At 42.6% G+C, this 72,089-nt stretch overlaps 1 protein-coding gene and 1 long non-coding RNA gene across 2 annotated transcripts; one reads left to right on the plus strand and one right to left on the minus strand.

Moving 5' to 3' along the window:
• Positions 1-1,378: 1,378 nt before the first annotated feature.
• LOC140497090 (uncharacterized) lies at positions 1,379-10,534 on the plus strand. The gene is made up of 4 exons (XR_011964522.1): positions 1,379-1,595; positions 2,337-2,520; positions 2,990-3,148; positions 9,272-10,534. It is a non-coding gene; the product is annotated as an uncharacterized lncRNA (long non-coding RNA).
• FSCN1 (fascin actin-bundling protein 1) lies at positions 5,383-44,920 on the minus strand. The gene is made up of 5 exons (XM_072597651.1): positions 43,868-44,920; positions 16,878-17,034; positions 14,104-14,225; positions 12,755-12,922; positions 5,383-8,505 (listed from the first exon to the last, which is right to left on the minus strand). Exons 1-5 carry the CDS (start codon positions 44,697-44,699, stop codon positions 8,303-8,305), a joined length of 1,482 nt encoding a protein of 493 aa, XP_072453752.1. The 5' UTR covers positions 44,700-44,920; the 3' UTR covers positions 5,383-8,302.
• Positions 44,921-72,089: the final 27,169 nt, after the last annotated feature.

Genomic DNA, 72,089 nt, shown 5'->3' on the forward strand with positions numbered 1-72,089 from the left:
TCCTTTGTAACCACCTCCTTCCCCACTTCCCCTCAATAAATTTCACTGGCTCCCTATTATCTCAGGGATCAAATAGAAAATCTTCTGTTTGCCATTTAAAACCCTTCACAATCTGGCCCCTTCTTACCTCCCCAGTCTTCTTACAATGTCCCCTCCGTGTATGTGTATCATACACATGTACTGTACAATCCCAGTTTCATTGGTTCACTCAATGCCCCTCAAACACGAGACTACATATCCTTACTTCCTCTTTGCAACAGCCTTCTTGGGGCCTGGAATGCTCTGCCCCTTACTTGCTAATCTCGGCTTCCCTGGTGTCCTTCAGGACGCAGCTCAAATCCCAGGAGGTTTTCCTGGTTCCCCCGGCACCCCCACCGCTCACTCTCACCCCACTGCTGGGGCCTTCCCTCTGAGATAGGTGTACCTTCCATCTTCTCTGAATAGATCTAATCTGCACACAGTTTGTATGTTGTGTCTCCATCAGAGTGTGGGCTCTTTGAAGAAAAGAGCTGGTTTTTTGCCTTTTTTTTCAAATCCCCAGAGCTTAGCACAGCGACTGACCCATAGTGAGCCCTCTGATGCTTGTTTGAGACTGAATACTATAGAGAAACGTGGGCTTTTCCTGACTCAAGTGCTGCCTGAGTGGGGGTGGGCACCCAAGGGGAGATGGATGAGGTCCCAAACAAGTTTTGCTCACTCCCCAATACCTCCTACCCTGGTACACCAAGGGGCCTGTGGGAAGCAGTCAACACTTATTAAGCGCCTACTATGTGCCAGGCGCTGTGCCAATCTGGGAAGCAGCTGTCCTCATGCCCACAGGCTTTCTCTGGGCTCTGCTCCCACACTGTAGCTTGTAGGGATTGGGGTTGGAGGTGGCAGATGCTGTTGGGGGTGGGAGGTTTCTGTGCAAAGGCCTCTGCCTCCTTCACAATTTCCCCATAACTCATTAGCCTTCTCCTCCTCCCCTTCCTCAAAGGACCCTTGTCTTTGAAGCATCAGATAAGAGATGGGTTCACAAGCTGATCCTGCTTTTCTGGCCTCCTAATTAGCCAGTCTCCTCCATGTCCATGACACAGTCTTTCAGAGGGGCTGCTTGGCATTTTCCCTGGCCCCTTTGCATTTGCATCACCATGGTAACCAATATAAGTCTGACTCTGGGAGATGCTGCATGGCTGCTCAGGAGGGGGAACTTGAGAGGAAAATGGACAGGGAAAATCTGAAGAATGCTCAGCCCTCTTCTCTCAGGTGCCTGCGTTTCCCTATAAATAAAATAATGATGATGATCACATTCATACATTCATTAAGGTTCACATAACGCTATCACATTTGATTCTCACAACTCTAACAGGTAGAGACTATTATCATCCCTCTTTTACAGAGAAAGAAGCTGGGAATGAGAGACGAAAAGTTATGAATATCCCCAGGCTCAGGTAACTAGTTGGCGTCTGAATTTGAACTCAGGTCTTCCTGACTCCAGGGCCACAGCTTTCTACTCCCGGTCCTCCATGCTCTCCTCCACTAGACCTTGTTCTGGGGTAATACAAGAGCAGGAAGGAATCTGATTTTATGGACAATGAAGATTGCTTTGGTAACAGGTATGTGCCTTGTGGACAACCTTGGTTCTCTGATTTTCTGGGGCATCTCTCACTCATCTAGGTCCAAAACTACTCAGGAAGTCTCTTATTCCCACCACATGAGGCCTCAAGCTTCATTTTTTGGCAAGAGTCTTAGGATTTATTCAGATAGTCAGGGATAACAGGTTCAGGTGGGGTGTTGGTGTGGGGAAGTCTTTGAGATGTGAGAGCCTGGGGTACTGGGCAGTCAACTAGCATTTATGAGGTGTGTGCCAAGCGCTGTGCTAAGTGATGGAGACAGCAAGAAAAACAAAGGGTAGTCCTTGCCCTCAGAATCTCACATTCTGATGGAGACACATCTCTATGTACAAAATGAATACGGTATTAAGTGGAAGATGACTTCAGAGGGAAGACACAAGCAGCAAGGACAGACTGGGAAGGGTTTGAGCAGAGTCTTCTCTGGCTTCCAGAAGCCAGAGAGGAGAAGGGACACCCACCAAAGAGGCTTTGCTGCAAAGGCCCATGCTGGTTGGCAGAATGAGCCCACTGACGTGGCCTCTGGGCCGCAGTAGTACTAGTAGTACTACTAGTAGCAGATTCTTGGAGCTAAAGCAGCATACCCTATTTTGATGATTTCCTCCTAGTCATCTTTGACCAGCTCTGGGTCTCCTTTTCTTATACTTCATCCCAGCGATGAAGAGAAAAGACTAATATGAATGGATGTATTGGATATTTCAATGGGTCTATGTCTTTTATCCTCAGCTTGTAAATTCCTTGAGGGTAAGGACTATTCTCTGTGGATGTACAGAGCTGTAACTAAGTTTTTGTACCTGGAACAAGAGGCACAAAGCATAATTTCAAATCAACTTTTAAGACAAAGTCATCTGAAGGGATGGGGCAGACATTGTTGAGGAAACCCAACTGGGGCTGCCACAGATGTAGGGAGGTAAGTGCCATTTCACAGCTTACTGTTTCAAACTAATTATTCTTGTTTATTAGGTGTGCAGTTGTTATTTCTCAGGCTACTGAAGGACTGAAAATGACATCACCCCGATGCAAAGCCCTAGTTATAGCCTTAGCAACGTGCTGTGCATACAGCAGGCTCATTTGGATTGGGTGGTTGATTGGGAACTGGGTCGCCATTTTTCTTGTGACAAACATCACTTCCTCTTCCTCTTCACTCTCACCTTGGAGCCAATTGGGAAACTGGTGAGGAAAGGGTAGAATGAGGCCTCCCAGAGTTGAAGGGAAGCAGATATCTATAGGAAAAGACTAGCATTCCAACCTGCTAATTAGCAGCAGGAAGCTGTGGCTGAACACCTGCCTCACAGCTGCTACAACCCAGAATGGGGGTAGAGGATGGGTGGGCAGAAGGAATAGAACCTAACTGCCTTGCACTGTATCCATGCTTCCAGGCCAAAGGAAGAAACCGGTCCTGAGCAACCAGGGCTATAATTTTTGAAGCTTCATTTGGACAAGATTTTAGAAGCCGGGCCCACCCAGCATTGGAATCCCCATCGTACCATGGTTGACAAATGATCAGCCAGCCTTTTCACCAATCCTTCCCACCCCAGGTAGGCCAAGTAGCTCGTGGCTCTTACAAAGTTGTCCCTTGAACTGAAGCTACTTCCCTGTAGTACCCATTCACTGGTCCCACTTTTACCCTCTAGAATGATGCAGAAGACATCATACGCTCAAAGATTTAGAGCTGAGAGACTTTAGAGACCATAGCTGGTCCAACCTCCTCATTCTACAGAAGCTGAGGCCTGCACACATTAGCATGGGCCTTTTTCACACATTTCATACACATGATAGCAGAGTTTGGCAGGATTCAAACTCGGGTCTCCCCTGACTCCAGTTTAAGTCTTATTTCATAAGTCAGCCCTTTTTGCACCTAGTAATCCTGTCTACCAGCCCACATCATGCTTCTTCCTGACTGTACAACTCCAATTTCTTCAATCTCTCTCCCTGAAAGTTTCTAGGCCTTTCGTTTTCGTGATCAGCCTTCTATGGATATATAGCAACTCATCAATAAAATAAAAATCCAGACAGGAGATGTATCCAAACTAAGTATTTCAGATATGGACTGACCAGTGTACAAATATTACATACTAGCATCACCTCTCCCTTCTCAGAAAGCAATTTCAAAATTGACTCATTATTTTAAACCAGGGACTAGGACTCTTAATTTCTCCTCTCTGCAAATTAAAAAGCAACATTTTTTTAATGAACAAAAATCTATTTTCTCTCCCTTCCATTGCCTCCCCTTTGGAAAAAAAAAATGAAACCCTTGTACAAATATGAAGCAAATTCCTTTGCTGGCCAAGTTCAAATATACATATATATATGTGTATGTATATGTGTGTGTACATGTGCACATGCGTATGCATATATACAAATTTTACACATCATAAAATTTCAAAATATAAAATTTATGAAACAAAATTATACATATACATACAAAATATATATACACACCTATCCATAAGTAAAATAAAAATTTGTACCCGTTGCTTATGTCAGGAGGGCATATTCCGTCCCTGGTTCTCTGGAATCCTGGTTGTTAATTTTGGTAATCTGATTTAAATCTTTCACAGTTGTTTGCTTTTGCCATATATTATTTAGATTGTTTCCCTAGTTCTGCTTGCTTATTTCACTCTGCAAGTAGAATAAAGTTCTCTAATTCAGTAGGAAACTCTGGTCTTTTCAAGCCACTTTCTTAGTTCCTAGGTGATAAAAAGCTGCTTTCCCATCATTAAGGCATTCCATTCTGCACCCTCATACATCTGCATGGGCAAGTCTCCCCATGTTTGAGAATGTTTTCCCTCCCAATCTTTTCTTGAAATTTCTCATGATCTTCATGGCTCAGGTTGTGTCCTCTCCTAACAAAAGTACTCTTCTGCCTCCATCCCCCATCTTAATTTCTATTATTTGTGTGTGTATACATACATACATTTATTTACGTGTGTAAATGTTTTCCCACAGTGACAGTAAATTCCTTTGGGGGAAAGGCTGGTCTTTCTGCATTCCCTGCATCTACCACATGGTAGGTGCTTAATGAATACATTTTATGCAGCTATTTTCTGGGGACAAAATGTTAGAAATGGAGGGGATGCCCATCAATTGAGGAATGGCTGAACAACTTGTGGTATGTAATTATGATGGAATGCCATTGTACTATAAGAAATGATGAGCAAGATACTCTCAGAAAAACCTGGAAAGACTTGCATGGGCTGCTGCAAAGTGAAATGTACTGTGCACAAAGTAGGATGATCGGCTGTGAAAGACTTAGCTATTCTCAACAATTCAACAATCCAAGACAGCTTTGAAGGGCTTAGGATGAAAAGTGCTATCCATCCCCAGAGAAAGAACTGAGTGTCTCAATATAGACTGAAGCAGACTTTTTTACTCTATTTTTCTTGAGGTTTTTTTGGGTCTGTTTCTTTTTCTCCCCACAACATGACTACTATGGATATGTTCTGCATGACTACACGTCCAAAACATAGCCTATATCCAATTACTTGCCTTCTCAATGGGGCTGGAATGGGGGAAGAAGGGAGAATTTGGAACTCAAGAGTTTTAAAAATAATGTTAAAAATTGTTTTTACATATAACTGGGGAAAATAAAATACTCAACTAAATAAATACTTGTTGAACTGACATACAAAGGACTTTGGTTCACAGAACAAAGCACTTCCTGGGTCTGTGCCCCTTCCCCACGCTGTTCCACAGTCCTGGATCATTTATGGTTCTCCCAGTCTTTTCTTTCCCACCTCATTTCCCAAACACACAAGCACTAGCAGAGACATTTGTAGTTGTTGTTCTTTTATTTATTTTTTTGTTTTCCAGTTGAAGCTATTTGTGATTTAAGTTATACAAATGGCACTTGGAAAAAAAAATTTAAAAACTGAAAATTTACCCCCCGAAGGGGCTGCTTTTGGAGCCACAACACCTGATAGAAGATATAGAAAGAAATGATTCTCAACCTACTTTCACAGGGAGAAGCCAGCAAGGAGGCAATTAGGGGCCAGATGGCTATTTGGGAATGGATGGGGCTAGGGGCGGGGGGTACAAAGCTGAAGGCAAGGGAAGGCCAGAAAGCACATGGCGACTTCAGGTTGCCCAAGTCCTCTCTTTCAGACATGGCTTTGGTCTCCCATAAGTTCTATCTATCTTGAAGCCCCTGGGGCTGGCTCCTGGGGGGCTGGCTCCCGGGGGGCTGACAACATACAACGGTGAAGGGAGAACCAGAGAGCTGGCTCAACTCAGTCCCTTCCACAAGAATTTCAGATTCCAGTTACAGACATTAAGCACCGACTCAAAGGGGGAGGCAACTTCTATAATAGCAGGAAGGGTATAAGGCGTCTAAGGGAGCGCTCTTCTTTCTCCCAATCATAGGGAGCTGTCCTCTCTCAGCATGTTTCTTCCTGACCTTCAAGCAGAAAGAGCCATGGAAACAATCCCTTGTATTTGAGAGCTGGGCAAGGTTTGAAGATGAAGCAAGTGCGGGGGGGGTCCCCACGGAAGCCAGTCAAGCCCACCAGAAAAGGGGGGTATCAAAACAAAGTCCCCTGATGGTAAGCAGGTTGGGGGTTACAACTGTTTTTAGTCTGGAAAGGGGACAGAGGGGAGTTCACATTCCAACTCGAGCTGGTAGAGAGAGGCAGCCAGGACGGGAGAGAGGCACAGAGAGCAAGCGGGCAGGGAATGGGCAGAGGGAGAAGCGATGCCTTCTGAGAAGAGTCCCTCCTCAGCGCCTGCATAAACCCTGAAGGTTCAGCATCACCTCTAACAGACGTTCACATTGTTATATTCTAATGCAGACCGACTACAGACAACATCTGAGAGTGCCACAGAGAGCTTATATAAATAGATATAAAAAAAATACTGTTTTGGTCATTTCTCTGCGTCCAGTAACGTAGGATATTTTCATGCCGATGTTGCAGAAGGGAGAGCCCCTAGAAAAGGGGGAGGAGATGGGGCTGGGAAAAGAAGGGTTGAGTGAGGCCCAAAGAGCATTCCAGCCACAGGGCGATGGAGTGGCTACAATTGGGGATGGGCATCTAGCAGTTAAAACTAAAACAAAAAATGTGCAGTTAGGTTAGAGGTTTCCAGTAGATTATATAAAGGGAAAGAAGAAAAAAAGAGACACACACACACACACAAGACTGAACCACCACCACTGTGCAAAGTTTGCCAAGCAAGATTTAGATCTACAAATGGATATCTGACCTTTTTTGCAATTCCAACCATTATTCCTGGAAAATGAGAGAAAGGAACTAAAAAAGCAAGTCAGCTTGGCTCTTTCCAACCAAAGGGTATCCAGCCCACTATGCCTAAAGCGCCTGTAGCAGCTCCAAGGTCTGGGTACTAGCCAGCAGGAAACTGAACATATGGCTAGGCTTCTACCCCCAAGTTTAAAGCTTAGCAACTCCCTGCCCAGCCATGCTTGAAGGCAATAGCATTCCTTCTCCTAAAAGATTGGGGGTAGGAAGGGGTGGGGAGATAACCTGGCTGAATAACTGGAAGGCACCCAGGGGGGTCTAGTGCCACCACAGAGGTAGATGTCATCTTCCCATGGAGAGAGAGGGCTCTGGATTATGACCAAGAGTGCCCATTTAATCCAGTCGGGTCACACATGCTCAAGGTGGGATGCTCTTTTAGCCACTGGGGACACCCAGCTTTAGGGAAGCATCTGGTCAAAGTTGGCAGGAAAGTCATTCCTAGAGCACTTGGCTTATTTACCTTTTCCTTATGAGGGGGAAGGAAGGTGGTAAACTAGGGTGGAGAAGATGCTAGCAACACCACCACGCATCCTCCATGGTCTCACAGGAGGTTTCCTTGGGTCTAAAAGGCTATGAGCAAACTTCTAGTTGTACCACCTACAAATCAGTGGACCAGTCCAGGAGGTACGCTGGTCACACTCTCTCCTGACTTCTCATTTTAGGAGCCAGGCCACCATACTAGTGATTCCTCCAGGGACTGAGGAAGCTAGCAAAGTCTGGGGAGGTTCATTTAGGCAGTCACTCTTAGGAGGCTGGTTTCTCTTCATGCCTGGTCCCAGAATTCAGTGCTTCTTCCATCCTAACCCATGGTTAAAGATAATGCTGGTCCCACTAGCCTTGAAAGCCTACTCATAGCACCATTTGCCAGAGTCAAAGAAGGCAGGCAGTAAGGTTCAACAGCAGCACAGACAGAGTCACCAGAGGTCAGAATTTAAAAAAAAAAAGAAAAAGAAAACGAAGGGTACCAGCACCATACTATGGCACAGAAGAGAGGGTGGAGATGATTTTTAAAATTCCTCTTTGTGTTTGCTTGAATGGGATTAGGCTGATGACACTTCCTGCCCCACCCCCAAAATGGTGGACAAGGAGAACGTCCCAAAGCAAGCAAACTACAAAGGCATGAGATGATGCACCATTTTCTCTGGGTTTTCCAGTTTGAAAGGCAAAAGACTTCTTTCCACACCCCACACCATTAACACATGAAACAAACCCCTGAAAACAGAGAAGGCAAGAGAGATTAAAAAAAAAAAAAAAGGTAGGAATAGCTAGCCATCCTGAAATCCTTCCACAAATAGAGGTGGGGGCAGGGTAAGGAGCAGAGGGAAGCAAGATGGATGAAAGGAAAAAGGTGGAAACAAAAACTATCATCAGGGCAGGATCTGGGAATTGGGTTGGGGAAAGGGGGTTGGGTGGGAGGTGAGAAGGCCCAACACTAAAGTGCAGTTAGTACTCCCAGAGGGTGGAAGGGTCAATGGTCTCTGTGGAAGCTTTCAGCACCCCAGCGTGGTCGCCCTTCAGGTACCGGCCATTGGTTTTGATGGCTACTTTGTTATAGTCGCAGAACTCGAAAAAGAAGTCCACGGGAGTGCTGCTGCTGCTGGTGACAGAGGACTCATTTCCCACCATCCAGTACTTCCCAGTGGAGTCTGCAGAGGGAGGAGAACAGAATACTTGTCACCAAACCACCTGGAGTCCAGCCTAGCTTTCCTGCCACAGATTGCTAGGCACCTTCCAAACACCACACCTGCCCTCCTGACAGTCATCAGTTGCTTCCTTTCACCTTTCCCTATGGTTCAAGCTCAACTGACCCCTTCCCTAGAGAAGAAAACACGCATTTCACAATGGCCTAGAACATGCCAGGCACTGTGCTGTGTTTTTTTAAAAATATCATGGATCACTGTTAAATTTTATGAAATCATATCATGAAGGCAAACAGGGTTTGAGGCAACTTGTCCAAGGTCACACAGCCTCTCCAAGACCAGATCTGAACTCAGGTTTTCCTGAACTTGTTCTGTGAGGTTTGGATTCCACCAAAGGGCCCCACTTGAGGAACTAGAGAGCCTTGAGGTCGCAGTCCCCATTTCTTTCCTTGCTGTCTCTGTATCCTTCAGTAACACGTACCGTCCCTCACATGCAACAGGTGCTAACAATTCGCTCAACTGAATTATCATCTTGTACCAACCTCAAATTCCCTCACCAGGAATTCTGTGAATCTTTCTCTGACAGAGGCATGTCATGAGGAAAAATCTATGACATTCCCCCAAAAAACTGATCTTCACTTTGGTAAACCCTTGGTTTTGTCTAAATATCTTCAAGCTGTGTTTTCAGTCTACAGTACTTCCTGGCAGAAAGGAAGTTTGTCAAGTTTCATGCCCAAGTAATGTAGTGTGTTTCCTTTGTCTTTGTCTTTAGGTGACTTCTTTTATCATGTCAAAGATACTGAGCTGGAAGACAACTTTTGGATCCTCTAGGTCAGCAGAAGAAAAGGATGTTTGGAGAAGGGGAGTGATTTTACTGGCCCAAAGTCAAGACAGAAGCAGAACCAAAATTCAATCCCAGGTTCCAGCACTTTCCATTAAACTACCCAAACTTCAAGGAGCAGTCTTGGATGCCACTTCTTGCACTCTGGAATTAAGTCGGTGCTACTCCCCTCAAAATTTTATATTTTCTTTTAAAAGGCTGTTCGCCCTCCCCATTTTTTCTCAACTTCCCTCAGGAACAGTGACTAAAATGGTGAAGTGATGCCTCTAGAACTCTTACCCACTAATTAATATTTTCAGTGAAATACTTCACTCCAATGCGGGAGTGGAGGATTTTACTTAGAGGAGAAATGGGACTTTGGGTGACTTTTGTTGATGGAATGGGAGACTCCTGAAAACAGATAAGAAAACATTCCACTGTTCTCTAGCCCTTGGCTCTCTGCCTAATGAGGTTTCAGGAGAGATAAGAACCAGCAGCCAGTTCTACCGTGTCATTAACATCTGTTTAGCAGATATGCCCCTGAGAAAGACATAGGGATCGATCCCATCTACAATGAGGCAATCAAACCTGCTCCTGCAACAAGCCTTAGGGACCCTCCAATGCAGGGATTCTTAACCATTTTGATGGTATGGACCCTTTGGGTAATCTAATGAAGTCCACAGACCCCTTTCTCAGAAGAGTGTTTTTAAATTAATACAACAAAATATGTAAGATTAAAAGAGGATATCAATTATATTGAAATCCAGTTAACAAAATATTAAGGTAACAAGTTCATGGATCCCATGTTAAGAACCCTTTCTTTAGGGCAACTCCTTTATGTGACAGATGAGGTAACTGCAGCCCAGAGCGGCTGACAGTACCCAGACAGATGACTTAGCCCTTCCCAGCAATGCAAGGACCTAAAACATTTCCAAAGGACTCACGTCCTTTGCCAGCCACGTCCAGAGTCAGGATGTAGAGGGAAGCAAAGTATTTTCTTTTATGTTTTACTTTGTTCTCCTTCTCATGGCTTCTCCCATTCGTTCTAATTCTTCTAAGCAACCTGACTAATGTGAAAATGTGTTTAATAGGAATGTATATGTAGAGCCATTATCCTATCACATGCTGTCTTGGGGAGGGGGACAAAATTTAAAACTTATGGAAGTGAATATTGAAAAGTAAAAATAAATAAATTAACTAATATTCAAAAAGAAAGTGGCTGTCTGAACCCAAACTCTGTGCCTCCACATCCCAGGCTCTTTTCCAATACTCCATGGAAGTGACCTCAGAAATTCTCTAACCTCTCCCGGTTCCTCTGCAAGGGCGAGGGTTCACAGGTGCATGCACAGAACATCAGATTTTTTCAGTGTTCACATTCTTTGTAATGGCTCTCCAAGATGGGGGATGAATATAGGGGAAGATTTAAGGGACAGGAAAACAGAAGATTAAAAAAATTTTTTTTAAAGAAAAAAATCTAGTCTGTCCACATTTTTTAAAAGCTAATGAGAAAGATTCAAGAGATGTAAAGATCTTCCTGAGGCACTCTGCTAATGTTAGTGTCAAAGCCAGGACTAGAACTCAGACTTCATGAGTTCAATTTCTTTCCATACTAAGAGACACCCAAGTTGGTAATTCATCAGACAAGAAGTTTAAAACACCACTGGAGATTCCCAAAGACCCCCATAATCTGTAATATTAAAAATTACCAGCAGGTAAGAATACAGAGTTTTTATAACTCACATCATAGACAAGTCATTCATACCTCCAGACAATTCTAGGTCTGTAAAGTTTTTATAAAACCTGCTGCTTATGTGTGTTGATGGAAGGCATTTTCATACTGGGAGCTCTCTATGCTGATTAAATCACACATCTGAACCCCCCCAAGAAAAGTCATGTAAAATAGTATGACGTAATTCAAATATGAATTTTTTAAAGACACAGAAATGAATCTAGAGAAGAAAAAAATCTGGTCGAGGACAGTTAGGAGATGAGAGAACAGATAGTACAGATGTCCTTAAGGATTTTTATGTATGTCATGGAAGAAGGATTAACTTGTTCTACCTGGCTTCAGAACCAAGTAGGTTGACATTCAGAAGCAGAACTGGCTGCTAAGAAAGAAAAAACATTTTAATAATTAGCTACCTAAAAGTAGAATGAAACAAAAAGGAAGTAGAGTTCCTGGGGACAAAGGGTTATACAGTCTAACTTACTGGGAAATTAGGGTCCCATCCCTCTCCACATGGTTGTTGTTGGGGGAGTTTTTCTGAGCATCTACGTGCATCTGTTAGTTAATGGGCAATAGAGAGGAAGTGTGTGTTCTGGAAAGGGTTGATGAAAGCTCAGGCCTGCACATCAGGACGTGTTCTTGTCCTGGCTCCTGTCATAGGCTCCATGTGAAGTCTGGACCAAGTCCCTTCTCTGGGCCTCACATTCCCTACCTGTTTAGCTTTTAGGTGCTTTGATTAGATGTTTCTCCTATGGTACATTTGAGGCTCTCATCCTAAGTCCATGAGTAATGAAAGAAGAACTGTAGGTTTTGGCATTAGAGGACCCACCTCAGCTACATGAACTGGACAGAACCTTGTGGCCTGTGGAGGCCAGAGGGAATAGTTATAACAATACGTGTCTAGTTTCCCTCACTATAGACAATAAGTTCCCATCTTAGTCTTGTGTGCTCAGCTCCAGCCTCCACAGCTCAAGAGGTTCAGTCCAGCTGATATTATCTATATGATCATGAGCAAATAACAACACCTCTGGGCCTCAGTCTCCTTGACTGTAAAAATGAAGGGTTAAGTTGGATTAAATGACTTGTGAGGGTCCTTCTTAGCTAGAGTCCTTTGAGATAGTGACTGCCCTCTCCTTAGAGATCTCTAAGCAAAGGTCTGCATACCCATTTTCTGGATATTGTGGTGGCATTTCTTAGTCAGATGTGGATTGGATGAGGTTTTCCCTTGGGTCTCTTTCAACTCTGAGCCTCTAAACTAAATTTTTTTTTAATGTAGGAAAATTACGTTAGGACTAGGTGATGGATGGATAGAACAGATAATGCCCTTTTGCCCCACAGACCAAAAAGCTGAAATCAACAACAGAAAATATGTCATGAATCACATCTAATAGCGTTACTATGGGAAAACAGAAACATTGTATTTTGAGAATTTTAAAGAATGGATTTAGAGCCAGAGGACCTGAGTTCAAATCTCATCTCTATCGCCTACTACCTATGAGACCCAGGAAGTTAACTCCTCTAAGCCTCAGTTTCCTTAAATGTAAAATGAAAGGGTTGGACTACATGGTCTTTACAATCCATTCTAGCTCCAAAGCCATGACCCTGTAACAAGAAGACATCCTCTGCTTGCTGCCTGTTACTTGCTCAGTATCAGCAATGACTTTGGGAGAAGTGTGGCTAAACCCTCAGCCCCCTTCCCAAGAACTTGCCTTTGATATTGTAGGCCCCATCATTAAATTCCAGCTGGAACACATCATATGAAGATCGATTAGAATCCAGGGTCCCAGTCACCTTGCGGCATCCAATGAAGCCATGTTCCCCACGGAAGACGATGATGGGCCGGTTGATCAGTTTCATCAAGAAATACTCAGTTTCTCCTACCCAACAGGAAAGGTGCAAAAAGGGAAGAAACTAAAAGTTAATTCTCCAGATTCAAAGGAAATCAGAGCTCTTGCCAAAAGGACACAACTTTGGGGCAAAAGAATTTGGTAAAAGGGAGTCATCTTAGGCAAAAAAGCAAGTCTTTTTAACATAAGAAGTCTGTCAGTTCTTTGGGTTATGGAACCTCTGATGGGACTGGATATACAAACTTATTGGGATCTAACGGTCCCAAGGAGAATTTTTGTAAGAGGGATGGGAAAGGGGGGATGGGGCTCTTGAGGAGACAAGAGGAGCATCTGGACATGGTACCATGAATGACATACTGGGACAAGCGAGGGTCAAGGTGTAGGTAGGAGTGGGTTCCAAGGAAGCCTATGGCTGTTGTCCAGGTAAAGGTTAGGTAGAGGTTTTTTCCTTCTGTGAGGAGCACCTATCTCATCTGTCCAATTGCATTATCACCAGCCAAGGGGTAAGGCCTGTCTTCTACACCTAGTATTGAAGATACCTTCTATACTATCTATACCACTGAGCACAGAGTTTCTTCTTTGAGCTTCTGGTTTGAATTTTGCTCTCTCCACCCTCCCCAAACCAAAAACATTAATCAGAAGAAGTTCTGAAAATCTGGAAAGTAAAAGGTAGAAAGTATACATTTCGCTCTCCCCTTCTGGTGGGGAAAACCCCGCCCCACTGTCAATGATTTTCCAAACCTAAGGATATAAAAGAAAAAAAATCCCCTTCTAGTATCTAATTCTCTCTAAGGGACACACTTGTTTTGTTACCCCACACTAACTGCTAAGAACATCTAGGGAAAAAAAAAAATCACTCTTGCAAGAGAGGCATCTGCATGCCAAATCAGCAGATGTGAATATGGAAAAAACTAGTTGCAAATGGTGGTTTTTAGTGTCAACAGACACAAACAGAGCAAAAGAAAAGCAACTTTAGCCATCATGGTAAGAAAGATAATATATAATATATAATATATCTACATAGAAAACATGTACCTTTAAAAAAAAACTTTAGGGAATTTTAATTGTTGGGGGTTGTTTTTTTTGTCTGACTCAGTGAGTTTTTGATCAATTCAAAATTACAAACAGAAAAGCTTTACCACTTCTTAAAATGAAACCCAAAGAGTACCCCTCTTTTCTTTTCTCCCCCACTCTCCTTGAGTCAGTCTCACCTGCAGCTTCCACAGAGGCCGCCAGCTGTCCATTTTTCTTTGCGGTGACATATTTCCCATTGGCAGCTTTGAGAGTGATCCGCTTGTCACACCATTCTATGTCAAAGTAGCAGCTGGCATTCCTGAGGACCCAGGGACCCAAGCAGAAGCAGCCGTTATGAGGGCCTGCCCAAGTCTCTCAGGACACCACATTGCTACCTTCAAATATGGAAATGGGTGATTGTGTCCTGAATCTAAATGGGCTTATGATTTTTAGAAGTGTTTTAATTTTTAAAAAATAACACTATCGTTTCCAAAGGATTCCTCCCCCATACACCTCATAGAACCTTCCTTTGGAGTGAATAAATGCATTTAAGCCAAACAGTCACTTTCATTGACCATCTATGAAAATACATATCTAGAGTCTACCTGGGGCAGCTGGGTGGGGCAGGGGATAGATAGAGTGCTGGGCCTAGAGTCAGGAAGACCTGAGTTCAAATCCAGCCTCAGACATTTACTAGCTGTGAGACCATGGGCAAGTCACTTAACCCTGTTTGCCTCAGTTTCTTCATCTGTAAAATGAGCTAGAGAAGAAAAATGGCAAACCAATCTAGCATCTTTGCAAAGAAAACCCCAAATGGGGTCATGAAGAGTCAGATACAACTGAACACCACCACCACAACAAAGAGTCCACCAACTATGCCAAGAGTCATGCTTCACCAGAAATGGACTGGTAGAAAAAGTGATAGCTAACCTCCCCCCAGCAATGTGAATGTGCCACCCCAAGAGGGCAGGACAGTTAACCTTAAAATGTAGGTTGCTGGTCTCGTAAGACACAGACATTTTCATAATCTAGGATTCAATTTGGTTTAGGGGCCATACTATCCATGCTGGGGCTCTGGTTGGTCAAGAAAAATTCCCTAGTTTAATCATTGTTCTGTTCACATTAGGTTGTGAACTCCCAGAGCACAGAGCCTATCTTTTGTCTTTCTTTGTATACCCTGTGCTAACACAATGCCGAGCTCATAGTAGGCACTTAATAAATGTTTGACTATTGACTGATTTGCTATTCCAGAAGTTTCAAGGAAGGTGTCTCATACTTCTGCCTTACAGATTCCCCCTCAGTTTCTTCCCCAAGCTCTTGAAACACATTATTCCCTCCTTCTTTGGACTTCACACAATTTATTTCCCAACTTTAATGCACCTATGTACTACAGCTGTGTAGTTCAGTCTGCATCCTAGCCTGTTACAGAACAGCAAACTCCAAGAGGACAGGGACCATTTCTTACCTAAGTTTATCTTCTCCACTTCCAAGGACAGTGGGCATCTGATCCCCTGCCATGTTGGATAAATCTGTCACTTGCAGCAATATGGCCAAAAAAGCACAGGTAATGAATGGAGTCCAAAGACTTGGGTTCAAATACTGTCCCTGTCACTGCATGTGTAACATTGGGCAAGTTATTTAAGGCTAGAAAAGTTGGTTTCTGCGGTCCTTTCCTGTTTCACATCTAAGACCCTATGACCCAAAGGGATCAATCCCTCTGAAAATATCCTTTGTCCTTCATTCTTGAAGAGGACCATGATATCAGGGATGTGATGTCATGACTTGCAGGTGAATTAGAATTAAGTGAGGCACAGTAGTGCAAAATCACCAGCCTCACTTTCTCCCCCATAGCCACCTGGGTTTAGTGGCCAGATATAAAATCAGGACAGCTAGAGATGCCCTCCTGCCCACAGTAGGTGCTTTAATAAATACTTGTTGACATACAAAGGAGGCAAGTTGCATAACTCTCTGGCTCAGTTCCTATTTCTATACTGAACATAGATCAAGAGGATTCTGAAGAAAATCTTTCAGGTAGAAAAGGGGTTAAAGATATTTAGGTATTTTCATAGACCCAACCAGGGATTTCTTTTAGGGCCTGAATCCTTATGGCAGTTCGGTGAAGCCTATGGATCACTTCTCATGTTTTTGAATTCATTAAATAAAATATGTAAGATTAAAAAGCCAATTATATTAAAATAGCTATCAAACATTAAGAAAAAAAAGTTCATGAGCCCCAGGTTAAGAACGCTTATCTAAGTTCTCAGTTTGACTCTCTGAGCAGTCTTCTGTTTTCCCATACATTATAGGTGGCCAGCCTAGATGGTTCAGCAGCCACATACATCTTGGAAACACAGACTGCTATGAAGGAAGGAAAAAAAAAGACTTCCTTCTGAGTTTTCCATTCCAGTAAGTCTCCACTCCAAGCATATGGATGTAGCTTAAGGCCAAGAGCCAGGATCCATGCTGGCAGTCAGTGGCAGCAAGAAGGAATCAGCACTGATCACAAAAGCCAATGAAGAAAGGTGGCTAGAAAGAAGCCTCTGGTTGGGAGAGTTCCATAGCTACTCTTAGACAGTGGCCCACTCAATTGCTAGAATGCCCAGGTTGTCTAACTAAACCATATTAGAAAGCCTCCCCAGGACTGTGCCCACGGTGGCATATGCTTCCTGGAGAAACTGGGACGACAGGAATTGGAATTCAGGAGTTGTGAACTGTGGTAGAGCTAAAACCACCTGCATGTCTGCACTAAGTCTGCAACACTATGGTAGGGCCCTATAAGCGGGGGCCTGTGGGCTGCCCAAGGACAGCAAACCAGTCAGCTCAGAAATGGAGCAGGTTAAAATTTCCATGCCTTTCGACAATGGAGGTTGAGTTTGATAGTGGTTGCTGCGCTGGGAGACAGAGAGGGAGAATCAGTCTCAAAAAACTTAAATAAAAATAAGCCTTCCTGGTACTTAGCCCCAGTACTCACTTGGTTGAAGCAGTAGACTGTATTCCACCATTGGATGTCAGGGTCCAGTATTTGCCAGTGTGGGTCCGGAAAGCACACTTCTTAGTGTCCCTATTGATCTCCAGTTGGAAAGTTTCTTGGTCACTCTCTTCATCCTGATTGGCAGAGAGGTCCATTCCTGCATAAGGAGTAAAGAAAGGTAAGATTCTCCTGGGCCAATATAATTTTCCTTATCTATCTAAACCCAAGTCAGTCCACAGTAGCACCCCCGAGAGGATGGAGAGATGTAGATGGTAGGATTTGCCAAGACCGAACAAAATGGCGGCTCCCACTCTATCATAAAAAAAGTTCTAAAAGGACTCAAATGTACAAAGATATTTATAGCAGCTCTTTTTGTGGTGGCAAAGAAATGGAAATCAAGGGGATGACCATTAATTGGGAAATGGCTGAACAAGCTGTGGTATATGAATGTAATGGAATACTATTGTGCTATTAAGGAATGATGAACGGGAAGACGTCAGAAAAGCCTGGAAAGACTTGTATGAACTGATGCTGAGTGAAGTGAGCAGAACCAGGAGAACACTGTACACAGTAACTGCAACATTGTAACATTGATCAACTTTCATAGACTTGGCTCTTCTCTGCAACACAAGGATCTAAGACAACTCCAAGGGATTCATGATGGAAAATGTTGTCCACATCCAGAGAAAGAATTATAGAGAATGAATGCGATCAAAGCATACTATTTTCTTTTTCGCTTTCTCTTTCTTGTGGTTTTTTCCCCTTTGTTTTTGATTCTTCTTTCACAACGTGACTAATGCAGAAATACGTTTGTTTAATATGATTGTACAAGTATAGCCTGTATCAGATTCTATGCTGTCTTGGGGTAAGGGGGAGGGGAGGGAGGTGGGAAAATTTGGAACTCAAAATCTTATAAAAGTAAATGTTTTCAACTACAAACAAATTAAAAAAAGAAACATTCTATGTCAACAGTAACAACACTTCTATGAATTCTAATAATGTTACTTGTCACAGGAACAGAAGGCTACATATGGTTAGAAACTCTCCAAACTAGGTCAATTCTCTCACCTAGTCTCTTAAAAAATATTTTTTCATTCTGAACTTAAACACCAAATTAGATGGACATTTTAGTAGTCTAGAAAAAAATGAAAAGATTAGAAAAATAAAGATTGCATATGAAGCTGTGAACCCCTATTACATATAGCTTGCTTTTCTTTTGAAATATATAAGGTTATTTTCAGAACTGTTCTGATTCTGTCTTTCCTTTTGCTCTTTCCCATGAATTTAAAAATGCTTCAACAACCCTCTTTTCTTTGTTTTCTTTTTCTTAGCTTTCCCTATTCTTTTTCTCTCTTATATCTACACTGCCCCTACCCCATTTAGAAAAAGAAAAAGCACATCTGCGTGGTTAGGCAAAACAAATTCCCATAGTAGCTGCTTCTCGCCTGCTGTCTGCACCCCTTTCTCATGAAAGTGGCCCCTACACCACACTGACTCCCCTTCTTAGAAAGTAACCCATCCTTAGTAGGAACACCAGACTAAGAGGCAACAATCCCACATGTAGGCTGTGTGTTACAGTGGTTAACTAAGATCCCAGCTTGCACCACAAATTCCTCTAGAGACCCATAACCCTTTGAACCTAGTGCTTTCCCAATGACTGATAGATGACCACTAGGCAAAGTATAGGTGAAAGGTCAAAGGGCCAGAAGTACCATCTGCTCATACACTCTCTCTCTTTCTCCCCATGGCCACTCCAATCTGAAAATGACTTTTATCAAGCTATTTGACACAGAATATTTGCAGCAGCTCTTTTTGTGGTGGCCAAGAACTGAAAACTGAAGGGATGCCCATCAGTTGGGGAATGGTTGAGCAAGTTGTGATATATGAATGTAATGGATTACTATTGTGTCATAAGAAATGACGAGCAGGCAGACTTCAGAAAAACCTGGAAAGACTTATATGATCTGATGCTGAGTGAAGAGAGCAGAACCAGGAGAACATAATACACAGTTAACACCCACGGGGTGCGAGAACTGCTTAGCCCTTCACAGCAATGCAAGGACCTAAAACATTCCCAAAGAACACTTGAGATAAAATGCCATCACATCCAGAGAGTCAGAACGTACAATGAAGCTGACTATTTTCTCTTTTGTTATGGTTGGTTTTTATCATGGTTTCCTCCCATTCGTTTTAATTTTTCTATGCAACATGACTAATGTAAAAATGTGTTTAATAGGAATGTGTGTGTAGAGCTCATATAAGATTGCATGCCATTGTGGGCAGGGAGGGGGAGAAAATTTGGAACTTATGAAAGTGATTTTCAGTTTTCAACGAATAAATAAATTTAGAAGGAAAAAAGTGGCTGTTACTTCCTTAGCACAAGTGGAGACTGGTCATAGCATGAGACTCCTGCTGCATTTAGGAGATTGGCTTTCAGAGTTGTAAGAGCAAAGATAGAAGGATTCCATTCCTCTAGAGAACGGATGTTAACTAAGAGGGATGGAATCTCAGACATAAGCTAGCTCAATGAGGGGAAAAAGTGATCTGAGCATGGCTGTCGCTGTTCAGTCCTGTCCTGTCTGACTCTCTATCACCCCATGTGGGGTTTTCTTGCCAGAGATACTGGATTGATTTGCCTTTTCCTTCTCCAGCTCATTTTACAGATGGGGAAACAGAGGCAATCAGGGCTAAGTGACTCGTCCAGGGTCACACTAGTTAGTAAATGTCTGAAGCTGGATTTTAACTCAGGTCTTCCTGACCACAGGTGTGGCGCTCTATCCATTGCACCACCTAGCTGCCCCAACTGGGGTGGGGGTGGATGTGTGTGTGTGCGCACGCATGGTTGCATATGTTCTAATCCCTTCTTTCTGGAAGACAGACTGGTAGATCACCTAAGCTAGGGTGCTCTGAACTCTGGCAGGCTATGTCAATCAGATGTTTTGTACTAAGTCCAGTGCCAAAATGGTGAACCCAATAGGAGGGAGGGGGAGAAGGGAGGAGAGGAGAACCAGCCCAGATGAGAGGGAGGAGAGAGGAGACATACACAGGAAACTCATTCATTAACTAAGACTTAAAAAGCAAAACTCCAACAGGTATAAAAGGACAAGTAATTAATGAATAATAATTTTCTTTAAAACAACAAAAAAAAAAACCCCAAAAGGTAGTGTAAGAATGGGTAGCTAGGCGGTGCAGTGCATAGAGCCCTGGGCCTGGAGTCAGCAAGAATCATCTTCCTGAGTTCAAATCCTGGTCTCAGACACTTCCTAGCTGTGTGCCCTTGGACAAGGCACTTCATCCTATTTGCCTCAGTTTCCTTATCTGTAAAATGATCTAGGAAAAGGCAAATCACTCCAGTATCTCTGGCAATAAAACCCCAAATGGTATCATGACATGACCGAACCACAACACAGTAGGAATATTATCACCATTTCTGGGGCTGGAAAGGCAGTACGTAGAGGAAAAAAATACTAGGCTTAGAGCCAGGAGAGAACCTGGGTTTGTATCCTCCCTCACTCTAACTCCTCTTAATAAATATTACTGGTGGCCTCTACCTGTCAGGGCCACTGTGAGGATCAAATGTGAATCTATGTCAAGTGCTCTGTAAGCCTGAGATGTTATATAAATATCCATCCACCATTAATCAAATGCGCAGAATGAATGAACCAAGGTTGGCAATGAATACTAATGATAATAAAAAAGATAAAGTACACTTCAGTGAGGAGGTCAATAAAAAGAGGAAGGAAAGGGTCAAGGATTATGGACAAAAGGAAGACTTCTACAGTTTTTATTATAGCTGAGCACTCTTAGCTCTGGAAAGGATCCCAGTGAGAAGGGAAGAGCTGTCATTTTCAAAGAGATCTATAGGGATAGCTAGGTGGCTCAGTGAACAGTCAGGAGGACCTGAGTTCAAATTCTGCCTCAGACAATTAACACTTACTAGCTGTGTGAACCTCAGTTGCCTTGTCTTCCTGCCCCTCCCCCCCCCAAAAGAGAGATCTATAAAAATGGTTACCAGGAAATTAAAATTCAAGGAAAAGGAGGAAATGGTAAGAGAACATTTTGCTGCTCCCAATCATTTCAAATAACTCCAAACCACTTTCTTAGGGGTTACCAAGAATTCAGGGATGTGATAGTTGTGACCTTAAACAAAAATCTGACGAATGGGAGAGGTGTTGAGTTTGTTTTGTTTTTTAAAGGAAAAGGACTGAATCTTCATACCACTGCTGATATGCTTTATTGGGGCCCCAGTAAAAATATAAAGCATTTAGATCACTATAACCATTTAGAACCAGAAGCATGGTTCATTGAACCAGAGTGGTTTCTTCCAGAATAAGTCATGCAGACTCGATTTCTCTTTTCTCTTACTAGGTTATAATCAGGAGAATGCCACTGACAAAGGATATCTGCATTGCATCGAGGCAAAAACCAGGCTGAAGCTGCTGGGTCCCACTTTTCTAAGAAAGGAAGTCAACTTCCTATCATGCCTTGTTGCCCTACTTCCAAAATGAGCTTACTTCTGCCAAATGATGTTGCATCAACTTTTCCCACACACACCAGACACTTATTTAACAATAATTATAAAAACCTTAAAATACTCCATTATAATGTTTAGGAAATTTTAATAATTGTTTGCATCAACTTTAAAAAATTTTTAAATGTGTTTTGTTTTTGCCTTACCTTTCTCTATGAATTCTCTCTCCCCAGAAAGTAAAAAAAAAATAAGTTCTGAACCGATGCTGAGTGAAGTGAGCAGAACCTGGAGAATACTGTACGTGGTAACAATAACAGGGCGATGACTGACTTTGTTAGACTTAGCTCTTTGAGCAACGCAATGATCTAAGACAATTCCAAGGGACTCACGATGGAAGAGCTAGGGAGTCTGAATGTAGATCAAAGCATAACATTTTCTGGTTTTTGTTTCTTCTTTCTCATGGTTTTTCCTGTCGGTTATGATGACTAATGTGGAAATGTTTGCTACGATTGTACACGTACAGCCTATGTAAGACTGCATGCAGTCTTGGGAAGGGAGGAGTGGAGAGAGGGGGAAATTTGGAACTCAAAAATTTTATAAAAGAGAATGGTGAAAAATAAAAAATTTTAAAAGTTCAATAAAAATAACTAAGTCCAGCAGTATCATACGAGTTTTCTTTAAAAAATGGTTTTGATGCTTTCATTCTTATATCACTTATTTTCAGACCGACATTTTCCCCCTCCCTCCTCACCAAAAGAACGTTCCAAGCCAACCAATACAGTGCTGTTGTCTGAGAGTGGACACGACATTTGGCACCCATAGCTCCAGGAGGTAACTTCACCACCTCTGCTTGGCTCCAAGACTAGTCACTGGAACTGCTCAGTGCAGAGCAGACTCAAACCATCACTGACAAAAGCTCTCTCTCACAATCACAGAAGCATCTTCTGTTAATTCAATGAGCCGTGCACCCTCTTCTGCCTTTGGGCAACTAGGCAGCACCATAGTGCACAGAGCGCCAGGCCTGAAAAGTCAGGAAGATACCTCCTTCCAGAGTTCAAATCCAGCCCCAGACACTTAGTAGCTGTGTGTCCCTGGGCAAGTCACTTCACCCCGTTTGCCTCAGCTTCCTCATCTGTAAAATGAGCCAGAGAAGGAAACAGCAAACCACCCCAGTATCTTGGTCGAGAAAACCCCAAATGGGGTCATGAAGAGCTAGGTACAACTGAAATAACTGAATAACAACTGCCTTTGCAGCTGTTGTGCTAGATGCACTCATCTACAGTCTAGGTGGAATTATCTAACTGCATTTAAGCAGCCCTCAGGTGCTGTGCCACCCTGCAGGCATCGTCTCTCTACCCCCCCAGGAGGTTCTAAGCCGGTGTCTAGCACTTACAGTTCATAGGGTATAAACATTTCTATTACTTACTATGTTCTAGGTACTGTGCTAAACGCTTTACAGACATTACCACTGGATCCTCAAAACAACCCTGCCAAGCGGGTGCTGCTATTATCTCAATTTTACAGTTGAAGAAACCGAGGCAAACATAAGTTAAGTGTCTGGTGATGAGTAAGCACGAGGGCTGAATCTGAACTCGGATCTTCCGGCACTCACTTCATCCATCACGCCACTAAGGTACTTAACAAATGACTCTTTCTTACATTCAAACACTTTTAAATCAGATCCATCTTCCTTCCCTACTTGCTCAGGAATTTGATGGTTGATCTGTTTTCTCTAGTGTCCAAAACCCTTGCCTCCCTTCCCAGGGCTCATCTTTATAATTTACTATCCGTTCCTCGGGGAGCAGAGGTGAATTTTGGCCATTTGGCGCCCCAGCCAGCAGCTCTAAGACCCTGGAAACTAATTTCTGTTTACCCTTTGACCAAGGGCCTTTGTTTATTTGTAAAAAAAAAAAAAAAAAAAAAAAAAAAGCAAAGAGAAGACAAACAGCTAAGGCATTGTGAATAGTGCCAGCTAATAAAGCCTCCTTGCCTTGCTGGGAACGTTGCAGGGTGGTTTGGGGGAGAGCCGCTATGCAGTGAAGTCATTCTCAATCCGTCACAGACATGGGGATTGTTGTCTAACCCCCAGCAGCTGCCAGCAGGTTTTGTTATCCTAGGGGATGGGAGGCTCTCGCTGGGAAGCTTTTGAAAAACTTGGATCTCTTTCCTAATCTAAACCTTTACGCCAAAACTTTAATGCAGTCAAGAGCCCAAATTAGCAATGTGAAAGGCTTAGAGTCAAGGAAGTTTAATTAGAAATTCCCACCTAGGATAAGTTGGTTCTGGCCAAGCCAAACAAATACAGTCACATACTGTCTTCCATGGGTTCACCACAAGGCTTTACTGAATTGCTTAACCTCATTCTCTTTCTCTCTCCTTCCCTCCCTCTCCCTCTTTCCCCTTCCCTCCCTCCCTCAGCACTAAATCCCAGATCAAGTTTCATCTTTGCTGGTCAATGCAGAAGAACCAAAAGTATTCACATCTGGGAGCCTTTGTTTCTGGTGGAACCGCCAACTCATAATTGGTACGACCCAAGGAATGCACCAAGTCAGAAACTGGCTCCCTTGTTTGGGGGTGGAGTGAGGGTATGGGGGAGTAAGAGAGTGGTAGTGAGGCCTGACATAACCACTGAATGAATTACAAAAAAAGAAAAGAAAAAACAAAATTGTGAACTCCCCTCCTGCATAAGCACACAAACTTAAACTGATAGGAGTCATCTATGCCAAAGATCTTCCTATTCCTGAGAACTTTGAGAAAAAAAGTTTAGGAACGGAGAATGAAGAGTTTAGCCCATCTGGTACCATCATATACGCCAGATGCTGTCCAAACATGTTTGCCCAGGAACTAGACCACTATGAACCCCTAGGTCATGAGAGCCGCCCCCATCTTAGCATAATCAGGAAGCTGGAGACATCCGACAAAAATTGGGTGGTCAAAATTAAGGATAAAACAAACCAGAAAATCTACTGGGTCGGTTAGGCACCCAAAGCAACCAAGGCAATGAATTTCGGATCTAGAGAAAGGGGGTTAATTTCTGTTTCAGATGGTTACCAGTTGTGAGTCACTACTACACAAGTGATCTCTGTCTCAGTTTCCCCATCTACAAATGTGGGATGATGGTGGGGGGAAAGCTGGCTTGGACTCGATGGACTCTAAGTTTCCTGGTAATTCTAAATCTACGATCCTCTGAATTTGACAGAAAAGAGAAATTTCACTTTTAGCCTTTCTTGTCTACCTGCCCTGTGGTGTTTATTTGGCTCTCATACTGGATGAAGGTTCTAATATAGCCTTGAAAAGACAGATATTGCTCACTAGTCCACTTAAAGAGAAAGCCTATCAATGTCTCTTTTACAGTCTTCTGTAAGGTAGTATGAAAAAATCTTCCGCTAACCGCCTAACAATTGCCACTCATTCAATAGAACGCCTATTTGGCAAGGTTATTTGAATGAGATCACAAATCACAGATACCTGTGTGGTTTAACTAAAGTTATACACTGGGCTAGGGGCCAGACGTGAAGGGTTCCCCAGCTCCAGGCAAACCGAACAGAGAATACGCCATCCAGTGCAGTAAATCCTGCCAGATGGGGTGGGTGAGAGAGGATGGGCAAACAGTTCCCCTCCATACAGAAACACTGGCCAAACAGATTCAGAGCAACCATCCCATAGCATGGACTATTTGGACATTCACTTATTTCACAAACACACATTTAAGAACTTAGTATTCCTAACTACTGTGCTAGGTCCTGAGGGACCCAAAGATAAAAAGAAAAAGTATTCCCTACCTTCAAGAAGCTTACATTGTACTGGGAAGTACAACATACATTCAGGCATGTTTAATACAAGATAAATTTAGAAAGGGGATGGACACTAACTGGGGTGAGAGGAGAATGAAAGGAAGAAGGAAATCAGAAAAAAGTTCCCATAGGAAGAGACACTGGAACTCTGCTTTAAAAGTAGCAATGAGGAGAGAGAACCTAAAGGAAGAGACACTGGAACTCTGCTTTAAAAGTAGCAATGAGGAGAGAGAACCTAAAGTAAGAAAGGGTATAATATGAAGCTATACGTGGTTGAAAAGCTTGTATTTTTATCTCAGGGGGAACAGGAAACCACTGAAGATTTGTACTTGGGGAGGATTGTTTGGGGATTTACTACACAATAAACTTGTCTACCTCCTCCAGATTCACTATAACCATGTTTGACCTCTACCCTATGCATGGTCAATCCCCGAAGATATGCAAACAAGATAGTCTAGGAAACCCACATGATAGATGGTAAGAGAAAAAAAACCATTTAGACTTGGGAGTCAAGATCTAGGCTCAAATTCCTATTCAGCCACTTAGGATAAAATAGGATTTAGGTCTGGAAGAGACCTCAGGTCGCTTCCAGGACAAGTCAGAATCTTAGCATTATAGATTTTGAGTTGAAATGGACCTTAGATCATCTACTCCAAACTTCTCATTTTCCAGATGAGGAAGTCAAGGCATCATAGCATAGGAATGGAGTGTTGGATTTGGAGTTGAGAAAACAAGGTGCAAGTCACTTACTTTCTCTAGGCCTTAGTTTCCTTACCTGTAAAATGGGGAGAGTTAACACCCATAGTACCTATCTCACAGGGTAGATGTGAGGATCCAGTGCAAAAAGTTATGGAAAATGCTCTGTAAACGTTTAAATTATCTCTTATTTTTTACAGATTACAGGCCCAAATCCACTGCTTTTTCCATATATATATGTATGTCATTTAACCTCTTGATGACAACTGGTTAAGAGAACCTAGACTTCTTCTAGTCCTATGTGTGAAGAATACAGATCAGAGGACAAATTCCCCTCAGTCCCCATACCTTTCAGTAATAAAGAACTTTCAAGGTATATTGTTGGAAGGCATCTCATGAAAAACAAAAGCAGGAAACAATGGAAAATGGCTAGCTGAACAACACACTGTGGTAACTGGAAAGTATATTGTTAAGTAAAAGATCAGGCAGGCTCCCTGAGGGCTGAGGTACTACCGCATTCCTATGGGACGTCCTTTCCTGGGCACACACAATTGGGGGAGGGGGCCTCACAATTTCTACAACCCTACAAAAGTTCTCATTGGAGCCAGAAGGACACCCCTCCACCCCACCTTCAGATTAGTATCAGCACCATCTGGATTTCCCCACCAACTGTGCTGATTTTCTACAGAGAGCAGAGTCCTGGATATCTGGTGATGGATAACATGGACTGACTGTCCATAGGACTGGAGCCCTGGGCCTAAGTACTTAATCCATGCTAAGACACAATCCTGCCGGGAGACCCAGTCTGTGCCTCCCCCCACTCCTCCCAAGTCTGCAAACAGCAGTATTTGATCTGGGTGTTCTAAACAGCAGCAGCTGGAGAATTTGTAAAGCACCATGGTTTCCTGTCTGATTTCCTCCCTCCTTTAGGTGAAAGGGAAACACCTCTCCTGGGAAGAGATAAACTGGCACCATTTGGTCTTAAAATCCCTAATTAAGAGACTAGTGTTACTATAGAAACAGGTTTTCTTCCCCTGTATTTAAAAAAGAATAGTGGTTCAGACATCCCTGAGACTGACTAAGGCTCCTTCACACTTTAAATTACCATCCAGACAGCAGCGTCACATGCATTCAGATGATCACAGGAGGCAGACAAAAGGAGGGGACCTCAGGTTACACAGATTACTAAGAAATGCCAAGAAGATGCTCCTCTAGGGCACAGAGGTCTACACCAGGCTTCCAAAGATGGGAAGATCTCACACACACACACAAAGGAGTCTAGTCTGTGAACACCTTCATCAAAAAAAAAAATTTTCTTTTAAATAAAAAACAAAAAATCCCCAAGGTTAACCCCAGGGTTGAGTTACATGGACTCAGCAGAAAGGAATGTAGCTAAAAAAAACAACCAAAAAATAAAAACCCTCCATTTCAGCAGATGAAGGCTTCAAAGAGGTGAAATGGAGACCAAATAGAAGGTTCCATGGAGCCCCACACTGTGGAAATTAAGAAATGCTGCCCAGTAAAGCTACATTAGGAGAATCCAGAATGCTGATTAAGCTGTGGCATCTGCAATTCTGATGCTCTATCCCATGAGACAAATGGGAAAGAAAAAAGAAAAGCCCTCACACTGGCTGCCCCTCCCCCGGGGCCTAACACTGGCTGGCAGATGGCATTACCACTCTGGATGCCTCCAGGAGGCTGGCTTTGCATCACCTCCCTCTCAAGCTTAGCCTGGTACTTCAGGGTATGTCTGTCTCATTCCCCTGCAGGGACACCCAGCCGGCAACATGTGGGGAGATGAAGCAAGTATTGCTGGGATCTTGAATTCATTTACTGAGGGTGGGGTAACACAGGAACTGCAGGAGCTCCAGGACACCCTCCCTTTCTTTGTATCCCTTTTGTCCCAAGTACCACTGGAGGCTTTAATTGCTTTGTTCTTGGGGGGGCCTTTCAGGTGGGGGCTGTTTTTTAGCTTCCTGTGGCTGAGCAAAGATTGGTCTCCCTCCCCCAATTCTCCTTCACCCCCAAGGCTACCCTTCAGACACACTTCAAATTGATGAATCATGCACCTGTTAGTAGTTACCTTCATCAGGTCAAGAGTGGTAGGAAGGCAATTTTCAGGAAACAAGTCTCAGGGGAAGCCAGTCAAAATATCAATCAACCCATGAACAAAGTATTTACTAACCATCTCTTAGGTGCTAGGCACAGTGGATAGGTTCAAAGAATCAAACAATTCCTACTTCAAGACAAGCTCATGTTTTAATGCTTAAGATAACAAGTGTTTCTAAAAGTATAATACCACACAAATGTAAAATTAATAAATACAAATATATACAAAGTGTTTTTAGCATTGTTCGGTCGTGCCTGACTCTTTGTGACTCCAGCAGGGTTTTCCTGGTAGAGATGAGTGGTTTGTTATTTGCTGCTCCAGTTCATTTTATAGATGAAGAAACTGAGGCAAACAGGGTTAAGTGACTTGCCCAGTGTCACACAGCTATCAAGTGTCTGAGGCCAGATTTGAACTCAGGAAAATATATCTTCCTGACTCCAGGTCTTGTCACCTTTAATATAAGTAGGCTGGAAGGCAAAAATCAGGAAAGAGTTCATGCAGAAGATGGTGCTTGAGCTGAATCATAAAGGAAGATAGGGGCACTATGAAGAGTAGACACTGTACATGGGAGGGAGTACATGGCAGGCATGGGGAACCAGCTAAGGCAAAGACATAAGAGTGGAAGGTCCTAGGTAAGGATCAGAGAGAGAGGGCCAGTCTGGTTACTAAAACTAGTCTATAAATGCCATTTGAAACCCTAGGCAAATAAAGTCTAGAGAAGCAATTTCTGAGCTAGGGACCATAGAAAATTTGCTAGGGATCTGTCAATCAAAAGGTAAGCCTATCTTCTGTAGTCTGAATGTCTTACTTATAGGTATGGCCACTTTACAAATGCATGTAGACGCTGTTGTGATTAATAAGATATAAACTCATTTAAAAGTTTTATTGAATTCATGGTAACTTGTATACCTAATACAGGGAAACATCCAAAATTGATGTGAAAAGGGGTTATAATACTTAAAAAAGGTTGGGAACCCTTGGTCTGTAGTGTAGGTTCCCAAAGTAGGAGAGAATGCTTCTGGGGAGTGCTAGAACAATCCAGAGGGGTAGTAGCAGCCTCAGGTGCAATTGAGGGGGCGATGAATAAAAATAAAGGAACAGAGGAAGCATAAAGATCAGATAAGAAAATTTTGAAAAACTGTTCATGTTTCACCTGTTGTATAATAGAGTTAGAGTTGTAATGATTGTATTATTTTCCAAATAAGTGCACAAAATCCAAGTTATAACTGATGAGTGTTCAAGTCCACCAACAGGTCTTAACAAGCAAGTGTTGGCAGGCAAGCCTGTCAAGCACTGTTGGGAAGTCCAGCATGCATCAACAGGAATACGTGCATATAAAGACTTGTTTACAATACCATACTATACAATTACATGAGGCAATATTGCATCATTGAAATTTCAATGCATGAAAAAACCACAAATTTATAGTAAATTATTAAATTTAAGATGGTCATTTAAAAATATATATATATATAATTTTTGAAATGATGCAATTTTTAAAATACCATTAAAGGGTTAAAGAAAGTAGATTTCCAGGGGGAGGGCTCTGAGTAATTTTTTTAAAAAGGGGACAGTTGGCCAAATAAATTTCAGAATTGCTGGTCTAGAGGAAGAAATGGTATGCTGTATATAATGAATTTTGTATGATGACCTGAATTCTTCTCGGTGTTATAAGTAAAGCTTACCAAATAGCTACTTAAAAGCTACCTTTCGGCCAAAGCCTAAAAGAAAAACTCCACATATATCAAAATATTCATAGTAGAACTTTTCTAGCAAAAAAAACCAGAAACAGACTGGGTCCCCCCCACTAGTTGCAGAGTGATCAAATAAACTGTGGTATATTCAGTTGATAAATATTTATTAAGAATGTGTCAGATATCTAGGGATAACTTATGGATACAAAGAAAGGCAGAAGACATTCAGAGCTTAAGTCTAGTGAGGGAGACAATATGTATGTACACAGCTATGTACATATAAGTTATGTACAGGATAAAATTGGAAATAATTAGCAGAGTACATGGAATGGTGAATATCACTGTACCATACGTAGCAACAAAGGAATTCAAGGACACACAAAAAAACACACATGAACTGACTCACAGTGCAGTACGCAGAACCAGGAGAACAAGGAAAAGAATGCTTAAAGCAAAACCAAAATCGACATAATTTTAATGATTAGTTTTGGCCCCAGAGAGCAGAATTCAAGTATCTACCTCTGTTTGGTACAGCGATGGGAGCCTACAGTATATGTTTCCACTCAGTTGATTTATCAGTTGGTTTTGTTTAATGTTTTTCTCCATTACGAATGGAATACATCTGGAAATGGCTACTGTCGAAACAAACGGCAGCAATTTTTAAAAGCTACCTTCCTCGATCAGTCAATATAAACATTTAAGCACCTACTATGTGCCAGGTATTGTGCTGTATATGACAAAATGATCCCTGAACTAAAAGTCAGGCAACCCCGGATTCTAACCCCAGGCTCTACCACTAAGGAGCAGTAAGACCTTGGACAAGTGGTTTATATTTTCTGAGCCTCCACGTTCCTTGTTGTTCTTATGAAAAGGGTGGACTGAATCTAAACAGGAGCCTTTTCCAGCGCTTAAGTCAAAGGCTCCCCACCCCACCCATGTCCAACCAAAACATCCATCTTTATCTCCTCAAGAACATAATGTAGCTACACTGGGCTATCCTCCAACCTATTCAGCAGGGTTCCCTATCAATTAGCACTTATTAAGTGGCCATTATGTATCAAACACTAAGGATATAATGACAAAAGTGAAACAATAGGTATTACCTCAAAGAGCTTCCATGGGGGTGGGGGGGGGGGGAGGGAGGGGAAGAAAGCAAAGAAAGAACCAGTCCATGGAGAAGTATATAAAGAACACATGCAAAATAAATAAATACAAGAAGGAGGGCTCTAGGAGCTGTAAGGAAGCAGGAAGGACTTCTTGCAGAAGGTGTCCTAACATTCTCTCCCTTACTGGTTGAATTCACATCCATTCTTTTAAACCTAATTCAAATATACCTCCTCTTTCAGGTTGTTAACAACCTCCCTTCACACAGATAATAATTTCCCCCCTTATTATAGCACTTTACTTTCATACTTTATGCATTATGAACTTATTGGTCCAAACAGTTCCGTCTACTTTTCCTATTGCCTTCCCTAGCATACTACGCAATCTCCTGAAGGCAGGAACCATGTCATCTAAGTTTTGTATTTTCTAACAGAATACTCTCAACGCAGTAGAAGATTAATAAACTGATGCTCAATTCAATCCCCACATCTATCTAGATAATTCAGTGACTCAAAAATGTTTCCCTTTAATGCCCTGGGGAATGCCAGCAGTGGAAAGGCAGAATTCGTAACTGGAGAGGGACATCCCCATTCAAACGCCAAATGCCCAACTACTGCTTGGTACTTCTCTGGCCTGGCTTTCTTCTTTTTCCCATAGTTATGAGTGTATGCCCTAAAGTTCCTGTTTTCTTCTCCCTCCATCTTCTCTCACTCAGTCCAATTAGCTCTTTTCCAAATGACTCCCAGATCCACATATCCAGCCCTATTGTCCCCTTTCTTTGGCATACTGACCATTTCTAACTGGACTCTAATGGGCATCTGAAACATCCAAAATACAATCCATTATCTTTCTCCTCCAACCTATACATCTTCCAATATTCCCCCATATCTGTTGAGGGTGTAACCCTCCTTCTACTCACAGGCTGAAAGCAGCAGATTCATCCCTCTCTCCTCACTTGCTCTCACTCCCCATATCCAATACATCCCTCACATTCATCCCCTTTCCTACACTCACACGACCCCTCTCTCAGTTCAGGGCTTCCATGCCTCCAGCTTTTCCCCTTCTCCAATCTATCTTCCCAGCAGGTGCCAAAGTGATATTGCTAGAGAACAGGTCTGCCCATGTCACCACCCTACTTAATAATCTTTAGGGGTCCCCTAGAACTGCTCAGATCAAGTGAATGTTTCTGCTTGGCAAACACCTCTTCACAATCCTACTCCAACCTGTCTTCTCAGTCTTACATATTATTCCCATTCACACACTTTTCAATTCAATCTAAATGGCTTCCCCACTCCTTATATCTCCTCCATCTTCCAGGCCTTTACATAAACTGCTCCTGTGTTAGCAATATCCTCCCCTCCTGCCCTTTACCTCTTAAAATCTTTAGTTTCCTTCAAAGCTCAGCACCATTACCACCTTCTATGAGGTCTCTCTCAATCTCCCTCTCCCCATTCTACCCCCAACTGCCAGTGTCTCTGCCACTCAAATTACTGTGTGTCACACATACACATGCGTGCAAACACACGCATGCATGCGCGCACACACACACACACACACACACACACACACACACTGCACTAGTGTGTCTGGAAGATGAGTTTTCAAAAGAAGTAACCATTTTCCCACTAAATGGAAGGCATAGAGATCATGAGCTAAGGGCTTTCCCTTGGAGAGGCACCAGAATGTCGGTGCTAGAAGAGACCTTGACAGTCATGTAGCACAAACCATAGAGGAAAGGAAGTGACTTGCCCAAGGTCTCTCACACACATGCTGGTATACATAGCCCCTCCCATAGACATGCTCCTCAAAAGCATGATTGTTTATTTTTGCATGCTTATCTCCATCATTTCCCACAGTACCTGACATCTAGCAAGGATGGAATGCTACTTATTGGATGAATAGTTCTGGACCCATCCTAATTATTTATTTGGACGTTTTTCTTTAATGTGAAAATTCAACCCAAAAATCTGAACTGGATGAAAAAAGATAGCTTCAAAGAACCACAATTCCATCACTGTTATTTCCAATTTTATATCACTTTTCTTCCACCTCCAATCACATTTCAACTATAAAGAAGGGACTGTTCCCAAGTACACTGGTTCAGGAGTCAAGAGTCTACAAAATTAGTACCGGCTCTGTCACAAACTAGGCATGTGTCCTAAGAAAGTCACTGAGCCTCCCTTTCCACCCTCCTCAAAGGGGGCGTTAGGTTAGATAACTGTTAAATGTCTTGCCTAGCTCTAAAATTCCATAATTAGCTGGAATCAAGGACAAAAGGAGAGCTTTCTCCCCGGAGCTAGGAGAAGAATATTCACCTAGGGAAGATGCTAGAGAAAAAAGAGACTGCTTTAATATTCACACTCCCCAATCTCACTGCGCAGTTGAAGGAAGTCCAATATGATCCTTCCCCGGAAGCTATTGACCCATCTCACAAAAGGGGCTTATTAATCAAGGAAACTGATATAGGATGGATCTGCTGCTTCACTGCTCTAAGGCTGGGCTTCTTAACTTAGGGTCCAAGGGGGTCCATGAATTTACATGGAAAAAAGCCACATATTTTTATTTCTACCACTTTTGGGTTTCCTTTGGAATCTTATGAATTAGAAAACATTACTCCAAGAAGAGATCTATGAGTGTTACCAGACTACCCAAGGGGGTTCATGACACAAAAGAGGGTCAAGAGCCCCTCCTACTATAGGATGGTGTTAAATAAGAAACTCCCCCTCTACCCATGCAGGTAGGCAACTTCTCTGCAATTTTTTTATCCTGGACTTCAGAATAAGAAAACCAAGTGAGAATTCTAGCTTTGATACTGACTGTGTGACACCCTGGGCAAATCACTTCCTTTCTCTGTGGGTTGTACTAGATGACCGTCAAGGTCTCTTCTAGCTCTGACTAGTGCTTCTCCAAGAGAAAGTCCCTAGCTCAGGGGCTCTGACTGACGCCACACTTTGGGGAACCTGCAGCCTCAAAGCCTCGGCTTGGATTCAGTCCAAGGGCTGCACTTGAGGACCTGGAGGGCCACAGATGGCCTCAAGGCGGCAGGTTCTCCATCCCTGCCCTAGTTCATGATCTCTATGCCTCCCATTTCGCAGGAAGATGACGACTTCTTTGGAAAACTCATTTTCTAGACACACTAACACAATACTGATGAAACTGTGATATGGTCCAGCCATTCTGGAACCATTTGGGATTATGCTAGAAAAATGACAAAGATTTCCATATCCTTTGGCCCCCAATATCCTACTGCACATGCACACGCAGTCAAATGACACAAAGAAAGGTCCCATAGACACCAGAATCTTCATAGCAGCACTACAATGTAAATGCTCATTAACTGGGAAACAGCTAACCAACCACTGTACATGTAACAGTAGTGTACCACGAGAAATGATCCACAGGAAAAATTCAGAGAAGCACAGGAAGACTTCAACAAGCTGATGAAGAAGAATCAGAAAAATAGTATCAGAAATGATGATGATGTGAATAGGAAAAAAACTAAGCCAAATGCCTTGTAATTGCACTCATCCAGGTTGGCCCAGAAGAGAAAATGCACCTACAGTTATCCCTTCCACATTGCAACTTTCCTTATCAAGGTTACAATACACAAGGTCAGCATAAAAAATTAAAAGGAAATTTTAGGGGGAGTTTTGTGGAAGCCACAGATACCAAGGGAAGGTCAGCAGATGATAGAAAAAGTTTAGAAACTCAGAAATGCATAAAATGTATGTATAGTACTGTAGGTCAGCATCTTATCTTTTAATACCATAAATTAGACTTGAAGTGGAGGCGAGGGTCAAAAAATTTTACATGGACTTTCTAGATCAAAGGAGGTGTTGCCCCTGACCCCTGCTGTTGAAGGGATAATTGTACTTATCATATTTGCAAAGGTGGATTTTGGGCAGCTAGGTGGGGCAGTGGATAGAGTGCTAGGCCAGGAGTCAGAAAGACCCTTCTTCCTGAGTTCAAATCTGACCTCGTATATTTCCTAGCTATGTGACCTTGGGCAAGACACTTTACACAGTTTGCCTCAGTTTCCTCATCTGTAAAATGGGATGGAGAAGGAAATGGCAAACCACTCAGTATCTCCAAAACTCAGATGGGGTCATAAAGAGTCAGACATGACTGAAAAATGACTAAATAAAAGGGACTCTATGTGTGGAACAATACTGAATAAACTGTCTTCTTTCCTCACCCTCACCTTCCTCCCACCCTGCCAGTCTCTTTAAGTTTTTAAAAAAGGGGATAGCTCCCTGGCAAGGTGACAGGCTAGGGTGAGGAATATATTTCAAAATGAAGCTGAAATAAGAACCAAAAAAACACTCCAATAATGTCTTACAAGGCCATCTTCACCTGTTATAATTTCTATTTCTCTCTAAAAGATAAGCTTTTTGCCTGTAGCCCACTGGACCACAAGCTTTCTTTTAGGAAAATGCAGGCCCTCCTTGACACTCCACCTAATCTAATTATGAGTTTCCCTGGGGAAGACTATCTAGCCTGATTTGGACTATTTACCAACACAGAGTTTTAATTCTACTCCGGTGACCCTTTTTCAGAGTTGCCAGAAAGATCATGTGGCTTGAAATTCAAGGCCAAGAGGAGAGTGGCAGAATGCCCCAGTCATGGCCTTGGCTCCACGCCTGGCAGAAACCTCCTGGGCTTCAGTTGTCTTTAGGCCCAACATCCCTGTATAATTTCTGTTCTTCTAGACTGTCCTAGTTCAGAGTCCCTTGAGGTGGCCACATTAAAACTTCTTCTAAATCTTAAGAGACATTAGCCCTACCAACTTCCTGAAGCCACTACTGCCATCTTTCCTTACTGGTATTTAAGACCTGAGAGTAGATTTAAGATTAGACTCTAAATGTCAAGTGGAATGCTGACCAACTGCTCTAATGATGACAACCCACAATTTATTAGGGTAAAGACAAGTCAAGAGAAGCCTACTGTTCAGTCTAAGCTAAGGACTATGTTTGTCTACCCGGCCTTGTTTTGTACAAAACAGACGCTTATGAGGGGGATTACTGAAAGGACATGGAATGCATATCCTCTCTGGGTTCCTTTAACTCCAATCATTGGAATGGTTGGATTCTAGACCTTCCATTATTGTGGCACTACAGGATTCAAAGGACCTCTGAGACCATCTAGTACCAATAATTCTGATCAGAGAATCCCTTGCCTTCAGAACACCACTGTCCCTTAGAGACAGGTAGGTAGTGGAGAGAGTACTGGACTTGGAGTCAGGAAGACCAGAGTTCAAATCCAACCTCAGACACTTAATAGTTGTGTAAACCTGGGCAAGTCACTTAACCTTTACTTACTAACTTCCTCAACTGTAAAATGGGGATAATAACTAACACCTACTTTCTGGATTGTTGCAAGGGAACAAATGAGATATCTCTAAAGCATATAGCAAAATGCCTGACACACAGTAGGTACTTACATACTGCTTATTTCCTTCCTTTCTCACTAATCCACTAATCTTGAATATGCCTTTATAACAAGTACCCACAGTTCCTAGTTGTGCCTACTGAGACCAGATAGAACAAATCTAACCTTTCTTCCACAAGAGGGTCTAAATATATTTGAAGGCAACGATCATGTCCCCATTCAGTACCTTCTCTTTCTGGTCCATACTTCCTGATTCCTCATATGGCCTAGTCTCCAGTCTTCTCACTCTTCTGAACACTTTCCAGCATGTTGGTCTTTGCTAAAATGTGGTGGGCAGAACCGACCTTCATATTCCAGACATGGTCCGATCAGAACCAGGGTGTAACTTCCCTCATTATGAACACTATCTTTCAATGCAGCTTATTTTTTTTAAGTCACATTAATTTTTTTGGTTACCTCATCATACCAATGACTCAAATCGAGTCTGTGATGTAGCAGATAGAACAATGGCCTTAGAACGAAATTCTGCCTCAAAGTCTTACTAGCTTACTATGTGATCCTTATCTATACATTCTATGTGATCATAGATTACTAACTGATCACTTAACCACCGTTGGCCTCAATTTTTTCATCTGTAAAATGCAATAATAACAACATAGCTTACCTCTTGTTAATGAAATAGCTAGATAGCTCAGTGGATAGAGCTCTGGGCCTAGAGTCAGGAAGACCTGAGTTCAAATTTGGCTTCAGACAAGTCATGTGACCCTGGGCAAGTCACTTAACCTCTGTTTGCCTTAATCCACTGAAGAAGGTAATGGCAAGACACTCCATTATCTTTGCCAAGAAAACCCTATGGACAGTATGGTCCGTAGAGTCATGAAGGGTTGGACAACTGAACAGGAACCTCTTGTTAGCACTAAATGAGATAATGTAAGTAAACGGCTTTGCAAATCTTAAAGTGCTACATAAATGTCAGCATTATTGTTAAAGCCTCCAGATAATACCTTGTCTAAAAAAATCTCCCTCTCCTTTTAAAGTTGACTTTTTGACCTCAAGTTATCAATTAAGTTTCACCTTTTTAGGTTTGGCTCAATATCCTAATCTGAGACTTTGCAGAAGGCCAACATTCACTAGCTTTATCTTGCCTGCAGGTTCGAGAAACATTCTTCGGGGTTTAATCTAAATCACTGCTAAAAATATGCTAAATAGCACAGGGCCAAGCATACATCTCACTGGAGGCCTCCTTCTAAGAAGACATACTAGCTGTTCTAAATCTAACCAATGTACTAGTAGCTAGCTACCACCTCTCCATCTTGTCCATAAGGCAAGCATACAAGACTGTGAAATGATTCTTTGTCCTTAGTTAATCCCTGAAAGAGGAGACCAAATGTTCTTCCAGAGGGTGCATGATTGCCAACAGGGATATGACAATGAGAGACTAGTGCTAACAGAGATCAACTCCAAAGTCCCTCCCACCTCCACAAAACCAAGTCACAGTTAACAAGATGTTCCCCAACACTTGGGTAGTGTCAGAGGCTTTGGGACTATCTCCCTAGAACAGGACCCCGTATGATGAACTACTGGAGAAAGTTATTAGATCACAGCACTAAGTACAATGCCCAGCATGTAGGAGGTGCCATATAAAGCTAATTATTACTATTGTTAAAAGAAAAGGATTAGCTGCTGTAGTCATTCTCTTTGATGATGGCTAAGTGAATATTAGTTTTGGATCAAGCCTTGCAGGGAAGCCAGCTAACAGCAGCTCAGGAGATGGTCTACTCCTTATGAGCAAGAACCATGCCATTTACTTTTATATCCAGTATTATGCCCACCACTGTATTAGGCCCAAGATTGGGGCTGGGTGAATAAGTGAGTACTTGCTGATCCAGACAACCTGATTTCACACCCCAGAAATCATTCAGTAGCACCACTAGGCAAGGTTCCCAGGGCCTATCTGTACACAGGAAGACTTTGGAGAACTCATTTGCCCATTCTATCAAGTCCTTACAAGTTGAGTGTTAGTACCTTACTTCAGAAACATGGCTTTTGAGTGATTAAAGAGGATGAATCACAAATAACCGGAAAATTATGAGGCTTTAGGGAATAGGAAAGGGGGAGGTGAGAAAAATGCATAGGTCAGTTTGAATTCTCAATGCAACAGATTTAAAAGGCAAAAAGGCTAAAAAAAAAAAAACAACCCAAAACTTTTCCACTACTAAAATACAAGAACTGTGATTATTTTATCAGTTTAATAAACTTCAAGTAAGGGACCTCCTTCCAAAAATTTAGTAGATCTAAACCTTGTGAAGCTCTTAAAGCAGGATTCTACAGAGCCATCAATTTGGACAAAGTTTCTAAGTCCAGCATCCTATTTACTTAAATCTGAAACTGGAATTCTGTTTGGAAGTCTCACACTAAAGATAAGACTTCAGGCACTAGGAGATATCTGGGAAGCAATGACAATGTTGCAGCTTTGTAGATTCACCACCGCCCTTCTTCCTCACCCTTGCCTCACACACTTAGTAATGATTCAACCAAATCTGTCAAGACAATTCTAGTTAAACATATGTATAATTTATATCAAATTGCCAGCCTTCTCAATGATGGGGGAGGGGACTGAAAAGGAAAGAATTTGGAACTCAAAATTTTAGAAATAGGATGTTTAAAATTATTTTAACATGTAATAGGAAAAAATATAATATAAAATTTTTCCCAAAGCAGGTAAACCTAATTAGAGGTAAAGAAGCCTTTCTTCTCAGCCCCCAAGTTTCCTATTGGGCAGTCCATATTTTAATTCAAAAAAGTTTTTTTGCTTATCTGAGGATCACAGGATGACAGATTTAGAGGTAGAAAAGACCTTGATGGCTGCGGAGTTCAACCCCTTCATTTTATAGAAGAGGAAAAATGAAACACAGAAATTAACAATGACTTGGCCAAGGTCATCCAGCTAATTAAATGAATGGGTTTTTTTTTCCTAACTCTTACAGCCAGTGATCTATTCAGCAGGCCAAGCTGCCCCTCTGACAATAGTTTCCTAACTTTTGCCTCTTAAAAAGAAAGTCAGTGTCAGAAGGTAACATTCATCTTCCTCACTTGCCCAAAAAGTATCATGGGATTGAGGGGGAGGGAAGGGAAAGGAAAGGAATACGAACAGCCTATCAGTGCCTTCCTATTCATTCAAATATTCAAAATTAGTTGGGATTGCCAAAATTTCATTCTTATAACTTGCCAAGACAGCTAGAGTGCTATGAACCTACAGACTTCTCTTCCCTATCACTTTTATTTATAAGGACTATCAAAAGGGGTGAGAGGCAAAAGAAATCCAGACTTTCAGATGGTATCTCTAAACAAAAGCTGGTCCTGAAGTCAAAAGGCCCTAGTTTTTGTTTTTATCTTTTTTTTAATCAGTAAGGAAGTCACCAATTCTCAAGATGGATGGGATTCTCCCAACAATTTCTTGTGCCTCTTCCCCTTTCTCCCTTAAGGCTTAAAGGATCACGCAAGCAGAATCACAGAATTTGAGAACTGGAGACTCCACTGACATTCTAGATCAGGGGTGGAGAACCTTCGGCCTCAGAGTTTGGATTCAGTCAAAGGGCTGCACTTGAGGACCTAGAGAGCCACATGTGGCCTTGAGGCCAAAGGTTCTCCATCCCTGATCTAGACCAACTCGTACACAAAAGGAATTTCTATTAAGAGATGCCTTCAAGGAATGAGAAACCACCACCCACTAGGGTGGCACTTTTCATTTCTGGACTGCTCTAATAGTTAGTAAGTTTCTCTGGATGTCTCTGGATCCCTTTTGCACAGCTTCTACCCACTGGGTCTGCTCTATGGGGCCAAAGGGGACAAGCCTAATCTCTGTTCTAGATGACAGCCCACCCAAAACAAACCAGGGCCCCTCCTATCCAGGCCTTGGAGCCAGGTTGCTAAAGGGAAAAAACTGCTCCCACCCACTGGAGTGGGACGAAGAGTCACCTGGCACTCAGCTCATCAACTGGCAAGAGTGCCTCATCATGTCCTGTTCCCCATCATGGTTAGTCACTGCTTCTAATTTACCTGTGGAGCCTGGGAAACCAAGAACCCTCATATAGGCTTAGAGGATCTGGTTCAACTGCAAGATTCCCTGGGACACACAGCCCTCCCAATCAGAGAGTCATCTTTTCCCTCTCTTCTGTGAAAGGTCATTGGAGGTCTCTAGTATCCCAAGGAACCAGAAAGTAAAATTGTATTAGGAGTTCCTCTGGTTAAACAAAATTATGCCTGGAAGCCCAACACTAAGAGAAGGGGCAGGTATGAGCCAGTTCACATGAGTTGGATGGGACCTGGCTGAACCACTCAATTTTATTTTAGTAATCTATCCAAATCAGGTGGACTGGGAGGACAACTCATGTTACTCAGCCCCAACACTCACTTTATTACAGCATTCTGTATGTCTCCCTACTTTTGTTAAAAAAGAGCTGAATGCCAAAGATTCACTCAAGGGATCATACATCTAGGGGTTGGAAGGTACTTCTGAAGCCACTTAGTCCCATTCCCTCATTTTAAAAAAAGAAACTAAAGCCCAGGGAGCACTGGATTTGGAAGTCAGAAGGACCTGAATTCAAATCCTGCCTCAGATACTTAGCTTTGTGATGCTGGGCAAGTCATTCAGCTTCCTTATCTGTACAAAAATAAATAGATTTATGATTCCAGAAGCCTGATGATTAATTTCCAAAGAGGTGAGGACCTTAGGGCGCAAAATGAGACACACTTTTTTTGGATGTGGCCAATGTGTTTTGCCTGACTTTGCACGTATCTGTTGAAATAGTTTTCTTTCTTTTCTCAATAGGGGAGAAGGGAAGGGGAAAATAAATGCTTGTTCATTTAATAAAAAGGTAAGGACTTAGACTTAGTGGCTTTTAAGGTGTCTTCCAGCTGTAAACCTATGATTCTCTAAATGTTGTCTTCCAGCTGTAAACCTATGATTCTCTAAGTGTTGTCTTGCCCCAGGAATCCCAGAGGTAGAATGTGAACCCAGGTCCTCTGATTTTAGTGTTTGTTTAAATGTACTCAGGTATGAGAACTGGATTCTGGCAAAGCCAGAATCCCATTGTCTTTTTGGAGATAGGTTCAAGGGAGAAGGTACAGGGCAACCCTGCTTCCCAGGGGCAGAAAGCCTGTTATGAGGTGCAAGGAGCCTGTTCATCTGGTTTAAGCAGAGATTGCAAAGTAAAAAAGGAGAATAATGGGGGGGGGGGGTGATGGAAGGAGAGAAAGAAGATCCTAAGGAAAGATGAAAGGGAAAGATACGCCTCACTCTTTGGGTGTGCTGCCATTTGGCTCAATCAGGAGGTCATCTCCAGGGACTCTGGCTCTATCTTATCAGGCAAGGTAGACAAGACCTCCCTTACTCAGCTGCCTGGGTAACTGGAACTCAGTATGGGCGTTCACCATTGTCCAGAAACCAGATCCATCTGCTGTACTGAAGAGGAAAGGAGATGGTGGGATTAAAGAAACTCAGCAAAGCCACTGGAAAACAAAAGGTTAAAAAGAATTTTTTTTTTTAAGTTAGCAAAGTCTCAGCAGCAGTGCTACAACTGGTTGGTGAATGCTGCTCCTGGCCAGGATTAGCTGAACGGAAACAGCTTTTCTAGCTGAAATGAACTCAAGATGAGAGCTCATACTGCAGCTAATTGGACCACTGCTGCCTTCCTTCAAGAGCCCCGAGAGTCCCAATTCGGTTTTTGGTTTGGGGCTAGCAATTTCATTGGCACCAACAAGCTTTCAGAAATTAAGGAGGTGGAGTAGGAACCCCACCCACCTCTAAACCCATGGTCTACTTGAGCCCACTAACCATTTACCTTCTCCCAGTTTAATCAGACCTTTGGCATTAAAACAGACTTTGGAACAGTTAGAATCACACAATAGAGGTTGGGGAGTCTGCCCGTATGATCCTGAATTCTACCTCATCACCCCACTCCCACACCCTTTTTCCTTCGGGGCAAGTAGATTTTTTTGTAAGTGTCGGGGGTAAAGCAGGGATGAGAGCTCTGGGGTCCCTTCCTGCCCTAAATCCAAGATCCTATTCATCCCACTGGAGACGATCCCAGTCAAAACTGCTCGAGGCTTGTATTTAAATCTGTAGGACACGCCCTGAAGCCAAGTCATAATTATTCATTCCTCCTAGAGGCAGGATCCTACCATCCTACCCCTTCCCAGAAACACAGAAAGGAAGCATCAGGATTTATAGTCCCTGTTGAAAGAAAAATAAAAAAACCCTGACCTTTACACTAACACTACCCCCCCCTCTCCTTCCACACAACACATCTGGTTTTCTCATCTGCAGTGTGACTATGTCATCAACTGTGACAAAGCTGAATGAAGGGAAATACAGCTCAGGCAGCCCCTCTCCTCAGATTCTCCAGGCTCCACCTCACAAAGAAAAGAGATTTATTTAATAGCCAACAGATATCAACGTGTAATGGTTTGGATTGCAAAACAATGTGTGTAGAAGATCCTAAATTTTATTTGAGGGGGCTGGGAAGGGGCATATGATGCAGTGGATATTTCTTTCACCAGCCTTTTGAATCTGGGAGAGTTCCTGACTTCTTCAAAGATGAAGAAAGCCATGCCCCCCTCTCATCCCAATCGACCCAGAATCCTCCCCTCCGAAGTCAATGCTAAGGACAACAGGAGTCCCTATTTCAAAGTTAGAGGGAAGGGATGCAGAGCAGGAAGGGCAAGGCGGGCGTGGGCGATCCAGCTTTAAGAGACACTAAAAAAAGGGACTAAGGTGAGAAGCAGGCTACCAGATAGACCACAAAGGACTGAAGGAAGGAAATACTGCCCATCAAAAGAAAGGAGCCTTTCTGAGGCCACAGTAAGAACTACATACAATCCCTCCCACCATCCACCAGTCAGAGGGATCAGGAAGGAGACTTGCCCCTCTGGGGAGCTGTGGCATCTGCACATTCTCTTCCAGAGGAAAACAATGTACAGGCAGTTGTTACTCTTAAGTTTAGAGGATGAGACTAAATGGGTTTTGTGGACGGCAGGGGCTCAGTAGGGTTCCCTGGGCAAGGGTAAAAAGTGTAAGACTTCCTCAGCTCTCAAGTCAGGGTAAAAGAAAAAAACATGCATGTATATACACACACACACTGATAGAGGTAGCGAGAGGGGTGAGACAACCACCAAGACAGCAAAGGGTGGCTGATGGAGGAGCCGCCCCCACCCCAAGGGGCAGAAGTGGAAGAAAGCACTTCAGGAAGCATCATCCCTTATCCCCCTCCCCCTCCCATCTCACCAGTCCGCTCCCAGGAGGTCAGAGTTAGGGTGAGCGTCCTCCCAGTTACCAGGGATTGGGAGGGGTGGGGACACGGGGGGGGGGGGCTGCCTGTCTACATTTCACTCAGAAGGGGATGGCTCTGGGGGGTTTCCCTTTGAATTCTCCGGAGGAATTGAGATTCCTGGAGGGAGGACATGAAAGGGAAATCAGAAGATGCCCCAAGCCTGCGAAGCTGCCTCCCTCTAGCCCCAGGGCGGCCACGTCCGCTTCCTCCGCACTCTCCCCACCGACCACAGATCCTTCCATCCCCCAAGGAGGGGCAGGGAAGGAGGGCCAAGCCCCCCGACGGCAGCTGCCCCCCATGCCCAGTGGGAAGCGCCGCTCTGCCTCCACCTCCCCGGGCGGGACCCAAGGGGGAGGGGAGGGCGTGGAGCGGGCGAGGCCGGGGCGGCGGGGCCCCACTCACCCTGGCGCGTGGACACGTTCCGCTGGTTGCCCGCCTGCAGCACCACCTGCGGACAGCTCTGCTCCAGCACGAAGAGCTCGTCCTTGCCCACCTTGGTGCTCTTGCCCGCCTTGAGCGTGCCGCTGGGGCCCGACGGCGCCAGGTAGCGGCCCTCGCAGTCCCGGAAGGCCACCTTGCCCGACCTGAACTCCAGCGTGTAGCCCGTGCCCGGCTCGGGCCTGTCCACCAGGCGCCCGTCGTGGCGCAGGAAGCGGTGGTCGGCCGTCTGCACGCTGTAGCGCTGGTCCTGGAACACCAGGGTGATGAGCGAGTCGACGCCCCACGGCACGTCGCGGTCCACGGCGATCTCGTCCTGGCGCGCGCCCAGGTGCGCGTAGCGCTTGCGGGTCAGGCTGTAGATGTTGACCTGCGGGTGCATGGCGATGTGCACGCTCCACTTCTCGGCCGCCGAGATGCTCTGCGCGAAGCACGACAGCCGGTCCTCCGTGCCGCCGAAGTAGCGCCGGTGCGGCTCGGACTGCAGCGACCAGCGCCCGTCGTCGTGCGCCACGATCAGGAAGCGGCAGTCGGGCCCGGGCGCCTCGCGGTCGCAGCTCACGTGGCCGTCCTTGTCGGCCGCCAGGTAGCGGCCCAGGTGGCTCTTGAGGCACACGGCGTGGCCGCCGCTCGCGTCGTCGGCCGGCTGCTCCAGCGTCCAGATCTGCTTCTTCTTCAGGCTGGCGGCCGACGCGTTCACCTTGAAGCCGAAGGCCTCGGCCGTCAGGTACTTGTTGCTGCAGTTGATGAGGCCGAACTGGATCTGCAGGGACTCGGACGTGCCGTTGGCCGTCATGGTGGCGGGGGGCCGGGGGGCCTGGGGCCGGGGGTCGGAGGGCCGGAGGATGGAGGGCCGGGGGCCGGGAGCCGGGGAGCCGGGGGCCGGGGAGCCGGGGGCCGGGGCACCTGGGCGCGGGGCGCTGCGCTGCTCTGCTCGGGCTTCTCCTCCCTCGCCTCCTTTGTCTGCCTCGCCTCGCCGCGCTCCCGCTCCCGCTCCACAAAGCCTGCTCTCGCCGCCCCAGCCGCAGCCTATATAGACAGGATGATGTCAGGGGGTTTGCGGCCGGCCCCGCCCCCCGCCGGAGCCTGGGGGCCCCCGCGGCGGGGCCGGGCTGGGGCTGCAGAGGGAGGGGGGCCGCAGCTGCAGCTTGAGGGGGGGCCCGCACAATGCAGCCCGCACACCCCCCCGCCAGCCCCTCCGAGCCCAGCCCGGGGCTTGTGGAGCAAGGCGGGAAAGGGGGCGGAGGCTCCTACAGAAGTCTTTTCATTGACCGGGTGGGGGGTGGGGAGGAAGAACCCATAAGGGGGGGCTTTTTTGCCTCCTTCTCCCTCCCGTCCTCGTGGGCACGTCCTCCTTCCTGCCCGTTTTCCCTTGGCCCCTTCTTGTTGCGCGGCTCTGATCGCCAGCCACCCCAAATCCCACCCCACCCGTTCCCCAAACTGGTCTGCTACAGTGGCGGAGGGCCGAGGGATGGCCCCAGGGCTTTCCAGAGGCGCTTCTGACCCGCTTCCCCCCTTTGGGGAGAGGGGGGTTGGATAGCAAAGAAAGAATATCTAAATGTTCCTTTAAAAAGCCTCTAGGACAAATTGGGGCTCAGACCCCTCCCCAAGTAAATGGAACCACGCAGACTAACCCAAAATCTCTAAAGTTAGATCTGTGATTTTTCCTTTAGTCTCCTCTGGTCCAGAAGGGGAAACCGTGCTAGTTCCTTCCTTTCTTAGCCTGCAACAGTAACCTTTCCTGCATACTGCAAGCTGGTTACAAAGAAGGGGGGAAGGGAAGGTGAAGAGAGCCTTCCGAGGAGCCAGAAGGGAAACGGCAGCCAGGGATGCTGCTCTAGCCCAGGGTTTATGGGTCATCCTCAAAAGCGCTAAACCTAGCCTGGCTTTCCCCTTTTACCCCTACCCACCCTTTGCCTAAGGTACTGTCTTCTCATAGTAACCTTTCCTCCACTGCCTTCAGTTCCTTCATTCAGCTTCAGAAAAAATTCCCTTCTGCAGCTATTTCACCAGAACTCAGGCTCTCTTGGCTGCAAATTCCCCCTGGATATCCCCTCATGGTTCTTCTCCATGTCCTTTTTCATTACTTCTAGAAGTCCCCGAGATTTCAGAAATAGCCTCAGCCTTGGGTCCTGTGGGGCCTCCCCTGGGGGTCCCTTGGCTTCTCACAAGCCCCCAGGCCACTGTGCCTTCTTCAGGCTTATTTATGCTGTGCGCAGAGAAATCCAGCAGGTCCACTGGAATCTACTGGTTGATCTTGAAACCTTATTTGATTTCTCTCTAAGCCAAGGTGAAATCAGAAAGAGCCACATCCTCCCTTAGTTTTAGGAGCCGTGTGACCCTGGGAAAGTGACTTCAACTCTCTGGGCCTTTGTTTCTGCATCTGCAAAATGGATATATGATAATAACAGCACTTCCCTCCCTGGGTTGTTGTAAGGATCACATCAGATAATACATGTAAAGTCTTAGGAAACCCTAAAGCACCATATAAAATATTAGCTATTATTAATTCAATTAAATTCAATAAATATTTATTAGGCATTTATTATGCCTAAGGTACTATGTTAGGGACTGGAATATCTAGATGGCACATGGCTACTTACTCCATTAGTGGAAGGAAGGAAAGAAGGAAACAAGCATTTATTAAGCCTCTACTGTGTGCCAAGCACTATGCTAAGTGTTTTACAGATAATCTCATTTGATCCTCACAACATCCCTGGGAGATAGGTAGTGCTAATATTAACACCCTTTTACAGTTGAGGAAACTGAGGCAGATGGTGTTAAAATGACTTGCTCAGGGTCACACAGCTGTTAAGCATCTGAGGCCATATTTGAACTCAGGGCTTTCTGATTGTGGAATCACAATCCATCTATTTCTTTGCAGTCTCTTCAGGGGTTCCATTCCATGTGCAGTATCCCCAGGATACCAATTCCAGTTCCATAATTAGGCTGCCTTCCTTTTTGGTCATACATATCCTTGTATCCTCAAAAACAAATGACTGCTGGTTCTATGCTGGAGCCTGGTTAGACCTATTTCCATCCTTCTCTGGGTTGTTATTTTGATGCTGCTGAGATCACAACATTACCTGATTTGAAAACATATAGCATTGATATGAGAACATGAATGTTAAGGAGATGGTCTTTTACAGCAGCCTGCGGTGTTTGGAATCACTGAAAGAAGGAAGGACGCTGCCATTTTCCCAAAGTGATACAACCTAATCTCTGCCATCTCAATTATGAACTTAACTTATTTTCTATTTAGAGCTCTTATCCAGAAATATATATTAATAATCCCTTCCAAATTCTGTGTTATTCTGTGACTAAGTGGATGTTATAGTCTGGGGAATATGTATTTTTCATCCACATTGTTTTTTTAGTGTGAATAGTTAGACTGGATTTCACAAGGAGGCTTTGTAATAAACAAGCCATAGATGGGTATATAGCCCTATTTCAGTCTTTTGCCTGATGTCAATAATCAGGAGATCTTTGAACAAAATTAGAGTCGAATCTGTGTTAGGATCTTGTATAATTTTGACACCTCTCATTTGAGTAGAGCCTTCGAGGTTGTACTTTGTTCTGTGTCCATTTTTTTTTTTTAATGAACTAAAGAGAGATGTTGGAGAAGGAAATGGCAAACCACTCCAATATCTTTGCCAAGAAAAACCCTAATGGAGTCATGACGAATTGGACGCAACTGAAAAACAACTAAGCGACAAAAAACCAGCTATAGCTAGACAGTGAAAAGAACTTTGGAGTCAAAGAACCTAACTTTTCAAATCTACATGCTGATATTGCCTACTTGAGTGACAGGAATAAGTCACTTATAAAATGACTTGAAACTTTTTAAAGTTGTAAAGTCACTTGTAAAACGAAACTTTGTGAATGAGAAGATTGATTTAGATCAGTGGTACCAAACTCAAATAGAAATAGGTCTACTAAATCATACAAAAGGATCCCTGTAAGGCCGCATACTGACTTAGATAACCACATATTAACATTATCTATGTTCTATTGTGTTTTTATTTATTTTGCTGATTATTTCCCAATTATATTTTAATTTAGTTCAGGCTGTACTCAGAGTGTTGCCCCCTCAGTATGTTTGACATCTCTAATTTTGATGGCCTCTAAAGTTTTGCCAGTCCTAAATCTGATCCTTCAGTCTTAAATTCTTATTTCTCCATCAGTTTTGTGATCATGAAGAAGTGGCGTGCTGTAGAAAATTATCTCTAAAAACCTACCTGTTCTTTTTATGTTTTCATCAAGGATACTGTTCACACTTGAACAGACCATTCTCATAAAGATTGTTTAGATATAAGAAAATAGACAAGTAGGAAAATGGTAATTAGTGCTGTTTTCCTAGAAACCTGATTTTTATTTAAAATTCTGTCAATGATTTTTTCATTCTTTTAGAATTTTTTCCCTCTTTGGGGTATCTTGGATTTGTTTCCTAAATATCATTAAGATTCTGCATCCTCCAGTAACATTTTTCCTATATGTGTTTGGCCAGGTCCAACTTTTAAGTGCTATCAGGTACTGAATTGGTAGAGTCTAGATATGGTGGCTCTTCAGTTGTTGCTAATGACATTAGATTACTAGAGCTCACATTTATATAGCACTCTAAGGACTTTACCTATATTATCTCATTGGATCCTCAAAACCGCCCTTTGAGGGGAGTGCTTTTATTATCTCCATTTTACAGATGAGGAAACTGAGGCAGAGAGATTAAGTAACTTACCAAGAATCACACATCCAGTTACTAAGGATGTGTAGTAGTATTTGAACTCAGATGTTCCTGACTCCAAGTTCCAATAATATCCACTACACCAGTTAACTGCTATTTAAAAAAAAAAAAAAAAAGGCAGATCGGCAGATCTCTTCCTTTTAGAGTCTTTTCCCCAACCTGGAAATAAAGCAGGAAGCTGCCCCTTCCCCTCGGTCACTGACTTAGTTAGCTCTTCTTCCCTGATTCGGAGTAGTGATCACAACATTTTGAAAAAATTAGACATTGGATTCTCAATAGGAAAAGGGTAAGGAACCTCTGCCATGGCCCACTGGGCAGACAGAAGATATTAGCATCTGGAAGAAATGGTACTTAAACTGTAATGTTCAGTGCCAGCCCAGCTTGAAGTTTTAAGTCTTTTGACATGGGCTGGATCACCAAATGATATGAATGGGAAGAGGTACTAAAAGGGGATGGAATGGAGTCCAGGAAATAATTGACTGTTTAAGTAGTAGCAAGGAAAGCCAGCCAGAGCTACCGCCTCAGTAATAACTCTTGAATTCTGTATAGTACTTTGTAATTCCATTTTTATTTTAAAAACTTGACACTCATCAAGAAACAAAAACATTCTAAAATACAAAGGACAAAAAGGAGAATTGTGGATGAAACAGTGAGCTTCTGTTATGTTCAGTTTATTTTTTAAAGTTTATATTAAATTTAACAAAGTGGTAATAAAATTACTCTTTTTTTTATATTCGCTTCTGAATTTTGTTGTTGGTTTTTTTTTTCTGTGTTTTATCTTTTGCAAAGCAGTTATAACTAATATTATCTCATTTTCTCCCCTCCCACCACCCTTTGAGAGACAGGAGCATTACCCCCATTTTATGTGAGCAAATTGAAGGAGTTTAGAATATTTAAACCTCTTGGATTACAGATTCAGAGCCTGAAGGGGCATTGGAGATGATCTAATATAAACCCTCCCTCATTTTATAGATAAGGTGACTGAGGCACAGAGCAATATTATTTTCCCTAGCAAAGCCAGGATTTGAACTCAGGTCCACTCTTTGTCTTGACAAGAGAAGACTTAGAGAGGATGGGGGGAAAGGTTAATCTTCAAACTATTTGAAAGGTTGTTCAACAAAAAAGAAATTAATTTATTCTGTTTGGCCTCAGAATTAGGACCAATAGGTAGAGGGTCAGGTTGGCTCCATGAGGGTAGGAATTGTGCCTTATTTAAATTGTGTATCTCCTGGGACCATGTTCTGAACAAAAACAGGCACTTAGTGTTTGTTGAATTGAAATTCTTTGGAAGCAGATTTCAGCCTCTCCATCAAAGATAATCCTATCTGGGCTGCCCCACAAAGTAGTGAGTTCCCTGTTACTAGAAGGACTTAAGCAGAGGCTGGATGACTATTTGTTTGAATTGTTATGTCGGGGCTTCTTATATTCAGATTGGACTTGATGACCTTTAAGGTGCCTTCCAATTCTGGAATTCTCTGATTTTTAAGAGACCCAGATTGATTAAGGTGTAGGAGAAAGAATATTAGATTTAGAATCTAGAAAACTTTAATAATGGAGTTTCCACTAATGCCGATCAATGCTGTATATGTTTTAAGAATGTGGGTTTTTAAAATTATTATTATTGAAATCAGTTCTAGCCTCTTTATTTGGCTGAATTTCCCAGATCTGATTGAGGAAGCTTTGTGGTGTGGAAATCATTACAGATGTGGGTTGAGGATCTGGGTACAAGCCCTAGTATTACCACTGTATGCTCCCAGGGCAAATCACAAACTGGCTGGGCTGCAGTTTCCTCATGAGGAAGTTGAACTAAGTGACCTCTTAAGGTTCCTTCCAGCTCTAAATCTATGATCTGTTGATCACTGATATGTCTTGGAAACTGGAAGTACCCTCAGGGCTGGTTTAACTGCAGCAAGAGAGAATTGTGGCACTGATTCTGCTAATCAGAGGGTCATTTCTTTTTTGTTTTTAATTAAATCTTATTCTTTTTGTCCTGAACTTAAACACCAAAAAAAGAGAATTCCCATATACGCAGCAGAACACACAAAAAAGGATTATATAGGAAGCCATGAACTGCCAGGCCTAGAGGCCTGAGGGCTACCCGAGTCTTACCTTACCTGTCCCAGGTCTTCGGTTGGCCAAACCGGATAAACGTATGAGAGAAGAGACTTTCCGGAGTCGAACAAGGGTTAGGCTTTATTCAGGGTCTCGGTTACATGTGCAGGGGGAACTCTTCCTTAGGAGGGAGAGAGAAGTCTCCCAAGGAGGCAAAGATCTTACAGTAAAGGATTGGAAGCAGAAGTGTAAGTGGGGAGAGAGGGGGAGGGGAGAGCGAAGAGAGGAAAAACGGAGCCTTCTGTCCTGTCAGGGCCCCTCCGTGCTAAGAGCGCCTTCAGGCTTTCCTGACCCTAATTAAGCTCTCCGGCCACGTAGTTTGCACCTGAATACTGTGCCTGTTAGATAACAATAGGTGTGCCCAGATCCGGGTCAGTCTCGAGGGCGGGGATGCTCCTTCCATCACGTTTCTCACGGGAAGAGGCGGAAATACACGAGATAGCTTGGTCTCACTCCTCGATTCCCTGCTGTTTTCTGGGGGGCCTCATGAGAACTCTAAGATTTAGAAGTTCCCACCTTTACCCGCCCAAGACTGTCCACATGGAATTGAGCTTCCACCCCCAACAATGAACATCCATCTTATATCACTTTTTAAAACATATGTTCAATCCTTTTCAGTCATGTCCAGCTCTAAATGAGTATTTTTGAGGGGTTTTCTTGGCAAAGATATGGAAGTAGTTTGCCATATCCTTCTTCAGCTCATTTTACAGATAAGGAAACTGAGGCAAACAGAGTGATATGAGACTTGCCCAGGGTCACACAGCTAGCGTCTAAGACTGGTTTTGAACTCAGGTCTTCCCAATGCCAGGCGTGGCACTCTATCCACTGGCCCTCTATCTATGCTAGCTGCAAAATATATAATAAATTCCCCAGATTTCTTTCAAAACTCTTGCTTGTCTATGCTTTGTGCTCTCTTCTGTGCATTAAAAGAAAATACTTCGATGGCCTTTTTTTTTAACATAACTATCATTAACACCCTTCTTCTCTCCCCCCCATTTACTCCCACTAAAACGGGGGCAGGAGAGCGGGGTGAGAAGGAAATCATGGTAAATGCTGCTTCAGTTACAGTTCACCCCTGCTAAGAGAGATCACAGGCCAAATGAAGCTCATAATACATTTGTCTGTAAATTTTGTCATCCCCCCGAGATGATGGTGAGCTAGACTGGACATGGTGGCTTTTTGCTTCTTTGAAGACAGAGAGAAACTTTATAATGTAAACTTTGTCCTTGGCATTTGTAATCAGCAGAGATGGAAAGACAGTGGAGGCCAGCAAGATAGTTTTTGCTCCTCATGCTCATTTGTGGACCAGCAGAAATTTTGTTGTTTCTGTGGGGACTTTATCAGTGGGAAGAAATACAGCTTGACTTGACAGCTGGGCTGGGGAATTGTTAGTGTAGTTTGTTGTTATTGAACTTAAGATGGAAAAACTGAATAGCTTGGGAAGGTGACTGGTACCCTCGATGTAATTTATTCAGCATCTTCCTTACAAGGGAAGACACAGCCTCATTCATTTGTGTAAGCACTAGGGTAAAGACAGGGCATGCCCTCTGTTCTATCAGTGAGGAAACACAAGTGCAGAGATGACAAAATCACTTATGTGCCAAGACAGGAAATATTTATTCTACCCAGTTTGGGTTTGGAGAATATTTTGGTGTTCCAGTTTTATTCTGGTTCAGTAGTTTGGGAAAACAGGAAGCTGTGTGGGAGGCAGTATGATATATTTTTAAATTTTATCGATAGGGAATGGACCAGTGATTTCATTAGTATAGGAAGCTAGAGGAAGAAAACTCTTTCTACCAATGTAGAGCAGCAGCTTCTCTGTAATTTGTAATCTCAGTGAGATTAGTAGAACGCTAAGAGTGACTTGTCCAAGGTCACATAGAGGCAGGCCTAGAGAACCCAAGTCTTCCCAGCTAAAGCTAGCTTTCTCTTCACTGAGCCAGATTGCCTTTCATCTTTAACTTAGATATCAATTTTATTGATGTATTTTGTTTTTATATCACCTTGATCTTCTTTTTTCTTTCTAAATTTTTTCTCATTTTCTTATTTTTTAAGTTTTTTTAACCTTCATTTTCAAATGGATCTCCTCTTCCCCGACCAACTTTTTTACCACTCATGCAAATTACAATTATGTTAAAAATTAAATTAACTCACACAATTGCCACAATTATCACTTATGGAAGGAATGAAAAAGAAAGATTCTGTAAAACTAATCAACATATCAGCTAAGCATGACAGTGTATACACTGCTCTATACCCATAGTCTCTCACCTTTGCAAAGAGGGGAGGCACATACATTTTCTTCACTCTTCCCAGTACAAACTTTGGTCACTATAATCACACAGAGCTCAGTTCCAGTTTTATTGTCCTTTTGGTTTACATTGTTGTGAACATTGACTTTATTGTTTTCTAGGTGGGCAGCACAAGATGGTACAAAAAGCAGTGGTCTTAGAGTTAGAAGACTGTATGAAAGGAGGATTTTGTTATCCTTTTTAATTTAGTTTCTCAGGATCCATGGCCATGGGAATGTCTAGTTTCCAGGTGTTAGATAATAACTTCCAGAATAGCCCCAAGGATTCTAGATAGTAGTTCCCAGAATCATAGTGACAGACACTACTGAGGTTGTGACCATGAGATAAGGGGTAATATAATTGATATTTGCTACCCTTGCACCGAATGACGATATTGCTAAAGGTAACCTGTGAGCTTAATGTTGCCAAGATGCCTTCTTTGTCTATTGCCCCATAAAGCAGGTGGGCACTGGTCAGTGACCGGGGAAAACCATGGGGAACCCATAGTGGAATCTGTGTGTGTCTCAACAGTCCTCCATTGAGGCTTGAGGAGATTCAGGGGAGTGCACAAGCTGTACCTGTCTCAACTGACCTCATCAAGACATAGGGGTAGCTGCCCCCTTCTCACTGGCCCCTGACAGAAGGATGATTAGGGAATGCTGTAGGAGCTGATTCTCCCAGCAACCATTTGAGAAAACTAGACTAGAATGATTATTAAACCCTTTGAAGCTATCTGCCTATCTGACCAGATCAAGAGTGAACCTGTTAGAGGCTGAAGTTCCAAAACTCCAGTGCCTTCTGTGTGTTATCTGTGAAACAAAGACCTGGGTTTGCCAGTGACTAACTAGCTGTATGATCCAGGGCAAATCCTTTCCTTCCATAGTTTAGATTTTGTATTTGTAAATTAGGAATAAAAACTGCCTACCTCATTGGGTTGTGGCAAAGAAAGTAGCTTGTGAATCTTGCAGAACTCTATAAGCATGTTATTACTGCTGTCAAAAGAAATGATTGTGTGACGATTTCCAATTATAAATGTTATATACATGTGAACTGTTGTCGATATAAAAATATAGAATGAGAAGCAAGGTGTGTAATAGATAGAGAGTTGTCTCTGAATTAGACCTGACTCCAGACAAATACTGGCTCTGCAAACCTGGGCAGATTCTTTTCTCTTTTTCCCAGGCAATTCTGAGACTAGAAGTTACAAAACAATTACCAATCAACCTTAGTGAAGAGGGTTTCCTCATTATCCTTGTTGTCATTCATTCCTTTCAATCATGTCCAACTCTTCGTGACCCCATTTGGGGTTTTCTTGGCAAAGATACTGAACTGATTTGCCATTTCTTTCTTCAGCTCATTTTACAGATGAGGAAACTGAGGCAAACAGGGTGAAGTGACTTGCCCAGGGTCACACAGCTAGTATCTGAAGCTGCATTTGAACTCAGGTCTTCTTGACTCCAGGCTTGATGTTCTATCCACTGTACTACCTAGCTACCCTTTGCTCATTATAGGTCCTCACAAAATACATACATACATAAATATATGTATGTATAATAAAATATCACGTGAGTTTGAATTAGAACAAATTCTCTACATGTCTGTTATGGGGGAAGGGGCTATTGGTATTAATTTTAAATTTTGGTTTGATTGATAGTTCAGTCACCTACTATTTGGGTTTGGGACGTGCTTTTGTGTTAATAATTTGGTAGAGAAATAGCACTAGGAGCATCTCTGCTTCCCTAGCTCTATACCACTAGAGGCAAACATCTCTATATAGTGGTAGGTGGGTTTTATCAATTAGGCTCCCAGAGACTTGCACTTTGGATCCCTTTGTATGTGCAAAGACCTGCCTGAGGCTGATTTTTAAGTCCAGCTTAAATATACCTATTGACTAAGAAGCAGCTATCTGTGTAAAAAGATCACAAGCTGACCTTCCCTCCCCCAGGTCACTCCCCTACTTAATAAACTCCAGGGACTCCCCATTGCCTCTAGGATCAAAAAACAAACTGTTCTATTAGGTATTTGAAGCCCTTTGCAAACAGGCCCTAACCTGCCTTTCCAGTGTTCTCATGCATTACTCCTCTTCACTTAATCTGTGTCCAACCAAACCTTCATGATGTTCCTCACCCGGGACCATTAGGATAGAAGCTTCTTGCAAGTAGGGTTTGTTTCCTTTTTTGTCATTGTACCGCCAGTGCCTGGCACAGAATATGACCTTAAATATTCATTGCTTGCTCTATTAATATAAGTATAAAGTAAATGCAAAATTATTAACTATAAGGCATTTAGTGAAGGAGGAGATTAGGAAAGGCATCATATAAAAGGTGGCAGCTGCATCTCAAAGGGATTCCATGAAGAAGCCTTACATTCAGAGCATGGGGGATGGCCAGTGCTAAGGGATGGAGATGGGGACACAGAGATGGGGCAGGGAGGGTCATATATCAGGCACAAATTGGCTGGAATTTAGAGTGCAGAGAGAGGTATAATGTATAATGAGGCTGCCAAGTTGGGAAAGATTTTTAAAAGAGTTCATATTTTATTCCAGCAGCAACAGGAAAACATGGAGGGTATTGAAAAAGGAGTGATGTGGTTAAATCTGCACTTAAGAAAATTTCTTGTACCAGACCTGGAGTCAGGAAGACCTGAGTTCAAATTTGCCCTCAGACACTTGACACTTACTGAGTGTGTGACCTTGAGCAAGTCACTTAACCTTGATGACCTTACTAAAAAAGAAAAAAAAAAGGAAAAGAAAATTTCTTTTGGCAGCTCTGTGTAGTATAGACTGAATCGAGAGTAGAGCTTGACTTTGAGAGATCAATTAGGAAGCTATTGTAATAGCCTAGGAAAGAAATGATGAGAGGCTGAATTAAGGTGGTGACTGTATGAGTAGAGGGAAAGGATTGGATGCCTGAGATTTTGTGGAGGTAGAAATGACAAGATTTGTCTGACTGGATTTGTGGGACTATGGCAAATTAAGAGTGGAGGATGACACCAAGGTTGAGAACCTATTGACTAAAGAGATTAAGATGCCCTAGACAGATATGAGACAACTAGGTGGCAACTGCTGGGCTGGAGTCAAGAAGACTCATCTTTCTGAGTTCAAATCCAGCCTTAGACACTTACTAGCTGTGTGATCCTGGGCAAGTCACTTCACCCTGTTTACCTCAGTTTCCTCATCTGTAAAAAGAACTGGAGAGGAAAATGACAAACTACCATCTTTGCCAGGAAACCCCAAATGGGATTGCGAAGAGTTGGACACAACTCAACAACGGAGAGATAGAAGAAAGTTTGGAAGTGGGAGATTGGAGGGGGAGAAGAAAATGAATTCTGTTTTAGACATGTTGAGTTTGAGATATCTCTGGAATATCCAGTTTGAAAGGTTGAATAGATACTTGGCAATCTGGGAATACAGCTGAGAGTCGTCTATAAAGAGATGATAATTGAACCCATGGGAGCTGATGAAGTCACTGAGAGAGTGAAGAAAGAGAAGAGAAAAGGACCAGGACAGGCCTTAGGCAGTTGGAAGACATAATATGGGTGATGATTCTGCAAAGAAGACTGAGAAAGAGCTATCTGATGAGTAGAAGAAGAAATCGGAAAGAGCAATGTCAACGAAGTCCAGAGGGGGATCCATCTAGGGGAGTACGGTCAACAGTATCAAATGATATGAATGTCTCCTACCTCTGAGTTAGAAAGGATAGGGGTGGAGAAAAGGCCATTACATTCGGGAATGAAGAGATCCTTTGTAACTTTCCAGAGAGTAGTGTAACTGAGTGATGAGGGCAGAAGCCAGATTGCAAAGGGTTGAGGTGAGTAGCAGCAGGAGGTGGAGACTACAGATGACTTTTCCTAGAAATTTGGCAGAGAAAAAGAGGAAAGACATAGGATGGTAGTGTGATAGGATGATAAGCTTTAGTGGAAGTTTTTTAAGAATGGGGGAAGGGACAGGAAAGACTTGGGCATATTTGAAGGCAACAGTGAAAAAACCAGTAGAAAGGGACAGATTGGACATAATTGGGCAGCAGTCTTATTAGAGAAGACAGGAAGAGAAGAGATTAAGGACATGAGTAGAGGGGTACGGGAAAGGAAGATAAAGTAACAAGATGACGTTAAGGGGTTTTGAGATGTAGGGAAATGGTGTGTGTGTTCATCCTTCGTTGCCAAAGAAGCCCATGCCATCAGAGACATGATGACATGACTTGCACTTAACTTTGTTTCAAGTGAGGGAGGGCTTTGCAGCCACCAGCCTCACTTCTTCTCCAGAGTCATCTGAATCCAGTGACCATTCATCGGGATGACTGGAGATGACCCAGGATGAGGCAGTTGGGGTTAAGTGACTTGCCCAAGGTCACACAGCTAGTGAGTGTCAACTGTCTGAGGTGAGATTTGAACTTAGGTCCTCCTGACTCCTGCACTGGTGCTCTATCCAGTGCACCACCTAACTGTCCCCAGAGAAAGGGAACTTACTGTCAATGGTCTCAACCTTCTCAGTGAAATAAAAGAAGTGCTGAGCTGAAGGAGAAACAGGACATATGGGAGACTTGAGGAGAGAAAAGATAGCTTGGAACTATATCTGTGGGGAGTGAGATAGGGAATTGATTAAGGAGGAGTAAAAGAAGTGCTGTGTTGCAGTGAGGGCTCACTCAAGGTTGGATAGCATAAATTTGTAGGGGAACTTGTCAGCAGAATTGCATGAGTTCTTTCAGCTAGGTCAGCAGCATATGAGTAGGAGCAGAGGAGGTGGATTACAGGAATAATTCAGGGTTGTGTTTTGGTAATTGCTGTCTAGAGACTGAAGTCTCTTATCATCAAATGCATGGAAGACTCGCTCACCCTCACCCAGTAGGAAAGAGTGCTTGACTTTTAGTAGATAATTAATGTTTATTGATATGTAAAAGGAAAGAATTGATAAAACTAAACTGAATGCATTCTCAATTATGAGGAAATTTAGCCCTGAAAAGAGTGGATTAAATATATTTCCCTTCTCTTTTGCAGAGGTGGGGGACTGTGGATATAGGATGTTGCATATCTTATCAGATGTGGTTGATAGGTTGACCAGTTGGTTGGTTTTTCTTCCCCCATCCTACTACTGTTTTTCTCTATTTTATTCTTTGTTCCTGGGATGGGTCTGGATGGGAGAAAAGAGAGAGATATATATGGAAAAGAAGGTGGTTTAAAAACACCAGTGGAAACAAAAGTATATTGAATAAAGAATGAATGCAGAAAGAAAAGGAAAAGAAAGAGAAAGGTTAATATGTCAAACAAATCTTTAAGAACCTACTAAGAGTAGGAGATTATGTTAGAAGTCATGAGGGACATAGAAAAGTATAATACTTGGTCCCTGGCCCTGAAGAACTTAGAATCTAATATCATAATAAGAGGGCAGTAAAGTAGTACAGTGGATAGAGTGCCAGGCCTGGAGTCAGGAAGACTTGAGTTAAAATTTGACCCTAGACACTTACTAATTGCATGACCCTGGACAAGTCACTGAACCCTATTTGCTTCAGTTTCCTCATCTGTAAAAATGACCTGGAGAAGGAAATGGCAAACTATTTCAGTATCTTTGCCAAGAAAACCCCAAAGGGGTCATGAAGAATCAGACACAAATGAACAACATACAGGGAAAGTAACTTACCAGGAATCAGCAGTATAGGATAAGCATAAAGTCAGATATATACACTCAGTAAGTACAACAGAATCCCAAAGTCCCGAGGAACTCCTGTGAGCTTGTAGTCAGTAAAGACTTTATAGAGGTGGTATCAGAAGCTGAGACCTCAAGGATGGGTAAGATTCAAATTGATGGGGTCCTAGGCTCGGTACCAGAGCAGGACCCATGTCCTTTTGCCTGTATGAGGTGGGAGAGGAGGTCTTGGTACATGGGGCTAAACTTGGTTGAAGGTAACAGACAGGCCTCAGATCCATCAGTGAGGTAGGAGGATGTCTACCCTAAATATATGAAGACTTCCCTCCTTGGAATGGGTGGATGAGAACAATTTGTTCCAATAGCCATGAAAGCTGCTAAAGCAAGCACTGTGGAGTGCTTGGGGGATTTCAAGGCCATCCACTCCACCTTGGCCATTGCCTTTGTTCTGCCACTGGACTTCAATGACTTTGGAAGAGAGTGAGACTGATGACTTGGTGCAATTCTGCCATACTTAAATCAAAAGTAGTAAGATGAGACTCATCAGCCCCCAAAAGTATTAGGAAATAAGGTTGGAAAGCGGGTTAGGGTTAGATGGTAGATACCCTTAAGTTTCAGGCTCAGAAATTTAAACTTTATTCTATAGCTAGAGGAGAGCTAGTGGCTTCTGAGAAAGATGGTGGAAGTAGATGCAAGCAGGGACAAGAAAGAAGAATTTGGGGTCCCACCAAGCCAAAATATGGAGGAAAGAAAAGGGAATTGGACTATCAACCTTTGGAAGTAGAAGTTGAAAGATTGGAGTTCTAAGACAGTCCCTATGATATGGGCACTTGGGCTGTATTGGAGAGGCTGTTAGTCATCATGGATAAAGGACCATCCTCAAAATTAAGAGCACCTGGGATCAAATATCACCTCCAGTATAACAGCTGTATGTCCTTGGGCAAGTCATTTACCCTCTTAGTGCCCCTTGAGCACTCCCCACCCTACCACCCTGCAACTTTCTTAGATTATAAGTGGTAGAACAGTACCCATCTCCATCAATAGAGGAAATTTCATCAACTTTCTTAGTGAAGGCATAAGAATATGATTTCAGACACAGCCATTTATGACTTTACTTTGCATAACTGTATTTGTTTGTAACAAGGAAGGTTTCTATTTAAGAAGTGGGAGTGGGAGGAGTTATTGGGCAGTGACAGTAATATTAAAAAAAGAAAAGAACGCCAACCAAACAGTTAAAAGTCATTTTTAATTACATTTTTTAATGAACTCTCTCAAGCATCACTAGGAAAAGAAAACCTATGTAACAAATATGCAGTCAAGAAAAACAAATGAATAAATTTCCCATATCTGAAAACATATAACTCATTCTGCACCAAGCTAATTACCTCTTTATCAGCAGTTTCCTTTACTAACAAAATCACAGAACCAGCCCCTATCCCTATATTTATAATGATTTATCTTATTTTTATATTACCTACATTTTATTTTTAAAATTTTTTAATTAATAAAATTTTATTTCTCCCCCATTAGAATTGAAAAGAAAAACAACACATCCTTTGTAACAGATATTCACAATCAAGAAAAACAAATTTCTTCACTGGCCATGTCCAGAAATATATGTCTTGTTCTGCACTTGTGACTGTCCGTTCTCTGTCAGGAGGTGAGTAGCGTGCTTCACTTTCGGTCTCCTGGAATCATGGCTGGTCACTCACTACATTGATCAGAATTCTTGGGTCCTTCAAAAGCTGTTTATGCTTACAGTATAGTTGTTCTTATACAAATCATTCTCTTAGTTCATCCACTTTGTTCTTCATCAGTTGTCTCTGTGTTGTTTCTCTGAACCTATCCCTTTTGTCATTCTTAAAGCAAAATACTCATTCCCTTACATTTGTATACCATAATGAGTCTGGACATTCCCCAACTGATGGGTATCCTCTTAGTCTCCACTTCTGTGCTATTACAAAAACAGCCTCTCTAAATATCTTGTCTTTCATTTCTCATATGTCTCTCTCACCTTTATGCCTTCCAGAAAGCCATCTCTTTTTTCTTTTAAAATTATTTTTATTTATTTGTTAAATAAAACCAGTTTTTAATAATCAGTTTTTTAGATTTTGAGTTCCACAACCCTTCCCCTTCTTCATGTCCCTCCCCCCTCTTTTAACAAAGCAGCAATTTGATATGGATCATCAATGAAGTCATGCAAAAACATATTTCCATATTAGTCATGTTGCAAAAGAAAACACAAACAAAACAAAACAAAAGTACGCAAAAGTATAAAGTCATCTCTTATTTTAAAAAATAATAAAAAAAAGAAAAAACTGACCAATAGAACTAGCTCTTCAACCTGGTCCAACATTTTATATATGGTGTTCCACAACCATAGTCCCTCCCTTCTACCTCTTCAAAGGAAATAAGGTACATGCATTCCCTTATCTCTTCTTGGAGGCTACCTTTGGTCATTTTAATCTGACAGAGTCAGCTGGGATTGCTTTGCTGCTGTTACATTGTTACAGTCCTTGTGTATCTTATTTTCCTACTTCTGCTTACTTCACTCTGCATCTGTTCCTTTGTGTCTTTTCATGCTTCTTTGTAATCTTTATATTCATTTGATAGGCATCCATTTTGTTTCCTATTATTTGCTGCTATGAAAAGTGTTGCTATTTTAGTGTAGATAGGACCTATTTTAAAAAAGCATTGACCTCTTTTGCATGACCACACATGTATATTGAATTGCTTGCCTTCTCAGTGAAGGTGGGTGGGGAGGGAGGAAGGGAAAGAATGTGGAACTCAGAGCTTTAAAAATGAATGTTAGAGGTTGTTTTTACATGCAACTAGGAAATAAGATATATAGGCAATGGGGAATAGAAATCTGTCTTACTCTACAGGAATATAGAAGGGAAAGGGTTTGGGGGGGAGATCAGATTGGAGGAAAAGGCAGTCAGAGTACACACTGTCCTGGGATAGCGGTAGGGAGAAATGGGGAGAAAATCTGAATTTCAAAATTTTGTGGAAATGAATGTTGAAAATTGAAACTAAAGAAATTTATTTTTGAAAATCATTGATTTCCTTGGGGTACATGCCTAGCAATAGAATCTCTTGATGACAGGGTATGAATATTTTAGTCACTTTCTCAGCATAATTCCAAATTGCTCTCCAGAATACCAGTTCCACAGCCCTTCCAACATTTCCCATGCTATCCAACACTCCCATCCCATTCCAACACTCCAGTATTACCATCTTTTCTCATTGTTACTTATTTACTGCTTGTTACATCCTTTTTATTTTAAAGGATGTTTAGTTAGGGCAATGCTTATCCCGAGAGGAGTGAAACCATAATGCTGAGGCTTTAAGTCCCTGTGATATAGAGAGGAAGCTGGTCCTGAGAGCAGCCTTAGCCAAATCTGGCCTGAGGGAATCCCCTTCTAGATTTGTTTTGGGACTAGTTCAGAGCCCTAGAGTCCTGAATATTGTCCGATTCTGCTAACCACTTGACTTTCTCCTACATTTTCTTTCCCCAAGAAGGGTCATTTTATCCCACAGGCCTGAGTCTCTGGTAGCTTTGTCCTGTCTCTTACAGTCTGGAGACCAGTTTTGTGCATGTCAATGAAGCTCTCTTTGGTTCCCTTAAGCACTGGAGCTAAACATCCCAGACTAGCTCCCTGAGACTCCATAGGAATCAGGGTAGAAGAAAGGAGAAGATGGATTTTGATCTTATGGGTCTTTTATTAATAACTGAAATGTATAATTCTGCATCTTTCACCAAGGGAGAATGAATAGTATGGGCCGCCTTAGAAGATGGTAAGCTCCCCCTCCCTCATTGGGTATAATTTGCCTAGATGGGCCTGTAACGTAAAGTCCTTTCACACTCTTAAGTCTGTGAGCCTAGGAATTCCTTTAAAATCAAATCAAACTGAAAAATAATATCTACCTCCAGATAGAGAACTGATGGATTCTGAGTGCAAACTGAAGCATATTTTTTCTCTTTATTTTTCTTGATTTTTTTCAATGTGGAAATATGGAAATATGTTTTGCATGACTTCATATGTATAATAAATATCCTATTTATTGCCTTCTCAATGGGTGAGGGAGAGGGTGAAGGGAAAGAGAGAATTTGGAACTGAAAATAGGAATACAAAAAAATAAAATTAGGGGCAACTAGGTGGCACAGTGGATAGAACACCAGCCCTGGTGTCAGGAGGATCTGAGTTCAAATCTGGCCTCTGACACTTACCAGTTGTGTGACTCTGGACAAGTCACTTAACCCCAATTGCCTCAAAAAATCACATGAAATAACAGGTATAAAGGCACCTACTATGTGCCTTTACAATGTGTATGTTCTTTAGAGGATACAAGATACAGCCCCATTCCATAAGAAGGATTAAAGTTGAGTTGGACAAAACAAGACAAGGGCATGACTTTAAAATATATGTATATTTATATGTATTAAACAAAGCAGTAGAAGAGATTCAGTTATGTTTGACTTTTCTCCTTAGCTTTCATACTTAATTATGAAATCCTATGGATTCTCTCCCCACAACCCTTTTGCAAGCTGCTTCCTTTCTCTTTATTCCCTCTGCCACTACACTAATACAGATCCTCATTATCACCATCCATCTGGACTGCTACAGTAGTCTTCCAATTAGTCTTCTCACCCTCGTTCTCTTCTCTCTACAGGTCATCCCTTATCTTCCTACCAGAATAATCATTATCAGGCAGATTTGATGATCTTACTCCTCTGCTCAAAATTCTTCAGTGGCTCCCAATGCATAGGATTCACATTCCCTTGCCTGACATTCACGAAACCCCACAGCATTGTGCTCCTATAGCTTTCCAGGCTTTTGTGTTATCATACAGTTCAGGATGCTTTTAACAGGCCTTACGTCCACCCACTCCTGCCTTGTGTGAGGTGAGCCTCATGGGACCTAACAGGACAGAACATCACCACCTGCTGCAAATCTAATCATCTGCCTCCTTCCTCCCTCAGCGATGGCTCTCCTAACACTGCTACTCTGCCTGTATTCATTTTTCAGTGGTGAGCATATTCTCACCTTATTCTCTCCCTGTTCCAGTGATTCAGAAGCCCACTCTCCCTTCACCCCCACAAATGTGCAAACCCTTTTCCCCCTCTCCCTTATTACTGTCCACCTCCACCCTACCCCCAACATCCTTCACCAGACATACCATCCTTTGCTTTGAGCTCTCTGGAACACCTGCTCCATAATTAACAAGCTTGCTTTCAACCTAAACCATATGCTTTCTCAGACCTTCTATCTTCTGCCATTTTTTGCCACCCTTTCAATGCCAGCTGTACTTTCACTTATATTTTCTCCCACCACCTCAATTCCCTGGTTTTCACTGGGGAGAGGGTTAAGAATGCTTCTTGCTCCTCACTGCCATTTCCAAACACTCCCTCTTCCTCCATCATGGAGCAACCTCTCCTCCTTTGAGATTCATGACATATAGATTCATCACCATGAGCATGCTAGAAAATGTTTAACAACTACCCCCTCCCCTGGGGGAGGGGAAGAATGGTATGCACTACACACTTTTAAGTTTAATCTGCATCATTAATATTTTCTCCATTGCTTTCTTAAGTTGGAACAACAAAATATTATCAAGCTTTGATTGCATTTCCTGGGTTATAAATGTTCACACTGAACATTTAACCATTGTGAGCTGGCTCAAGCTGGTTCCAACCCACCCTGCTTATTATGGCCATCATCTATCAACCATCCTCTGCCAGACACGGTCCTTCCTTCCTCATGTGTTCAATGGCTGGCTCAAATCTTTCTCTCTACCTTAGGGAAAATTCAAGAGTTTCAAACCAATGATTTAGGTGAAGAGAACAGAGCTAGATAATGCTCTGTCTCTACTAGCTTCAGCGTATTCAATGTATCTGTTGAGTTATATTCAATGAAATCATATTTCCCATTGGACCAATAGAGAAAGATGGTTGCAAATTTCTCCCAAGTTGCTTGGATTCCTTGGATTCTGTTCACTCCTATAGGTTTCACATTCCTTGCCCTCACGTTATGGGGCTTCAATATACAAGTAGAGGCTCCTTCCAAAATCCGGATTTCGCAGTTCTTTATTTTAATCAGTTCTTCTCCTTTCTACTTAAACTACACAGAGGTAGATGTAACTCTTGATCTTTCCCCCATCGATAACAGTTATTTCCATGTTCATGAATTCCAAAATTCCTTTACCTGATTATAATCTTTTTTCCATCTGTTCCTCCTTATGACCTTTAACCTTATTCTTCATCCTCACCATGACCTCCATTCCCTGCACCCCTCAGTTCTCTCCCAGGCTGTCACCCCTACACTGGCTACACTTTTCTCCCTTCCCTATCTTGACCCTTTTGTGAACCAGCTCTACTGCATACACTGTGCTCTCAAATCTCTTTCCCCCTGTCCTTTTACTGATCATGCTTTGCCAAACCTCAGCCCTGGATGATTCATGCTGTCCTTTTTCTTCTCTCCTATTCACACACTATTGAATGAGCCATGAACTAAACTCATTGGGGCCACTGCAGATGCATGCTACATAATCTCAAATGGGTCATCACTTGAGTAAGGCAGTCTTTTCACACCTCCCTGATCTATTCCTTGACCCATTCACCCCAGTGTTTATACCAAACCCCTTCATATCTCTTTAACCCTCCCACTCCTTCTTCCCATCCTCTAAGCTGAGGACTTCTAATCATTCACTGCTGAAAAATGAAGCTCCTTATCCCACGTCACTCACACATCTCGCACTTATCTCTTCTCTTACTTTTTGTTTCACAGATAGCATAAGAGAGGCACTGGAGTTTTGGGATTCCAGCCTCTAATAGTTTCCCTCATGATCTGGTCAGACAGGCAGACTGCTTTGGAGGGGTTAATAATCTTACTTTATTCTAGTCTGTTCTTCTCAAGAAGGAGTTGGTGATAATGGGAGAACCACCTCCTACAGCATTCCCTAATCACCCTTCTCACAGGGTTTGGAGAGAAGGGGGGCAACTCCTCCTACTTGATGAGGTCAATCAAGACAGGCACAGCTTGTGTACTCCTCTAAATCCCCTCAAGGCTTGATAGGGGCTGGTCGAGGGACACACAGATTGATTACCCTCTCACTGATAAGTGCCCAATTCCTTTATAGGGCAACAGACCACCTTGCCAACATTAAGCTAACAGGTTAACTTTAGCAATATTGTCACTCTGTGCAAGTGCAGTAAATATCAATTATGTTACCCCATATCTCATGGTGCAGTCATAATAGAACTTTCTGACACTATGATTCTAGGAATTACTCCCTGGAATGCTTGAGGTTCTTCTGGGAGTATTATCAAATATCTAGAAACTAGACATTGCCATGGTCATGGATCCTGAGAAAATAAAGTCTAAAAAGAATAACAAAATCCTCCTCACATACACTCCTGTCTCTGATGAAAATGCAAACCTCTCTGTACGTCTTGACCTCATCCTCTTCTGTCTTCTTTAACAAATTGTCCCCTCTATCATAACCATCACCCTTCAGCTTCTATCTCTTGGCTTCTTCTCTGCTGCCTACAACCATGCCTATATCCCCATCTGCCTCACTGTTAAAAAAAAAAGCCCTCACTTGATCCAACTATCCATGCTACCTGTGACTCCTCCCTATCTCCTCCCCTTCTGCACTAAACTCCTCGAGAAAGCTATAGGTGCCTCCATTTCTTCTCCTCTCACTAGATTCTAAACCCTAGGCAATCTGTGGCTTAAAGTTACCAATGCTGTCTTAATTTCCAGATCTAATGACCTTTTCTCAACCCTTATCCATCTTTTATCTTTGCATCCTTTGACCCTGTCCCTCACCACCTCCTTCTGGATCCTCTCTTCTCTAGATTTCTCTTAATATTGTTCTCCCTTGTTTCTTCTCCTTACCTGACCAGTCCTTCTTAGTCTCCTTTGCATTCTTTATTTATGTCATACCCATTATTCCTGGGTGACCTTCCAAGCTCCTCTTATCTTCTCCTTCCATACTATCTCACTTGGTGATCTCATCAGCTCCCAGGGGTTTAATTTTTATCTCTATGCAAATTTCCACAGCCTAAGTGATATAGTCATACATCTCAAACTGAAATCCCATAGGTATGGCAAACTTAATATGTTTTAAAGAGAATTCATCCTTTCCCCCTGCTCCCCACAACCTTCCTTTCTTCCTAGATTGCTTGTTACTGTTGGGAGCATCACCGTCCTCCCAGTCACCCAGCCACACAACTTCAATGCCATCCTTGAGTCCCACAGATCTAATCTGTTGTCAAATCTTATCATTTCTTCCTTCACCTTCACGACATCCCTTGTAGAGGTCCCCTTCTTTCTATTTTAATCCGTCTTCTACTCAGCTGCAAAAATAATTTCCTAAAACACAAATCTAACCACATCATTCCCCTTGTCAGTAAATTCCACTGATTCCCTATTGCCTTCAGAATCAAATATAAAGTCTGCTGTTTGACCTTTTAAACCCTTCACAGCCTATACCCTTCCTACTTTTCTAGTATTCCTACACTTTCTGCAGACAAAATTAAAATTTTGTTCTATTGATGAATTTTAACAAAACTAAAACAATGAAGCAAAGTTATACATCACCTCCCCTCCCCCCTGAAAATGGTTAACCAGTGTTTCTGCATTCTGTGATCCAGTTACGTTGGTTTACTTGTTGTTCCTTACAGCGTGCCATTTCCCATCTCTGGACCTTTGCATCAGCTGTCCACTATACCTTGAATGCTGTTCCTTCTCACCTCTAGCTCCTAGCTTCCTTGGCTTCCTTCAAGACTCAGCTCAAATCCCATCTTCTACAGAAGACCCTTGTTTGGGTCCCTTCCTCCCCTCACTGCAAGGGACTTCTCTCTCAGGTCACCTATCTACCCCCGTGTATATTTTGAATATATCTAGTTATCTACATAGGGAGTCTCCCCACCCTATTAGAATGTGAACTCTTTCAAGACACAAAGGCTGCCTTATCTAAACTCTATATCCCCCCAGTGTGGTGTTGAGCACAGTGTAGCAATATTTCTAGAATGAATAAATGATTAGATGAATTCAAAGGGCAGAACTTTATTAATTAACAAGCCAAGAATACAAGTTCAAAAAAGAAAAAACCCCAACACAAAAGAAAACCCCAAAGGGGGTCACAGAGAGTTGGACACAACTGAAACAACTGAGCAACATAAGAATACAAACGATAATTTGTATTATTTTTAATAATACTTTGTATTATTTAATTAATTTATTTAATTATTTATATTGTTATGAATTATTATTCATAATTATCAATAAAATAATTATATTGATTTGCTTATCAGAATTAACCCTCAGCTTTTCTTTGGTACCCTCCTTTCTCTGCTTCTTATCTCCCTTTCCTCCCCTCCATATCTTTTACATGCTGGCCAAATGTCAATGGGCTATTTTCCCTATCTCTCTCCCAATTAAAACTTGCTCTTTGGAAAGTAATTAATAAACTCCTTCATGCTATGGTGTAGGTGTAGGTGTAGACAAGGGCTAATGTGTGAGATCTGAGGGGGATGGAATGTTGCATTTTGTTTTTTAGTTTTTTGATGAATTTTAACAAAACTAAAACAAAGAAGCAAAATAATATATCACCCCTGAAAAGCTGGGCAAAACAACCCTACTATTACCCCTTCCTTCTACTATATAATTTTGTTATTCCATTTGTTAAAAAAAATAAAGACTGCTTAGTGCTGACTTAAACAAGCCTGAGGTTTGCTTTTGTTTACAGAATGAGTCAAATGGTTCTGCAGGACTGGCCCTTTGATAGATCTTCACTCTGCAGTACTGGCTAGGAGTTTTCTCATTCTTCTCTGGATTCTTCCAATCTGTGATTCTTTACATGTGGCTACATGATTATACTACAGTTTATTCATGCTTTTCCTGTTTGTTGAGCACATAATTTCAAATTTTTTCCATTACAAAACAATGTTAGTAATATTTTTTTGTTTTAATGGGTCTTTTCTTACTTTTTATACCTCGTTAGGGAACAAATTTGATAGTGGAATTGCTGGGACAAATGATACAAGGTCAGGGGAACAGAGAGGCCCCAGTCATCTTATTCTCTTACCTCTCATGGGGGAAGAACATAGAGGGTAATCATTATGTGTAACTTGTGGTCAGAGGAATTAAAGCTCCCTAAACCTCTTTTTAAATATGAATTTAATTTTACAGTACAGTCTAGACCCCAGCCTAATTTAAATAGGTTTGAGGGAAAACATTAAAATAACAAGGTTAGATGTAGGAGTGTGCTAGAGTCAGCTCCTACTAACTGAGAGCTGATTGTTAGATTTTCTTTTTTCCCCCCTTCCTATTTTTTGGGGGGCTTTATTTTTTCATTAGTCAACTTGGCAGTGCAGTAGGTAGAGTACAAGACCTAAAGTCAGGAAGATGAGTCTTCCTGAGTTCAAAAGTGGCCTCAGACACTTACTGGCTGTGTGACCCTGGGCAAGTCACTTTACCCTGTTTGTCTTAGTTTCCTCATCTGTACGATGAGCTGGAGAAGGAAATGGCAAACTTCTCCAGTGTCTTTGCCAAGAAAACCCCAAGTGGGAATCACCTAGAGTCAGATGTGACAGAAACAACTGAACAACAATTGTTGCTGTCATTATTATTAATAGCTATATAACCTTGGCAAAGTCACTTCATCAATTTCTCCATCTGTTAAATTAAAGGATTGGACTACATGGCTCCTGAGGTCCCTTTCAACTCTCAATCTAGATAGTCTTAGGAATATTTTTGTAATTTTTGTTGTATAATTTCATATTGCTTTCCAAAATGGACAGTCCAACCTGCAGGGAGTTAATGGTTTAGATTCCAAGGTGGAGCAGAGGAATGTATTTTAACAAGTAATAAATAATGTCTTGTTTCTCTGCCTTTAGAATGTGAATTTCTTGAGAGCAGAGACTGCCTTTCCAATTTATGTCCCCAGCACAGTACTTTTTTCCACATAATAAGAACTTAATAAATGCTTTTTCCTTCCTTCCTTCATTAATCCAGAGGGATTGGTGTCTAATAGTAGAATCTGAGACAGTAAGGAACAGAGAGGGAAAGATGGAGGGTAGGAGAAGGAAATGGAGAAGGGGCCATTTGCTCCCCACCCAAGACTGTTTCATACTTAATACTTAAGAGACTTAATAATCAATGTGGTTTAGACCACTGTTCCCATGACAACCAGCTAAGCTGGGTCATCATTCTGCCTGTAAATCAGAAGGGACCCATTCAATAAAATGTCAGGGCTGGGAGGGACCTTAAGACATCATCTAGTTGTGAGGGTCAAATGAGATAATAATGGTAAAGCACTTAGCATAGAGCCTGGTTCCTTGTAAGTGCTACATACATGTTATTATTATTCAGTCCAAACACCGTGATATCAGAGAGAAGCCGACAGTAGCTTGGGCAGGGGAAATGTCTTGACCAAAATCACAAAATTAAGTCAATAGCAGATCTGGGACTAGAACCCAAGTTTCTCAATTCCCATTCTTTGCACTATACCAAAGTGGGCCAACTTGGACTGTGAGGAATGACTTCAGAAATGCTCTAGATTTTTCCTTTATGAGTAGGTAGATACTGCAAAAGTTTATAGAGTTTAACAGAGATGGAGACTGGAGAAAGTGAGAGAGAGGAATGGAAGAAAGACAGTGTGCTGAAATGATGTGGGAGTGAAAAGACTTAGGCCAGTCACTAGCTAAGTGACCTTATACAAGTCCCTTGTCTTCCTGCTCCACTCAGTCCTCAGTATCCCTTTCTGTAAAATGAAGGGGGTTGGACTAGATGAGTTCTAAAGGTCCTTGAATCTTTCAGATACTAGGAAGGGGGTTGGGAAGGATGGAGGAGAATTGAATTAGACATTCCAGCATGTGTGGGTAAAGGGAACTCAAGGCTGCTGGCTGTGTGGGAAGGGTATGCAGGCCAGAAGCGAGATGCCTGAACCAGTCTGCAGCCTTCTCCACCCCAGAGGCCACAGAGACTGGGATGGAAAAGCTTTTTTTTTTTTTCTCTCAGTGATTTGATTTTTTCCAAGACACACAGATAAACAAGCTGACTTGACTGTCAGAGACCTCCAAACCCCAGTCCCTTTGGGATCAAAGGCTTTGCTTTCAAAGGGAGAATATTCTCTTTCTCTTCTCTGGGTTCATGGCCTTTGAGTCCCAAGAAAGACAAGAGCTGGCTTGGGGACATTTAGAAGGGCCACCTCCCCCCACCAGCAATCATGGGCGGCTGGGTAACCTGAGCTCTGTTTACTTAGCAAGTAAAGGGTTGAGGGGAGAGAAAAAGGCAGCAGAGCGTTGGTTATGGCCCCGACTTTGGTCCTAAATTGAAACCCCTTGAACTGAGTTGGGCTGGAGCTGGGCTGAGCCCGATTGGACTGGATTGTTTCCACCCTTGCCCCATTCATCAGGGACTTCCATTCATTGGGGACTCACTGGGAGACCTCCCAGAGTGGTACATAATCAGGGAGGACACTCCTTGCTGATTAAATGAACAGAAAGGGGGGGAGGGAAGAGACACTGGACACAAATTTACACTCCTGTTCCTAGAGAACTAAATTCTATTAAAAATCCTATTCATATGCAAACCTCTATCAACTCTTCCCTCCAGTTTTTGTCTAGGAGCCTCCACGGCTATCTAGTTAATAGGGCACAGGTAAAACCTTGGGCAAATCACGTCCCCTCTCAAGGCCTCAGTTTCTTTCTCAGTAAAATGAGGAGATTGGACTAGACCAAGGGTTTTTAACCACAAGTTCATGGATAGATTTCAAGGGGTCCATGAACGTCAATGGGAAAAGCTTACATCTTTATTTTCACTAGCCTCTAAGTGAAATTTATCATTTCCTTCAAAAAAGCCTTATCCCGGGAAGGGATCTATGGAGATCTACAGATTGCCAAAAAGGTCCATAAACACACACACACACACACACACACACACAAACACACACACACACACACATATATACTGGGTTAAGTTTCCTTGCAGATGGTACTTGATGCCTCCAGTTTCAACATTTTGAAGTCTTGGAAGAGATGGCAGATGTGGAGTGAATGCATGTTTCAGATGAGATTTAGTACTTGATCACCTTTATCCAACTTGGAGAGTCTGTTTCATTTAAAAAAAAAAAAGACCCCAAACATTTACTCAATTTTAGCACTATGTACAGAGTAGTGGGTTGGGCGTAAGGGTGATATGCAGTTTAGGCAAGATATGTAAGAGTAGAGGGTTAAAATAAAAACACAGTCAATTATGAACTATAATTATATTATGCGAGTAATTAAAATTGGAATTATTTCAATACTGTGGAATGTCCTTTGAGAACATGTCCATATCCATTCATAAAAAGAATGAGGTACAGATAATGGAGTCATACAGTGTGCTTCCT

This window comes from Notamacropus eugenii, chromosome 3, assembly GCF_028372415.1.
Source record: "Notamacropus eugenii isolate mMacEug1 chromosome 3, mMacEug1.pri_v2, whole genome shotgun sequence".
Classification (NCBI taxonomy): Eukaryota; Metazoa; Chordata; class Mammalia; order Diprotodontia; family Macropodidae; genus Notamacropus; species Notamacropus eugenii.

Bases quoted from the DNA above. Each gene is read 5' to 3' on its own strand.
- FSCN1 (XM_072597651.1), bottom strand. From the start codon at position 44,699: ATGACGGCCAACGGCACGTCCGAGTCCCTGCAGATCCAGTTCGGCCTC. The intron at 12,923-14,103 runs GTGAGACTGACT...CCTGTTGGGTAG, and splicing joins GGCCTCTGTGGAAGCTGCAG to GAGAAACTGAGTATTTCTTG. The intron at 8,506-12,754 runs GCAAGTTCTTGG...CTCCCTCTGCAG, and splicing joins TGGGGCCTACAATATCAAAG to ACTCCACTGGGAAGTACTGG.